Raw genomic sequence first — 72,089 nt, forward strand, 5'->3', positions numbered from 1 at the left:
GCATTTGGCTGATGATGTATTTCTGTCACCTACAATTTGAGGAATTCATCCTCTTATGGGAAAAACCTGGGTTCATCAATTTCCAGCATGTCTCAAGCTCAGCATGATAAAGATTTGGAGCCAGATAATTCTTTGTTGGGTGGACTGTTTAGTAACATCCCAGGCGTATGCCCACTAGATCCCAGTAGCAGCCCCACCTTGAGTCACCCTAAGTTCTGACAACAAAAACTATCTTCAGACTTTGTTCCATGTGCCCTAGCAGGGAGCGGGGAGGAGGAGAATCACCCTGTCTGATTACCACTGAGCATTTTGATTCAGACACACTTGGACATGGGTTAGGGAGAGAAGAAATCTCACAAGTGGAAGCTGTAAGTCATGGCAGGCACCATATGAATAACTTTATCCCTCTGTATTCAACGGGGATGGGTTCTAGGACCCTTGAAGATACCAAAATCCATGGATGCTCAATCCCTTACGTGAATAGTGTAGTACTTGTAGAATTTGGGCTTCCCTGGTGGCTCAGATGGTAAAGCACCTGTCTGCAATGTGGGAGACCTGGGTTTGATCCCTGGGTTGGGAAGATCCCTTGGAGAAGGAAATGGCAGCCCACTCCAGAACACGTGCTTGAAAAATCCCATGGATGGAGGAGCCTGGCAGGCTATAGTCCATGGGGTCGCAAAGAGTTGGACACGACTGAGCAACTTCATTTCACTTACACACAACCTTTCATATGCTTTTTTTAATTTTAATTTTTAATTAGAGGATAATTACAATACTGTGATGGTTTCTGCCATACATCAACATGAATTGGCCAGCCATATACTTTAAATCACATCTAGATTACTCATAATACCTAATACTATGTAAATACCATGTAAATAGTTGCTGGTGTGTGGCAAATCCAGTTTTACTTTTCTGGAATTGGTTCTACTTTTTTTTTCTGAGTATTTTTGATTTGCAGTTAGTTGATTCTGCAAATGCAGGACCCAGGGATCCAGAGGGCTGAGTATAATGCTTAACACTGTTTGGGGAAGAGAATAAGAGATTCTCTAGGGACCCCTCTGCAAAGTCAAGGGTATGATCTTCATCACTGCCAAATGATGGGCCAGAATGGAGTAGGATACCATCTTGCTTAAGTAGCAGAATATATTAATATATGATTCTTTCTCTGGCTCTGTCTCAGCTTCCCTGGGGAAATAAGTAAATTTGAGCCTGTGCTGTGCTGTGCTTAGTCGTTCAGTTGTGTCCGACTCTTTGCGACCCCATGGACTGTAGCCCGCCAGGCTCCTCTGTCCATGAGATTCTCCAGGCAAGAATACTGGAGTGGGTTGCCATGCCCTCCTCCAGGGGATCTTCCCAACCCATGGATGGAACCCAGGTCTACCTGCATTGCAGGAGGATTCTTTACCATCTGGGTCACCAGGGAAACCCCAAGTTTTTGTCTGAGGGTTGCTAATTATATTCACTGACTTCATGATAGGTATCACAATAGAAAAGTAGTCAGTTGGTCAACTACGTATAAAAAAACGAAACTAGGACACTTTCTAACACCATACACAAAAAGAAACTCGAAATGGATGAAAGACCTAAATGTAAGACCAGAAACTATAAAACTCTTAGGGGAAAACATAGGCAGAACACTCTCTGACATAAACCACAGCAAGATCCTCTATGACTCACCTTCCAGAATAATGGAAATAAAAATAAACAAATCAGACCTAATTAAACTTAAAAGCTTTTGCACAATGAAGGAAACTATAAGCAAGGTGAAAAGAGAGCCCTCAGAATGGGAGAAAATAATAGCAAATGAAACAACTGACAAAGAATCTCCAAAATATACAAGCAGCTCATTCAGCTATCAATACCAGAAAAGTGAACAATCCAATCAAAAAGTGGGCAAAAGACCTAAACAGACATTTCTCCAAAGAAGACATACAGATGGCTAATAAACACACTGAAAGATGCTCAACATCACTCATTATTAGAGAAATGCAAATCAAAACAACGAGGTATCATCTCACACCAGTCAGAATGGCCATCATCAAAAAGTCTATAAGCAATAAATGCTGGAGAGGGTGTAGAGAAAGGGGAACCCTCTCTTACGTTGTTGGTGGGAATGCAAACTGGTACGGCCACTATGGAGGACAGTGTGGAGATTCCTTAAAAAACTGGGAACAGAATTGCCGTACACCCCAGCAATCCCGCTGCTGGACATACACCCCGAGAAAACCAGAATTGAAAGAGACACATGTACCCCAGTGTTCACTGCAGCACTGTTTACAATAGCTAGGACATGGAAGCAACCTAGATGTCCATTGGCAGATGAATGGATAAGGAAGTTGTGGTACATATATACAATGTAATATTACTTGCCTATAAAAAGGAGCACATTTGAGTCAGTTCTAATGAGGTGTATGAACAGAGTGAAGTAAATCAGAAAGAGAAAGACGAATACTGTATATTAACAATGATGGTACTGACGATTCTACATGCAGGGCAGCAAAGGAGACCCAGAGGTAAAGAACAGACTTTTGGACTCTGGAAAAGGAGAGGGTGGGATGATTTGAGAGAATAGCATTGGAACATATACACTACCATATGTAAAACAGATGACCAGTGTGAGATCAGTGCATGAAGCAGAACACCCACAGCTGGTGCTCTGGGACAACTTGGAGGGATAGGGTAAGGAGGGAGGTGGGAAGGGGGTTCAGGATGGGGGGACACATGTATACCTATGGCCCATTCATGTTGATGTACGGCAGAAACCATCACAATATTGTAAAGTAATTATCCTCTAATTAAATTAATGAAAAAAAAAATCACCAGTTATACAGTAAATAAGCAAAAAATATTACTTCTGGACTTCAGTTTCCAGTAATACAGTAGGCAAAATCTTTCAGATTGACCCTCCTGCTGAGAAAAATTTAAAATACTGGATTAAAAAAGTTATTAAAAGAGCTGATAGCAGGCAAGAAAGACAGGGAAACATAGGTAATAAGATGGAAACCCAGAGAGGTAAGTAGTGTACCAAAGCAGCCTTTGACATTGAGAGTAGTGGCCAAATTGATGTGAACTTGAACTTCAGTGTCACACTTCTCTGGGGCATGATACAGGAGAAGAAACCAAGGGCCTGCCTAAAAGGCAGAGTCTACACAAAGTTCTCATCATAACACTGGGAACCCAAAGGGTTCTTAAGTCTTAAGGAACTGCAATGAAAATTGCTCTCTAAATCTTTGTACTGAGAAGAGAGAGAGGAGATTCCCTCAGGAAGATGTAATAATAAGCTGCCCCTTTGGAGCCTGCTGCTGCTGCTGCTAAGTCGCTTCAGTCGTGTCCGACTCTGTGCGACCCCATAGACGGCAGCCCACCAGGCTCCCCCGTCTCTGGGATTCTCCAGGCAAGAACACTGGAGTGGGTTGTCATTTCCTTCTCCAATGCAGGAAAGTGAAAAGTGAAAGTGAAGTCGCTCAGTCGTGTCCAACTCTTAGCGACCCCACGGACTGCAGCCTACCAGGCTCCTCCACCCATGGGATTTACCAGGCAACAGTACTGGAGTGGGTTGCCATTGCCTTCTCCGCTGCTTTGGAGTGTAGACAGCCCAAATTCACATTTCTTATAACACATATGGGTGTTCAACAAAACCTGAAACCAATAATCTAGTAGTTTTAGACAGGCTGGATAAGTACCTACAGCTGACAGATGAGAGCAAAAGCCAATTCTCTCTACACAAGGATCTCTACTCCAAATATCCAAGAATTCCAGCAAATAAAATTTTTAAAGGAATACAAGCAAGAGGCAAAATAAATCATGAAAAAGAAGGCAGGAAAGTACGGTACCATGAGTGAGAATTTGTAGAAAAAAATAAGAGCAAGGAGAAACAGACCTATAAAGATTTCACATATTAGACTATAAAACAGCTTATAAAAATTAAATAACGAATAACTTTAAACATACATGCAGGGAACAAGAAATTGTGAAAAATAGCCATACAGATTTGAAACAGAACTTTTAGAGGAGTTAAAAATAAATAACTCAAAAGGGGACTTTGGAATATTTATCAGAAGAAATTAATCAGAATGCATGAGAGAGACAAAAGTAAGGAAAATGTGAAAGAGAGGTTATAAGATACATAGAATAGCATGAGAAAACTAATCAGAATTATAGATAGCAAAGAGAAAGCAAACAGGCACAGGTAATATCTGAACACACAGTACAATAAAATAAAGTCAGAGGACATAATTCAGTCAACATGAATTCATAATTCATGTTCACAGGACATGTTCATTCCAGAATATAAATACAAAATATCAAATAAGAAACATTGAGTTTAATCCAGAAACATAAGACTGCTCTAGTATTTAGAAATCAAACAATAACAAGAAACATGGAAATATGTCAACTCAGTAATTGCAGAAAAAGCATTTGAAAAAACCCCCACACCATTCATAGTATAAAAACAAGTACTCCAAATCTTTAAGAAACATCAGCATAGGAGGGAACTACCTTAACCTGATAAGAGCAACTATTATGTTAAAATATATGAAACTGCTGTTTTTGTAAGTCAGAAATGGTCAAATGCCACCAATTTTTATATTTTTCAATCTAATACGAAATGTTACAACAAACATCATAGTCAATGAGGACATCCTAAAAGCCCTCTCTCTGATACAAGGTGAGGGGCTCACTCATCACTTTCATTTAATACTGTGCTGATGTCTTGATCAAGGCATTAGGGCATGAAAGAGAAACATAAGGCAAATTGGAAAGAAAGAGATCAAGTATCATTATTCACAGGGGATGTGATTTATGTTTCTAAAAAAAGCCTAAACTATGCACGTATAAACCAAAACCAATAGGAGAGTTTAACAACACTGCATGCCAAGTTACTTCAGTTGTGTCCGACTCTCTGTGATCCTGCCTGGCTCCTCTGTCCATGGGCTTCTCCAGGCAAAAGTACCGGAGTGGGGTGCCATGCCCTCCTCCAGGGAATCTTCCGAGCCAGGGATCAAACCCGCGTCTCTTATATCTCCTGCGTTGGCATGCAGGTTCTTTACCACTAGTGGCACCTGGGAAGTCCATTAATAAGATTACTAGACTATATGTATATACACATATATCTCACATATTTTTTTATCAATTAAAAAATAGACTGGGATGGGGAACTTCCCTGTTGGTCCAGTGGTTAAGACTTCCCCTTCCAAAGCAGAGGGTACAGGTTCAATCCCTGGTCAGGAAGCTATGATCTCTCATGCCCCACGGCCAAAAAACCAAAAAACAAAACAGAAGCAATACTGTAACAAACTCAATAAAGACTGTAAAAATGATTCACTTCAAAAAATCTTTAAAAAAAATTTGGAGGGCATGAGATTCCCATATATGTGCTTAATCATTCAGTCGTGTTCAACTCTTTGTGACCCCATGGACTGTAGCCCGCCAGGCTCCTCTGTCCATGGGGATTCTCATGATGTGCTCTGCATATAAGTTAAACAAGCAGGGTGACAGTATACAGCCTTGACGTACTCCGTTTCCTATTTGGAACCAGTCTGTTGTTCCATGTCCAGTTCTAACTGTTGCTTCCTGACCTGCATACAAATTTCTCAAGAGGCAGGTCAGGTGGTCTGGTATTCCCATCTTTTTAAGAATTTTCCACAGTTTGTTGTGGTCCACACAGTCAAAGGCTTTGGCATAGTCAATAAAACAGATGTTTTTCTGGAACTCTGTTGCTTTTTCGATGATCTGACGGATGTTGGCAATTTGATCTCTGGTTCCTCTGCCTTTTCTAAATCCAGATTGAACATCTGGAAGTTCACAGTTCACGTATTGCTGAAGTCTGGCTTGGAGAATTTTGAGCATTCCTTTACTAGCATGTGAGATGAGTGCAATTGTGTGGTAGTTTGAGCATTCTTTGGCATTGCCTTTCTTTGGGATTGGAATAAAAACTGACCTTTTCCAGTCCTGTGGCCACTGCTGGGTTTTCCAAATTTGCTGGCATATTGAGTGCAGCACTTTCACAGCATCATCTTTTAGGATTTGAAATAGCTCAACTGGAATTCCATCACCTCCACTAGCTTTGTTTGTAGTGATGCTTCCTAAGGCCCACTTGACTTCGTATTCCAGGATGTCCGGCTCTAGGTGAGTGATCACACCATTGTGATTATCTGGGTCGTGAATATCTTTTTTGTATAGTTCTGTGTATTCTTGCCACCTCTTGTTAATGGCTTCTCCTTCTGTTAGGTCCATACCATTTCTGTCCTTTATTGTGCCCATCTTTGCATGAAATGTTCCCTTGGTATCTCTAATTTTCTTGAAGAGATCTCTAGTCTTTCCCATTGTCTTGTTTTCCTCAATTTCTTTGCACTGATCACTGAGGAAGTCTTTCTTATCTCTCCTTGCTATTCTCTGGAACTCTGCATTCAAATGGGCATATCTTTCCTCTTCCCCTTTGCCTTTTGCTTCTCTTCTATTCACAGCTATTTGTAAGGCCTCTTGAGACAACCATTTTGCCTTTTTGCATTTCTTTTTCTTGGGGATGGTCTTGACCACGTCCTCCTGAACAGTGTTACAAAGCCCTGTCCATAGTTCTTCAGGGACTCTGTCTATCAGATCTAATCCCTTGAATCTCTTTGTCACTTCCACTGTATAATCGTAAGGGATTTGATTTAGGTCATACCTGAATAGTCTAGTGGTTTTCCCTACTTTTTTCAATTTAAGTCTGAATTTGGCCACCTGATGCAAAGAACTGACTCACTGGAAAAGACCCTAGTGCCGGGAAAGATTGAAGGTGGGAGGAGAAGGGGACAACAGAGGATGAGATGGTTTGATGGCATCACTGACTCAGTGGATGTAAGCTTGAGTAAACTCCATGAGTTGGTGATGGACAGGGAGGCCTGGCGTGCTGCAGTCCATGGGGTCACAAAGAGCTGGACATGACTGAGCGACTGAACTGAACTGAACCCCAAAGAGGACTATCTTGAATAAGTACATCACCAGCCAAACCCCGTTTCCACCCCTCCGGGTTCCTTTGTTTTAGAGATCTTGGTTGATTTCAATAACTGACCACTTGTACTCTTGTCTTCCTGTGCTTTACATTCCCCCTAGCCCTCAAAACCCTAGGCCTCCAACCTCGACCCCAATAAAAGCAGGTATTCCGTGTAATTTCCAGGTCCTGTAAGTAATAAAACTTAATTTTTTCAGCGCTTTCTGATGGTTACTGCTGAAGGGCATCTTGCTGTCATAATAAAACCCCCAAGGGCCAGTCCGCCCACAGCACTGGTTACTGATAGGCTGAGACTGGCACAAAACAAAACGCTCTACAGCAATGAAGATGAACAAACTAGAAGTGTGTGCTTCAACACAGGTGAATATCACAAACGTAGTAGAGAGCAAAGTAGAGAGTCACAGACGATTACCTACAATACTTGGCCAGGTTTAGTCAGGAAGTTCATTTGACTTTTTCTGTAACATGGAAAAACCCAAGCAAGCTTTCTGGCCAACCCAATAGTTCCACTCAGACTTCAAAAGCAGGCAAAAATGGGCAAAGGATTAAATTCTTCAGGAATACATTCAAAGTTGGGAAAAAGAAAAGCAAGAAACAAGTAACACAAGATTCAAATAGCAGTTACTTCTGGGGTGGTGTCTTAGCTCAAAAAACAAAACCTCTATCACTCACTGCTCTGGAGGCTGCAAGGTCTGAGATCAAGGTACAAGAAGAGGTGGTTCTCAGTGAGGGCTGTTTTCTCATCATGTCCTCACAAAGTGGAGAGAGGGCCAGCTCTTCTCCTCTTCTTTTAAGGCTACCAATCCATTAAGAGACTTCCCAGGTGGCACAGTAGTAAAGAACCTGCCTGCCAATGCAAGAGACTCAGGTTCGATCCCTGGGTTGGAAAGATTCTCTGGAGAAGGAACTGGCAACCCACTTCAGTATTCTTGCCTGGAGAATCCCATGGACAGAGGAGCCTGGTGGGCTGCAGTCCATGGGGTCGCAGAGAGTTGGACACTACTGAAGCAACGTAGCACACATGCACACAATCCCATCATGAGGGCTCCACCCTCAAGACCTAATTACTTTCCCTAAGGCCTCACCTCCAAATACCATGACTTTCAGTCTTCAACATATGAATTTTGGGGGCACAGTTATTCAATCCATAGCAGGTAGGAAGGGCTATGCCATCAGGAAAGGACCACTGGGGGTTGCTGAAGTATTGGCAATGTTTTATTTCTTAAGCTACAAGTGGCACACTGGCATTCACGTAATTATTCTTTAAACTCTACATACATATTTTATATGCTTTTCTATATGAAATATAGATTTCAGAGTTAAAAAAAGGAGTGATATCAAAGTCCCTCCGGCTAATCTCAATCAATGCATTGATGTCTTGAAATTTATGACTCTGTTTATTAATATTAACTGAGAAAAGAAAGGCACTCCTGATTTTCTCAAGCTCCTGTTTTCCCCGGCTAGTGTTATGATTAAGAGTTCTCAATCCTCGGAGAACCTAAAGGCCAAAAGATACTAAGAGGGCTGACAGCAGGGGCAGGTCTGGTTGCTGCTGCTGCTGCTGCTGCTGCTAAGTCGCTTCAGTCGTGTCCGACTCTGTGCGACCTCACAGACGGCAGCCCACCAGGCTCCCCCGTCCCTGGGATTCTCCAGGCAAGAACACTGGAGTGGGTTGCCATTTCCTTCTCCAATGCATGAAAGTGAAAAGTGAAAGTGAAGTCGCTCAGTCGTGTCCGACTCTTAGCGACCCCATGGACTGTAGCCTACCAGGCTCCTCCATCCATGGGATTTTCCAGGCAAGAGTACTGGAGTGGGGTGCCATCGCTTCCTCTGCAGGTCTGGTTAGGACCCCGCAGATATATATTCTCCCTCTACTGATCTGGGTTCTCAATAAGGGCGAGCAGTCCTGCAAGGGTGATATCCTCAACTCATATACTTACAGCTTTTAGAGAGCAGGGGTGGTTCACTGGGGGACCGCGCCAGTCTGTACGAACAGAGTTTAGGTCCAAATGACTAAGGTGGTGAACACAGGCCCAGAAGGAAAGGGATTCCAAGGCTCTCAACCCAGATGATTTGGAGAAATGTGTAGACATCCTCAGATGGCACAGAAAAAATATAAAGCCCAATATGGGTTTCTTCACAATAAACAATATCCTCTGCCAGTCACCATGGGCTTCCCAGGTGGCATTAGTGGTAAAGAACCTGCCTGCCAATGTAGGGGACATAAGAGATGCAGGTTCCATCCCTGGGTGGGGAAGATCCCCTGGAGGAGGGCATGGCAACCCACTCCAGTATTCTTGCCTGGAGAATCTCATTGACAGAGGATGGGTGGGCTACAGTCAATTGGGGCACAAAGAGTCAGATACAACTGGAGCAACTTAGCCACGAGCGCACACCAATGACCACAAGTTGAATATGCATAGGATTCACTAGGGTATCTGGTAAAATTGCGGCACAATAGATGTGAGGCCCAGCATGAGAGTCTGCATTTTCAACTAGCTACCAGTTGAGAGCGACAGGGCTGGCCCACTGAGCATATTTTAAGTAGCAATATCCTGGAAACCACCCCCCAAGAGTGGACACACCAACAGACTGTTCTAGCAAACAGCACACTGGTGAGTCTGAGCTAGTCTAATCCCTCTGACAGGCTTTGAGGTGGGAGGGACACCCTGAGAGACACAGTCGGTAGGTGTCAGGGTTGACAAGTGATCTCAGCTCTGGGAAGGGGGCTGTGCTTTTATAAATTCATCTGTATAATACTGAACAGAGTTCAGCCCATATTCAAGAGACATGACTCCTGCTTTTGTGTGTCTTCTTGACAACACATAATCCCATTTCTCTTGTATCAGAAAGCATTGTTTCTCAATATTGAACCCAGTGAACAGGAAGCTTCTCTGCATCATGTGTTACAGGATATGCCTGTGTGAGTCACCTGCCTTCCAGCAGAAGGGCATGATGAACCTCTGCTCATTCACGTCATCTCTGAAGATAATTAGTTTTCATTTTCCCAAAGCTTGATGACTGTGTAGGAACACAAGTCATGACACTTTGCTTTAACTTCCTCATTCTTGGGATGTGGGGTTGTATCTGGGCATTCTCTGGGGTATCTTCCAACTCCAAGAATCCACGACTCTAAGAGAATATTAAATTCTTCATGCTACAATCTGTGCATGCAATAGAACTTTCTTTTCTAACATGGTAGGCAGCATGCTTACAAAGACACATTTCAGAGTTTCTAATAGGAAGAATCACCTGGGCTTTGGGTGGAGCTTTGAGCAATTAACATGGACAGATCTGAAATGTGCCATGTAATCCAGGGACACTAGAGACACAGAGTCTACTTCAGGCACGAAAGTGAATCATGACTTTTAGCGATTTAAAGCACTGACACTTTCAGAGAGCACTTACAATTTAACAGGGAGTTGTAAGTGCTATACGGCAGGGGAAATGGTGCGCCTTCCTCCAGGATGGTCCCATGGTTACACATCCCCTGCAATCCGCAGCCCCCAGACCTGGGTGCCAATGCGCCCCTCCAGGAACTGGCTGACTATACCTGGTGGGCATGCCTGGTTACCCCTTCTCACCTAGGGTGCAGGGAGCATGGACAGCCCCCACTTGCTGCCAGCTGTTTTGTCGTTTCTTTGCTGCTTTCCTGGTCTCTGATGGTTAGGATTATCCCAGAAAACAGAGGCTCTCAAACTTTGGTATTCAAGCCCTAAGGAGAAAAATTTGGAATAACTGTCAAAATTATTAAGATACATTGGTCTCTGGTTCCACGATTCTACGTTTAGGATTTTTTTTTCCCCTGGAGTAACACTTGTCCATACATGAAATTATATATGTTATTCACTGTAACAATGTTCATAACAGCAAAATAATGGAAACAACTTCAATGTTCATCAGTGATAGACTGGACAAATAAATTAGAAGATACTCTATAGGTGTAAGAAAGAAGGAGGAAGAACTTTATATAATGATATGGAAAGATTGCCAAGATAGGTGTGAGGTGAAGTAAGCAAGGGACCAAACAATGCCTATAATATTAAAGTGAAAGTGAAAGTCACTCAGTCATGTCCAACTCTTTGCGACCCCATGGACTATTCAGTCCATGGAATTCCCCAGGCCAGAATGCTGGAGTGAGTAGCTGTTCCCTTCTCCAGGGAACCTTCCCAACCCTGGGATCAAACCCAGGTCTCCCACACTGCAGGTGATTCTTTACCAGCTGAGCCACCAGGGAAGCCCAAGTATAATATGCTATGGTTTCCCTAAAATGTCAAATAGTGGTGGGATGCTGGAAAACACACATTTGTGTTTATTTTCATATGCATACATAATGTCCTGGAGTATACACACGTAAGACGCTAATAACAGTGGCCACCCTTTGGAGGAAGGTGATGATGGATGCTGACCGTGAGGATAGCGGACTGCAGTAGCCTAGTGTCTTCTCACTGATTTCCTTTCTGTGCTTTCAATTTTGAATCATGAGACCAGCTTACTTCTTCAAAAGTTAAATATATATATTTTAGACATTTAATGAAACAAAACTCTCATGTTCTAAGGAGTCTCCTAGGGTGTTTTAAAATGCTGATTTTTAGGCCACATCCTCAGATGTTCCAAAGTCAATAGGAGTTGATTTGGGTGCTTCTGATGTAGATGGTTCTGGAACCAAGGAACTCTGGGGCGTATAGCCACAGACTACACTCATGCAACAGCTATGTTTTTATTGAACACTGCATACATGCATCGGTCCATTTCATAAATTATGCTTTATTATATTAAGAAACAAAACACATTTCTTATCTTCTGTGACTTGAATATTCAGCTTACTACATTGGATTTGACTCAATGTTATACAGGCCAGGTACAATGTAATAGAAGCACTGGGAACATTTCTTGAAAAATAAGAGTACAATTAATGAGCACGCTTCATAGATAGAATTTTACAAGGTCACACAGTTAAGTTTGCACATTTAAAAGGATCTGAATCATTTATATTATTATTGTGAATTTCTTATAAATAATTCATTACTCTTAGGAGTCTAGGCAAAGCCAAGCCATGACATTATTTATACTTGTTCCGAGTTATTTAATACAGTGCACGTTTTTAATGCAATAAATATTTACAGTTAAGAGTAACAAGTACAATTATAATTTACAAAATATGAATCTAATATTTAAAACAAAACAGAAAATGACATTAAATAAGTTTGTGCCAGATATTTTTACAACTCACTGAATTGACCATTTAAACAAATTTTATTACCAAAACCCTGTTGACTCAGATGCAAAAACGTCATGTTTTAATCAGTTAAGCCAAAATTACAGGAAAAAATTTTTCTTTAAGAAAATGAGTTTAACTTCCTTAATGTTGTCAATATCAATAGCTAAAATTGAAGTAAAGTGATGAAAAATCTGGATTCACTACAGGCCCAATTATATAATGCAGTCTGAACACTGAAATCCTGGATTATACCAAAATTTTCAAGCTTGTCTGGGAGTTAATCAGGTGTTGAATGTGTGAGGTTTTACTGTCCATTAAAATGGTCCTTTTAAAAGACCATAAAATTATGTGCGTCCTTCCATGGCACTATATGGCTCTGGGAATGAAATTTAAATTTGAGGGGAAAAGGAAAATAATCTTATCTTCTAGAACACGAGCTGAGAGACAGCAGAGAGGCAGAGGCATCTGGGATTATAACAGGGCCCTTAAGGTCAGGCACCCAGACACCCAGGTCCACATCTGAGCCCACGACGTGGTCCCTTAGTCCAGGAGATAGTTTTGTATTCAAGGCTATTCATGTGGCCGGTGTCTCCAGACTTCAGGAACCATCCACTGTCATGTTTTACTCTTTCTTGGGGAAAGTAAGTGGCTCTACCTCTTCCTGACACCTTTTCCTCAACTAACCCTGATCTGAAGAAGGATGCCTGGACTGACTACTCTCACTGGGGTGCTCTCTGTGAACATGGCCCTTCACCAAGGTTTTCTCCTCCTCAGTAAGTCACAGAACCAGGGCCACCAACTGCAACTGAATTGTGTCTCTGGGGGCAACTGAGCTAACGGACTTCCTTGCCCACTTATTTTGTGCTGTGCTTCAGCTTCTGTCCTTAACTTACGTGCTTACAAACATCTTTGGTGCCCTTATTGTATATTACTTGACATTATCACTAGTTCAGGCCTTTAGACAAAATGCAGAGTGGGTCTATGAGGTTCCATGAACAAACTTCTCATGTGGCCTGGATTTGGGGAGCAACACTGAGCAGTTGAACAGATGAGGACATAAGACAGAGGCAGGCCCAGGTTAATGCTCTGTCATTCAGTTGTTCCAGGTGGCCCTGGAGCCGTGAATCAGTCCCCCTGCACCTCGGCTTCATCTTCTGAATGTTCTTCAAGGTGCTGGTGAGGATGAACAGCAATGTGCTCAGCACTGCATGTGACACATCCTTGGGGCCCGGGGAAGTTGAGCCCCTTCCTTCCAGCACTTCTAGAATGGCAGAACTCCATTCAGATGGAGAATGCTGTTCCAAGTAGTATGCCTCTCTTGAGGCAACCAGTGATGAAACCACTCACTCCCTTGTGCCAAGTTAAATAGACTCACTTGGGCAAGAGACTGTCCTGTAAAATGGGTGGCAATGATCAGCTGTTCTTCAATAGGCACAGAACGGGCCATGAGAATGAATGAGATCACATTACATCGAACCACATGAAATCACCTTTCTGAACATCAGTGTGGGCCAATAGCCAGGTTCATGCTTCAGCCTCATAGTTCCCTAGGCCTTTTAATCTAATCGTGGATGGTCACGAGTCAATGTCCTTTACAAATTTCCACAGGAAAGGATGTACAGCAGCTCTCTGGCCAGCAACAAAGGCTTGGATAAGATGAGTCAATGAGTATAAAAGTGCTTTACAGACCATGAACACTAGGTCACTGCAAAGCCTTTTTTGAATTAATTGTGGATATGTAATACTTCAACTGAGGATTTCTGAAACTTTTTAGAAATTTAGATAAATTCCACCGAATGCATTTCTGATGTCAACTTTCACATGAGAAAAGCTTGTTCTCAGTGTGCAATCTGTTGACTGCCGGAGTTAATGCTTAGCCCTCACCTAAAAATGGGTGTTTTTGAAGGCCAAAATCATGGTAAGAGATTGCTTGATATGACGACTGTGTTTGTGTTGGGCCTGTGGGGCAGGAGGTGGTTGTTGAGGTGGGGGCTCAGAGAAATGACCATCTAGATTCAGAATGAAGTAGAGTTTGTTAGGGCTTGGTTTCATTGACTAGCTCACACAAAGTTTGGTCCCAGGGGAGTGACTAATTCCTTTGTTTTCATCTGTTAATCCATTTTATGAAAATTCAGTCAAATATTAGACAAATGGGCCAAATGTGTTTCATTCTGCCCAACAACCCAGGGTTAATTCTAAACTACTCTGTGATGACAGCTCCTTCCTGGTGTGGGTGTGAAGGTCACAAATGGCAAGAAAGTTTGTACCTCCCCATCTAATCACAAGAGTTTGTACAATTATACCACTCTTATACAGTCAGGTCACCAGAGCATTGTTTCTACCTGGCTCCTGGGAAAAATGATTTAGCTATCTTGATTTAGCAGTCCATAGATTGAGGATGTCATTCTTGTAGTCCCCAAACAAAGCTAATCACTATTATCAAAAGCTACTTGGCACATGAATAGACTCCAAAAGCAATAACTGGCTGCCACTTTGGGCACAAATGAAGACTTTTAACTTAAGTGGGCCCTGTGGGTAAGTTCATTTATTTCTATTCAATGTATATTTTCATAACAAGCTGAACTTGGTTTGTGCGAAGGAGTCTCTAAACTGTTTGTTTATCCAAGGTTTCTCCATCCTTCTAGAGGAAACCAAACTGTGGAGCAAAGCAGGGAAATCCAGGGCTTGTTAATGAGGCAGAAGATCATGTTCAGTGGGGGAGCGTGAGGGCAGTTAGAAGAAGAGGATTTGGCCATTCACATTTATGGGGAATCATCATGTCAATGACAAGGCGGGGCCTTGTCTGCGCAGGGCAGGGAGGACCATCTTGCTCTGGAAAATCCCTGCCTGCAGCAGCCCTTGGTGGGAAGATTGCTTTGTTTATTGCTTAATCTATCACTGTTGAGCTGCCTGCCTCGGGGAGGCTCAATTTAAGATAGATTGAAAGGTAGTGTCTGTCAATTGAATAAACACAGATGGTTTTCCACAGCCAAAATTGATTTTTTTCCCTCCTCACCAAAGACATAGTGCTAAACGTGATTATCTTTGGAAGCCAGGCGTGAAATGTCTTAGCTCCAGCCCCTGCCATGCTAAACCCTAACACAGACGTGATACCGCATGGGGGCTTGGGTGTCTCACACTGTGATTTTAGGTTCTGGAGGTAAAATAAAAATTTGACTTCTCTAGAGAAGGGCCTGGCTAAGTTCATTCCACTGAGAAGGCTGGCGTCATCAGTTGATTCACAAAATAATGTGATGAGTCCTATAGGTCACTGTCTGGCAAAGACCTCCTCCAACCTTTTCATTCAAGAGTCTCAAAGAGGTGATAAGATTTGCCTAAGAACACATAGCTAGAGCTAGATATCAATCTTCTGTTTATTCAGAAGCTAGAAAGGAAGCCAAAGTCTATGCCTATGATGTTAACTGGAGGCATTAAGATAAGTCCTACTCCCAAAACATCTTTGGAAGCAGGTAGATCAGAGATGCTTGAACAAGTCATGCTAGGAAAACAGACACTTTAGCAACTAACTAGGTATGGAGTCACTTAGACTCAAGAGTTTTGAAGAAAGCTAAGGGTAAAACTGTGAGCAGCAGTTCAAGATAACAGGTGCATGGAGGGTGAAGAACTGTGAACAGGAAGAGTACTCTTTGCACAATGAGGAGATCAAGTAATGTGTTTTCTACTGTCTCTTTCAGCTCTAATTACAAAATACAGCAAGCTAATGGGACGTCATTCATACAAATTATTCCAAGCGATGGAATTCTCTATCTCCTTCCACTCCACTAATGTGAACATGCGTGTAGAATGGCGTAGGATTGGATTTCTCAAGAGGAATTGTTGCAAAGGTGGCAGAGGCAGGACAAATGCGGGCAGGTGGTTACATACATGCTTTAGAGACAGACCTAGAGATGATGGGGCTCAGAGGATCTTAGCAATAGGTGGAACTGTCTTCTCATTCTAGAGATTTTAAAAAATGATACTCATATCTATATATACACACACACACATATATGACTAGAGACAGAGCTGGGACATCAAGCTAAAAATCTTGGTTCTTTCAGCTACACTACCTGTCTTCTTTTCAAATGGCCCCATGTAATATGGAGTGCCAGGAAAGCAGGTGTGTACACTATATAAGTGCATGTGGCAAACAGAAGTGCAGAGGTTCATTCCAGCTAACACAATTATAGGTACGGATCTTGACAACAGTCTTGGTCCCAGCTCCTAAGCTGAAACAAAAATCTTATGAAATACACCATGTGGAAAAGAGAGCTGGCTCTTCTATCTCACCTGGATAGAGAAACGGAACTAAAACTGTCTTAGTGTGTGAGGGCTACACATGAGGGCACATTTGCAGAATTTGGATTCATCTGAAAGTGGGTTAACACATTTGCAACCTAGCAGAATTGGCCTATCCTTGAGTAAAGAAAAACTTGATTCAGGGTTTCTAAAGTAAGAGAGTCAAATCCTTTTACTCAGTTGGAAAACAAAGGAGATTTAAATCCAGTATTTTCCTGTACATGGGCTGTTTTATAAATATACTTCATAAGTAGAAACTTAATGTATATATATCTGTCTTTCAGTCAGTTCTTAAACCTGAGACCCCTACAACTTTCTCACACATACTGAGACTGAAACATATATTACTGACATTGAATTCATTTCCTGCCACAGACTTTACCTAAAGCAGACATTAAATGTAAACATGTTTCTATTTCCACTCCAATATGATCCTTTTCGTCTCACATTCTTCAGCGTAGCAGACAAGGACAGCCAAATAGACGTCAATACAGTTGGCTGAAAACCTATATGCCTAAAATAAATACTTATTATGCATCTTTATAAATTTTTGATGAATAAATAACATAATCAATCCCACCCACCCCCCAGCCAAAGGATTTCTCTAATATGGTAATGGCACCACAGATGATTATAACTGGGTAATAGCAAAAAGGACCTGCACTGAGTCAGAGCTGTCACTCCACAGGCACATGTGGGTTTGATATATGTGTCAGTGTGTTTGGTTGTGTTTTTGCCTTAAAATGATGTGGTGAGTGTTTTTCCTATATCCTCAGCTATGTCTTTTAAAAATAATCGAAACTCAGGGATTTGTTTGAAATTGGCTTCCAGTGTTATCAATTTGGGGACTGTCCTTTATACATGGGACTCTCCGAGGGTTGGCTTTTCCCATTACAAGTGTAAAAATAAGTCCCTTGGTTTGTGATTATAAATATTCCTGAAAAAATGACTCAAATCACATTCATAAAGCACTCGCTTCTGCTTAAAGAAATGGCAAGGGGCAGTTTTTCAGAAAGCAGTCAGTGTGCAACTTCTCTGCTATATAAATCTGGTTGTTCAGGCAGTTTCTCTGACTTAGTTGAGCACATCTGTATATCTGGGTTTAATGCTTAAAATAAAGATTTCCTATTTGTTCCCTTTTCTTAAAAAGGGAAAGTTTGTTCTACCTTCGAAGCAGCGTCCACAAGTTGAAATGGAAAATGCAAGCCGTGATAGGCCTTCCAAGTGACCCATTTGGGCCTCTCCTCTACCCACCCAGATCACTCACAAGCCTGCCAAAGGGTCTTCGGAGGGTACAGAGACAACCAGCAAAACAAGGGCTCCTCACCAGCCATAAAGCAAAACCAGGGGGGCAGGGTCAAGGATGAGTCTAGACATACCCCTCGTGACAGATGTTTCCATTGATGAGGCTGAAGGTGGCGGCGGAGGGGTTGGTGCTCTTGAAGGAGGTCATGCAGCTGGTACTTCTGCCGGCACTGTGAGACCGGCTCATCAGGCCAGGCCGGCAGCAGAGGAGCTGGGTGTTGAACTGCTTCCTGAAACTCTTGCTCAGCAGGTAGAGGGCAAAAGGGTTCACGCAGGAGTTGGTGAAGGCCAGAAGGCGGGCGCAGATGCTGGTGATGAAGTGGAGCATGGAGGTGTCCACCTCGGAGTAGTGGTAGGAGCGATACAGGTAGATGATATGGTTGGGGAGCCAGCAGAAGGCAAAGAGGCCCACGAACACCAGCACTGTCTTGGCCAGGCGCTTCCTGGATTCGATCTGAGGACAGAGTCACACGCAGAGAGACAGAGGGACCAAGGGACAGGGTGGGGGATGCAGAGACAAAGATGTGGGCAGAGAAAAAGAAGGGGAAAATGCATTAGGGAAATGGACGAGCTCACAAGGCCCAGAAAATGAGTTCCATAGGAGAGAGAAGAGAAGAGAAACAGAGGAGAGAAAAGCAATAGAAACAGACAGAAAAAGAAAACAGTCAGAAACACAAAAAGGCAAATGCCAGGAAGCAGAAATGAATGAGCAGAGTACAGTGAGAGCAGCTCTTTAAACAAAGTTGATTACACACTTGAGTGGACTGCACAATGAAATTCTAGTAAGTGCCCTCTTTTTCCTCAGGAGGGCATTGGTGCAGTTATCAGCCATATGACTTCATGTCTTCCTTGGCTCCACAGTTAATAATTTCTTCTTCCCTCTGATGCTTAAAAAAGGACCAAGCTTTGTTCTTCCCCATTGGCCAAACTAAGATAACTGCCTATTACTTTTTTTTTTTAATCTCAAGTTATTTCTAACCTATATAATATAGGAAGAGTCTCAAACAAAAGCGGGCTGAGCTTCTCCTTCTGTTCCCAACTCACTTTGCTACGGCAAGAGGAAACATCATTCTCCTTCAAGAATTTGGTATACAATGAATGTTCTCCACTGAGAGCTCCTTCAAGCAGGGAGAGAGTTTCACTGAGGACTGCTGCTTTCCCCCCATAATTGAGTGGAAAAAAAAAGAGAATTTTAGAGGTGAAGCCTCCAACTAAGTCGGCTACACATTTTAAATGAGGGGAGAGTCTTTCTGTCTTTCCATCATAAATACCACTCGATCTACATTTGGACTAGAAGGCCAAAATTGCCACAGAGGAGAAAGCCAGAGTCCGTGGTTTCTACCATTTATACCTCAGGATGAGATTATGGGGGTGATGGGGGGACTGGGGAAGAGAGGCTAACAGAGATGGAGGGCATCCTGCATTCTGGACCACCTGGGGGTATATATGCTCCTCTTGTCATCCTCCAACAGCCTTCTAATATAAGGGTTATTACCCTCATCATGGGTAAGAAACTCAGAGAGGGTAAATGAGTAGGTCAGGAAGCCTGGATTTGAACTCAAATCAATGTGAACCCATCTTAATCAAACTACTTCTTTTTCTTCAACCACCCTCATTTTCCAGCCCTTTCTGCCTTATCACATATGGTGACCCTCTTCCTACCCAAAGAATGCGACTGGAGTTTAAAGCAGGCACATCCTCTGAGACACTACATTTTATCTTTTAAAAAACACTAACATGCTTTTTTTTTTTTTTTTGGAGAAGGCAATGGCACCCCACTCCAGTACTCTTGCCTGGAAAATCCCATGGACGGAGGAGCCTGGTAGGCTGCAGTCCATGGGGTTGCACAGAGTCGGACATGACTGAGCGACTTCACTTTCACTTTTCACTTTCATGCATTGGAGAAGGAAATGGCAACCCACTCCAGCGTTCTTGCCTGGAGAATCCCAGGGACGGGGGAGCCTGGTGGGCTGCCGTCTATGGGGTCGCACAGAGTCGGACACGACTGAAGCAACTTAGCAGCAGCAACATGTTTTTCAGATTTTTCTCAGAAACAAACCCATACTCCAAAGCTTTCAGGTTCTCAGCACCTCACTAAACCTAGCCTTAAGTAAAAGAACAAGATTCTAAGGGACATCTGAATGCTGAGTCTTCTGCAGCTAGGAGCCTCTGTTTACCATCTGGCCACAGATCACTCACCTCTTCTACTGTAGAATCAGGCAGCAGGACCACCTAAATATGGAACTTGTCAATGGAGTCCTACACATAAGCAAGGGATCGAATCCCCAAGGAGGAAATGAATTACTCCTAAGCACCCACCTGCTTCTTGACATGTATATTCCCTTCCACGGGGAGATTGTAGGCACTCTGGATCAGATTTCTGGCGATGAAATAGTAGTAAACAGAGATGATCGACAGTGGGATGATGTAGAAGACCAGGAAGGAAGCCATGGAGTGGATTTTGGGATGCAGCTCATTAGAGTGTGGGTATGGGGCACAGCTAATGAAGGTCCGGTTGGTGCTTTCCTCATGGAAGGGATGTAGGTCAGAAAACACGGCCTCTGGGATGGCCAGCAGCATGGAGACAATCCAGATCAGTGCAGCTTTGAGGCAGATTTTCAGCAGGGCATGGGAGGCCTGGATATCCATTGGCCGCACGATGGCTTTGTACCTGGGGCAGAAAAGAGGGAAGTTGCTTAATACTATTACCAACTGGAAGCCAGGATCTGGACTAGGGCAAGGCCAGGGAGGCCCCTAAGGTGCGATACTTTAAGAAAGGTCATCCCAAGGCCAACTCTGAACTCATAGTGAGTGCCTCCTTAAATGCTGCCCACCAAGCTCGTTGCTCACCTCATCCTAGCCCGGCTCTGAAGGATGTCCCCCTCTCCCCATTCTCTCTTGATTTTAAGAATACTTCTCAGAAAAGCTGAAGCTTCTTTTATTTTCTTAAATCACAGAAATGAATAACAGAGCTTGTTTAACAAAGGACACTGGAACAAGACGGTTGGTTGCTTTTTGTTTTTTGGGCAAAGCTTTCATTTTGAGTATTTAAATGCAGTTTAGGAAACTTTAGTCACTGAGTATTTATAGACACCTCTTTTCTTTCTCAAAGGTTGAAGAACACATAGTTCGCTGAAAAAGTTATACACAGATGCATCGCTGTAATTATCAAACTAATTGTTCCCCTGCCCTCCTACTCTCTTTCGGCCTTATCTTCTCTTGCAGTATGCAGGTAGAGCTCTGGGGAGCAGACACTGAGATGAAGTCAGGAGGACAAAGAGTTTATTGTTGATGAACACGTATGGGGAAAGGGGAGGAGGCAGGACTGGGCAGAGGGAGCTGTCAGACCCTGAGGCAGACCTGATAAGGTGTACACCAGCCAAAGTGACCAACCATCCAAGTTTCCCTGGGCATTTCCCAGTTTTAGCACTGGAAGTCCTACATCCCAGGAAATTTCTCAGTCCCAATAACTGTGACAGCTGGTGACCCTGCACCAGCCCAATGGGAAGCTCAGAAGCAAAGATTGCCCAGTGGGGGAGTCCTATCTCAGTGGAAATGGCCAAGCCCTTGTAGCACCACCTTGCTTGGTTACTGGCTGGGGCCACCCAAAAAGAGGGTGATCTCAATTGCTACCTGGTTCTGTCTCTGGGCAGGAAGTGCCCAAGAAGAGCATGACCATAGCTTGAAAGCTGAAGTGGACCTGGAAGGAGCTGACATCTGGAGGTTGCCAGCTACCCATACAACACCTACCACAGTGGGCCACACACCTATTTTGGGCCCACTTGTCTGAGAACCCACTAAAAGATGAACTTCTGGTGGGCAAAGACTGGGTCTTTATCTATCTTGGTATCTATCAAGATCTGCACACACTGTACAAACATTTGTTCCACTGCACATGAGCTGCTATAGTGTAGAAGTTGACATGAGTTGGAACCATCTACGTGTGAGTGTTCAATGCTAAAAATGCTGTGTTGACACCAGGTTCGGCCTCTGATATTCTTTTGTATCATGGCCTTCAGTGAGAGAGGTACAGTTATCTCCACTTGTTTCCAAGTTGGCTAAACCTCCACTGAGTTGCCATTCTTGGCTGCATCCTGACCGCTCCCTCACTTGCTGCCTCCCTCCAGGGAAGGGGGTGTGAGTTTGAGAAAAGGAACCTGGCCTGTGCTTATCTACGTGCCCCTAACTAGGAAAATGGTGCCTCTGATACAGGCGGTTGGTGTCTGCAAGTCCATTATTGCTGTGGACCTAGGTCACAGTCTCCAAACAGCTTTATCAGATGGAGAAGCAATTATTTTTTATCATCATCTGTCTCATTTTTATATCTAGTTTTCTGTTCCCACTTCAGGTAGGGAAGAAGAGGAGACTATTTATCAGATATCCCCAACACTCCAGAACAACACTATTGTCCTGCTTCAGTATACCTGCATGTGATTTTCCATCCATAATTTGCATTTGTGCACTTAAAACAATTTAAAAAACAAACATTTCAAAAGTCCTGTGGTGCTTTCTCTAGTCACTAATAATTTCAAACATTTTAATTTCTAATTTAAAATGAAGGAAAGGAATCGATATTTTTAATGAAAGATATGTGAACATCCTCAGCCAAAGATGTATATAATTAAAGATATCTTAGGTAAATCAATTGGAGATAAATGGGTAGTCACAAGTACCATTAACTCTCCAAGGGAAGGTGATCCCCTCATGCATGAAGCGGAAGCCAGAGGGAATGGCTTCCCTCCTTCCCTCTTGGGAATCCTGTATTCCTAAGTGCAAAATGCCATGAGATATTGAGCTACTATTTCAAATTCACAACTTTTAAAACATGTAAGATAGTATAAAACATTTCTTTGATTGCTTTGTCAGAAAAATAATTTGAATCTAAATCTAAATTAGCCTCTGGATCTATGTACCAGTTTTCAAGAAATGTGGGGATAGAAGAACCAGCTAGATAATGCAGTCAGTCAAATCCTGAAACAGAAAATTCTACAGGAATAATGACCCCATTTTTTTCAACAAATATAAGGCATAAAAAAGCAGTGAGAACGGTTACAGACTGACTGATATCAGTAGCGCAATGTGTAGACCCCTTTTGCGTGATTTAAAATTTAGTTTATTTTTTGGCCATGCTGTGCAGCATGTAGGATCTTAGTTCCCTGACCAGGGATCGAACTCAGGCCCCTGGCAGCGAGAACAAGAAGTCCTAACTACTGGACAACCAGGGAAATCCCTTCTTTTGGATTCTGATCCAAATCAAACAACCGTAAGAAGACATTTTTGAGACTACTGAAAAAAATAAAATACAGATTTAGTACTGGTGATATCAAGGAATTATTTTTAATGTAATGGGTTTAATAGTGGTATTGTGATTCTGTTTTAAAAAATACTTTATTAAAAACACACCCTAAAATATTTACCAATGAAATAATATAATATCTATCTAGGGTTTGCTTTAAAATATTCATATATCATTTGTATAATTTAAAAATAAGTAAAAATGCATTGCAAACAATTTTGTTATGGAATATTAATAAAATTTCAAAGAAATTAAGGAAATCCCATTCACTAAGCTCTTGACTTATGCCAGGCAGAGAATAGCATCTACGTGATCTCACTTACGTTTTAACAGGTAGGTGCTATTATCCCTACTCTACAGTGACAAACTGAATGAAATGCAGATGGTTTCAGAAGTGGTGAGGTCAATATTCAATTTAAACCAAGTCTGTTCAGGATACTACAGCTTTTTCAGAAGAATGCTCTGGGTAAATTCTTCCTAGAGATAAACAGATCAGCCATTTCACAAATGTGTATGTAACATACCAAATGTTCCTTGGAAGTCTAATGGTTCTGTAGAGCATGGAACATATCAGTCTATATCTTCTGGTTTAGACTGCTCTGCCTGGAGCTCCCAGTGAAGGGAGATCCCCAAGGGGTGGTTCTTGTTTAGGAGTGATGGCCGGCTGAACTAGGGTGGATACTCAATATTGTAAACCAGCCAATAAACTGTCTGGCCAGCTACCAGAGAGCCTCTCTTTGTCTTAAGCATTTAAACTGAAAAATTGAGAGGATGTAATCAGTCAATCATAGATGCTACAAATAAAAGGTTATGATGTCAAGGAAGCAATCAGGGCAAGATGAATAACCAAAGTAGGTAGAGTGAGAGAAGGAGAATGAGGGAAACATAAAAGAAGAAGCTGAGATGATGTGGCCCTGAGTCCTACAGAGGGTCCTTGGTTCCTGGCCCATGAACTACTTTTGAATGTACAAGAGGTGTCCTGTTATAATCTTACAATTCTCGTGTTCCCTTTTCACTTGAGTTGGTTTAAGTGGCCACCATTTGCTATCAACAAAAGAGCCTTATCTAGAACAATTAGACATGCTGGTCATTTAAAGCTATCATCAGATTTTATTTCCAGGGTCATTTTGCGTAAATTATCCCCTGCTTGCTGTCCTCTGAAAGAATGAGCTGTCAACTTTCAATTGTTCTCAAGACACAGACCAGTTCCTAAATCCACCATTACTTTCTTGCCTCCTCCTTTCTTCATGCTCCATCCCAGAGGCTCCATTCATCTTAAGGCGATCTTTTCAAATTCCAGCTTACAAGTACCATCTTACAGCTTTTGCTGACCAATCGAGACATCGATGATTCCCTTTCCTTCTAACTTGTCTGATTTTACTCTTCTCATTTTATGCTTCCTCTGCATTACCTTCAATTGCTTCTAGCTTTCCATGGGCATGTCTTTTCTACATAATTTTTTCATAAGTTTCTGAGGTCAAAAGTTTATATCTTCTCCTCTTCTTGTCTTCTGTATCATTGAAAATGCCCCAGGTCCCCTCTTGTGCATACCACTTATTTCAAAGTAGAGGCTCAGCAATGACTTGCTAATCAATTAAAATTAATGATAGGTGACTCGCAGATGTGTCTTTTATTTTCAACTTCACATAAATAAGTGACAACAGATTCACTTTCACACACCTAGTAAGAATCATTCTTCCACAGACTGACCGATTCATTCCTCTGATAAGAGGGGGCTGAAAGTGCTTCCCACTTCTGAAAACATCTGTGCTTCATTTTTCTTATGCAAACACTGGAAAGGTCAAAAATGTCCTCTGTGCCAGATTATTGTGTCAAAGGGGTTCTTGGCAAGTGGAAGTAGTGGGCTCCCACACCCATGGTTGGAAACTTTTGCCCACAGAAGTGTATGTCTTTTATTCAAACACGGGCAGTTTGTTTATGTTTAAGGATCCAGCAGTTCAGCCCTTATGTATTCATAATTACCTACCAAGGTCTGTAGGAATTGTTGAATGACAATATTTTAAAACCTCCATTACAATCCTAATGCACGCTACCTGGAGAGGGCTGAGGTGAAGAGAAAACAAAATGAACTAAAAGGTCTCTAGGGTAACTGATACAGTGTCGGCATTTAAATTAGAATCCTAATACCTAATAAGATTTGACAAGACTATTAAACCTTGGCTTTATTTTCTCCTGAGAATAACACCAAGAACTTTTCTGAAGAAATGTGAGGCAATTATTAGCTGGTTTGTAAAATGACTATAATCCAGAGCAACGGAGTCTTACCTCCATTGAGCCATTACTCTGCAAATGCAGAGCTTGCTGCTCCTTGGTGCCCATCCAACTGTTATCTGTAAGTATGTAACAGATTACAGTCATCCTTTTCTCTTCTTCTCTCTGGACCAAAAAACTCCAGTGCTTCTTTTCACTCGTTCTTAATATACTTCAGTTTCCTCAGGGCTCTACTGTGAATTGGGGAGCAGAGACCTAGTTCCTAATGGTGATTCTAGCCACTAGTTTTATGATCTCAGACAAATCACAGACTCTTGGAACCTCAGTATTCTCATCCCTGGGTCGGGAAGATCCCTTGGAGAAGGAAACGGCAATCCATTCCAGTATTCTTGCCTAGCCAACTCCATGGACAGAGGAGCCTGGGGGGCTACAGTCCATGGGGTCGCAAAGAGGCGGACATGACTGAGCGACTATACTTTCACTTTCACTATTCTCATCCCTGAATAGGATATAACTCCTACAACCTTGAATGTAATGACTGATTCAGGCAAAAATGATAAAACCACTGAGGGAGAGGTTTAGGGGAACAAGATACTCACATAGTCTCAAAGAGCTCCCCACATATTACTACTTAATTACAAAGGGAAAATGTACCTTTATGTAGGGGAGGTCTGGGGGTTACTCCTCTAATCAAGTGGTCAAACCCAGGGTGAACTTCTCCATTAGGTGGAACAGGCATAGGTCTGGGGCCCATGATATTTTTAGAGGCTCAATAGAATATCTTAATTCCTTTTAAAATCAGAAGAAAATAATTTAATACAATCTATCTTGGATTATGGTTATCTTTGTGCCAATACAACTATAAAATAAAAATTTTTATGCTTTTTACGGAGAAAGGATCCCATGAAGGTAAAAGTGCAAAGGGCCCAGGAAATTCATAATGTGGCCCTGATCAAACTTACCATCACCAACAGTGGGACAATATGCGATCTTGTGCCTCTTGATACAATGCAATGGGAAAGACATGGCATTGCCTACAACTGTTCTTGCCTCCAATTTTTAACCTGAATCTACCATGAAGAAACAATCAGACAAATCCAATTCTGGCACATTCTAGTAGATAACTAGCTTGGATTCACCAAAACAGTCAACATTATTGTTTTAGAAGAATGTAGGGGAGCTACTATTCTACCTTAAAGGAGGTGAAAGAGATATAACAAGTAATGTTTTTCCACAATATATAGAATACATACGTATAAACTTCTTCAGGAGTTGGTGATGGACAGGGAAGCTTGGTGTGCTGCTGTCCATGGGGTTGCAAACAGTCGGACATGACTGAGCGACTGAACTGAACTGAAGGAATTATTGTTAATTTCACTGGGTATGATAACAGCACTGGGGTTATATAGAAGAGTGTCCTTGTTCTTAGGAAATATACAAACATACTTAGGAGTGAAAGGTCAGAATGTTTGTACCTTACTTTCTAGAGTTCAGCAAAGTAAAACAAAACAAACAAATATATATATATATATATGGTAGATATATATTATTATTATATACTTTACATACATATATGCTACAAAGAGCAAGAATAAAATCTAGGAAATGTTCATTGTGGAATGTGGGTGGGTATTATACAGGAATTCATAAACAGCTTGGGGAGAAAACTTACATTAAAATATAGAGTTTGTAAAAGATGAGCTAAGAGTAAAGTAGCAATCTTAAAATAATGTGTTATATATTTTAATAATAGTCCTTTTGTCATCGGAAAGACTTTATTATAATTTTAATGTAATTGAATGTGTCATATCTAATTCGAGTCTCCACCAGGAATGAAGGAAGCGTCTTCTCTGTTATGTTTATATTGTTCTCTTGGACTTGTGGTTTTAGTATCATCTACAGTCTATTGGATTTTATTTTGCTCTGCTTTGCTTTGGCAGTATTATTTTTAAGCTATGTGCTCATTTAGGGAGGTTAATTAAAACTAGGTCATGCACAATCAGATGCCAGTCTGCAGTTCCTCACCATTATCTGGAAAGTGCCGGGAAGAGTCAAGTTGCTGTAGAGACTTGTACACAGTGGGCACCCACCCCTGCTGCCTCAGCTGCACATGACAAGGGATCCTCTGATGTGAATTCAGTGACAGGGTGAGCTATTCACTTTTAATTCATCCTTATTTTTAAATAAAAATAAGAGTAGAATTAAACTCCACTGTGGGGCCCAATGTCCCCAAACACACTTTCCAGAAGCTTTAGCTAAGGTTTCAGGAGATTTTCTAAGGTCTTAATAAGCTAAGATTTCCTAAGTCTGCAGTGAAGACTGTCTTGTCTCTGGAGGAAGTGAGCTTTAAACTCAGACCAAGACAGAGGATCAAGATCCGTGCGACAAAGTGTAATCACGATTTTTCTTTTTCTCATTTTCTTCCAAGAGACCAAGACACAGATTGTGGATCCACGTAGGACCACCTCTGAGTAAAATCCTGAAGTTACTTCTCTGTGAATCAAAATTTCCCCTCCACTGTGTTCACCCACTGTAGAAGGCCACTGTCTGCCTGACATCAAGCCCTGCTTTGAGGAAGGGAGTGTACATCAGTCATTTGCTCTTTAGTATGGGCTGAAGTCAGTGAGATCACCTCCCTGTATGTAGAGTTCTACCTCTGATTATGGAAGGAAAGCTCTGTTTCCCAATAAAGGTATTTTTGTTTATTCCTCCAGCAGATGGAAGAGATATCTGGGGTGCAAGTAGTTAGACTTCTACCTCTTCACTTCCTTCAAAGGCTTACTCTGCAGCTACCAAGTGGGGATTTCTTTCTAATAACAGACTACAGAGGAACAAGACCATTTTGTACCTGGTTTTCAGTTAGATCAATTTTGTTAAAAACAATAATAGTAGCTAAAATTTATTAGAGATTTCATATGGATCAGGTGACTATGCTACGAGTTTTGTTTAAAATGTTGCTTTTTATCTTCACAGCAGTTCTATGTGGCAGGTACTAACATTATCGCTCTTTTACAGATGAGAGAACTGACATGAAGTAAGTTTTCCAAGGCTATCAGTGCTGAGCATTGGATACAAGATTGGAGCCCATGCAGCCTGTCCCCTAAGCCTCTACCACCAGGCCCTACTGCTTCCTATAATGATGGTCCTGAGATTAACCATACAACGTGGGCTTTCAAGTGTGGGGAAGGAAAAATCATTTTCCCTCTACCCTTCTAAGTTCTTGACTAAGACCCCCGTAATAAAAGACAGCTTAACAAGACAAAAACAAACAAGTTTAACAACATGTATACTTCTTTGGGGGCTTCCCAGGTGCCTCAGTGGTAAAGAATCTGCCTGCCAATGTAGCAGATACAAGAGACGTGGGTTCGATCCCTGGGTCGGGAAGATCCCCTGGAGGAGGAAATGGCAACCCACTCCAGTATTCTTGCCTGGGAAATCCCATGGACAAAGGAGCCTGGCGGGCTACTGTCCATGAGGTTGCAAAGAGTTGGACATGACTGAGCAACTAAGCATGCATATCTCCTTGACAACATGGGAGAGACCCAAGAAAACTGAGTAACTCCCTGAAAAGGCCCAAGCCATTGCCTTAAATACCATCTCCACCTAAAGACAAAAAGATGTGGATAGGGGAGCCAGTAATAGGAGTTTATCAGGCAGAGCACAGTAAATAAGAACAAGCTCATTATATAGATTTAAATCCATACCTTCTACATTGATAAGTTTCTAGACATTCAGAGTCATCCTCTTTTTCCTGGTACCAAGAGAAAGATCACCTTAGAATGGAGGTTTCCCTCATAAATGTAAATATGTCCTATAACAGGGTAACTTCTATGCAGTTTTTAAGAGCTTCTCCTATATGTGCTATTTCTTTAAAAAAAAAAGTCTAAAATTATTTTTATGCCAATGAGGCACATTTTGGGGCAAATTTTGCTCCCCTTCACTGGTACTAGAAATAAGAAAGAAACCCGAAGAAAGGATCAGGGTGTCTGTTCCCTGCCTGCTACAGCCATGGGGAAAATAGTGTCTTTCTAGACAGACACAAATTTCATATTCTGCCTCTTCAAGTCTGCTATACCTAATTGCCTGCATTTTCACCCTTATATGTACACCCTGATGTTCTCCATGGCCTGAGGCCAAAGTGAGGCCTGGACTCTTCGTATATTGAGAGTCCTCAGGGCCTAAAGAGGCCATCCTAGTGAGACACTGGAGCAGAAGTGAAAAGGCATCAGGGAAGGACTAAAAACCAAAGGCTGGAAGGAGGCTACAGAAAGAGCCACGGACATGGGGAAGGTTTCAGAAGTGCGGGGTTCTGAGGGATGTAGAAGCTGAGGTATAAAATTGGAAGAGAGACACAAGTGACTGTTGGACATCTGATGGTGTTTTGGCAGAAAGAGTTGAGCAACTATAGACCTGGGCCCAAAAACGAGTTTCAGTGGGATGATCTAATTCCAAAGCTAGGTGCTAATCCTGCAAGGGAGCCCATCGGAAGGGGTATAAACAGGATGAAACATTACAGTTGCCAGTGGGTATGTTTAAAATGACAAAGGAAAGCAGTAACCCAGTTAAATTTCAGTAGGTTTGCAAACATCCTGGCACAAGTTGTTCGAAGGCCATTCCTCAAAAATGTTATGGAGAGAGGAACATATATTTATAACTTGCAAGACTTTTTTCAGCAATTTATGAGCCAAAAAGTTTGAAGAACGTTTATAAGTCCCATCTGTAAATTATTCTTAGACATGGCCTGCATTTACTCTACTGTGTGGCATAGAAGATACACAGAGAATTCAGAAGAAAAATCACCCATGCTCTATGGTGGAGGGTGAAAGTGAAGTCGCTTAGTCGTGTCTGACTCTTTGCGACCCTATGGAATGTAGCCTACCAAGCTCCTCTGTCCATGGGATTTTCCAGGCAAGAGTACTGGAGTGGGTTGCCATTGTGGAGGGTATAATAGGCTCTGGGTCATAAATTGTCTGTATAAATTGTCATTCATCCCCAAACAGAGCCTGGGACAAGGATTTGGGTTCATGTAGTTTATTTGGGAGGGGCTCCCTGGTAGCATGGGGAAGGGGTGGGGAAGTGGCACAGGGAGGGGATGAAAGGCAATGAAGGGTATCACTCAAGGCAACTGAATCACAGGCCGGCTGGGGACCCCCTGAGAGACTATGGTGAGTACATTCCAGAACTTGCCACCAAGGTGTGAGGAGGTTGGGGTGTTTATCCCTTGACTCCTGTTCATCTTTGGTAGAGAACTGTCCTGCAGTATTAATTTGGGGATACTCTGGCCTGCCCCAAATCTTACCTTGGACAGGATCACCCTCTGTCAGAGAAACACAGGAAGCCCAGATCTGTAAGTGACCTCCAGGGACCACTAACAGCATTCACTATGTTAACTCTTCCTCTGATCCAGTCAAATCAAATATATACACAAAAAATGAAACAATTTCAGTTTTTAAGTATATTTCAAATTATTGAGAATAAAAATAGAATTTCTAAGTTTCTAAATTATCTCAATAAAATACATTATCATTTTTTTTCTTCTTCAAATAAGAATCATTAAAGCTCAAAAATACCATCATGGCATATGAGTCATTGTGTATAGTTACAAAAATATGAGTACTATATTTAAATTACCTTTTGTGAGAGGTTTTATACAGGGGGAAATGGTGGGCCAACTTTGTAGATTAATCTTTTAATTTTTATTGAACCCAAACTTATTAGCCCTGTGCGCCTGGTACAGCTCCCAACACTTTTCAAGTGACTGTCCACTAGAACATCAATCAGTTGCAATTTCAACCACATCCTCTCAGCTCCCTTATGAACATGAACAACAATCATGCTAATGGTACACTCACTTTTTTGACTGGGAATTCTAACATTTCATAAAGAAGTCAACACATTATTTCATTTCACTCTTACAAAAATTACAAGTCTTATGAAAAGTAAATACCCTATCCCCTTTTAACAGATCAGAAAACTGAGGCCTGTAATTTGCCCAATGTCACACAGCTGATCATTAGAAAAATTAGGGCTCAAATTCAGACATCTCTTCAACCAAATTCAGTACTTTTGAAGTTATCCTTACTATAAATTGGGCTTCCCTGAGAGCTCCGTTGGTAAAGAATCTGCCTGCAATGCAGGAGACCCCGGTTTGATTCCTGGGTTGGGATGATCCCCTGGAGAAGGGAAAGGCTACTCACTCCAGTATTCTGGCCTAGATAATTCCACGGACTGTATAGTCATGGGGTCACAAAGAGTTGGACACAACTGAGCGATTTTCACTTTCACTTTACTATAAATAGTGCTCTATTAAATGTGAACCTCCAAAACATAATAAGTGAAAGGAAGGAAGGAAAAGGGAGGGAGGGAAGGAGGGAGGGAGGGCGGGCGGGCAAAAGAGTTTGGAAGTTTGTCACCATGAAATTTGGGGGGGGTGTCATAAAAACCAATTGGAAATTTGCTTTGATTCAACAAAGATAATGTCAAGGAAGGTGGTTGAGAGGCAATTAGCTCATTTGAACATTTTTCATTTAAAAATTTAATACAAAAGCATTAACAGCTCATTGTAGACATTTAGTCAGAATTTTTAAAAAAAGGAAGAAAATCATCCAGAAGTCTTACATGTGATGTTTTGGTATATTTCTTTCCAATTTTCCTTTGTCTTTTGTACAGAGCATACAATTTTGTATCTTTCATTAGGGTCTAATAGCCTTGAGATGCCCATGACCCCTCTAGCCAGCAGGCAGCACTTTGCAGATGCCAGCTGGCCTCTCTGGGCACCATGTCTGTTTAGCTCTGAGGAGCCCTGGGGGTCCCTAGAGGACAGGGCTCCAGCCTTCACAGATCCCTCCTAGGGCTAGCTGCAGTGGAACACATCCCACCTAAACGAAGCAAAGCATCCTGACTCCTCAAGCGCTAGCACTTTTAATAGTCAAAAGCGTATCTTAAGCATCTACTTTTGCAGGGTCCTGTACTAGGTACAGACAGATGAGGTGAAGAGAAGCACAAGCCCTGGACACTCAGTGACATTTTCTCTCACTCCATCCTGGAAATTAAAAAGGCTCATACACCCTGGCTCACAGGACTACAAGCTTTCTAAGGGTTGGGTCTATGTCTTGTTCATTTTATGCCTATTTTATTTATTGAACAAATATATAATTAAAACTTAAAATCTTGAACTGTACACCCAATTTGTCTGGCCTGTACTGTCTTACTTTCAGATAACGAAATGGGTTCACGATGTTCAAAATAACCCACTCCTCTGCTGCCACGCTCCCAGCCAAATCCTCCTTTAAAGTTCACTTATCCCCAAACCACTCTGGAAGCCATCTTATTAGGCTTTTGCCAAGATATCTCTTATGACGCAAACATTTCCTATTTTTCTAACCATTTCAAGCCCAGAAGAATCCCTAGGGGTACTGAGGCAATGATTCCCCCTGAGCACAATTTCCCTTTGTAACAATTTTAAGGTGACTTGCTTACATGAGGCTATCATGAGAAGACCTTGGAAGAGGCAGTGCCAAGCGTGATGGTGGAATATTAGGAGGAAGTGGTGAGAGGCACAGTGTATGTTTCTATCTTTACTTTCCCCAAAGGAAGGCTCTGCCCCAATGCCCACCTCCCATGGGAGCTGGAACTGACTAAGCCAGGATTTAAAACTCTCATTTTCTTTATTTAAATAACTTTTAGCATCACAGAGGACTCAGGACTTGCTGGAAAAGACACATGGCTTAAAGATGTTGGCTTGATGCTCAAGCTTTTGATGATCCAAAAGCTACTGTGTCTGACATGATGGTGCCTCATAAAGTAAAGCATCACACAGCTGTATGATCTGTCTGTATGATATCCCCTAGGAAATCTATCCTGGCTAACTGGACAAGGGTCACGGATTCCCCAAGGTCCTACTCCATTTAAATTGAAAACTCTCTACTAAATGACCACTTTGGCAAGCAAGTATATGTCTCTGTATCAGGAACAGAAAACTAAGGTCGTCTGGCCAAACCTGGCTTTCTGCCTATTTCATATGGCAGACGAGCTAAGAGTGGTTTTGACATTTTAAATGGTTAGAGAAAAAAATCAAAAGAAAAAGAATACTTTATGATGTGAAAATTACACGAAATTCCCATCTCAGTGTCCATAAATAAGGTTGTACTGAAATTCAACCATGACCATTTGCTGACATCATGTCGATGGCTGCTTCTGCATCATAAAAGCAGAGGTGAGTGGTTGCAACAGGGCCCTGGCCCTCATGGTCCACAAAGCCAAAAATATCCACCACACAGCCCTTTACAGAAAGTTTCCTGGTCCCTGGCCTGTGTGCTTTGCATGTGTGATCAGTGCTCATGTTTCTGTTTCTCTCTGCCTGTCCATATTAGAGCTGTTGGTTCCTTCTTTAGACGGAGGAAAGCCCATCTTCCATTACACGCAGCACTGCCTGTTAGGCTTTATTAATTTGTGATAATGAAGATGACAGGCCACTAACCTCTGCCACTGGTCTTCCAGTGTTAAACACTCATGGCTCAAGATGCTTAGTCAATTTATCAGCGCATTAAAATACTAATTTAGTATTTCAGGCTCTCCTTGGCACTATGGATATAAAAGTCCCTGGCCACTAAGAATTTAAAATTTGCTTGAGGGAGTGAGATATACCCAGGGGAGGCTCTTGTAGAACAAGAGAATGGTACTCACATGTATACTCCCCTTCATGGAACACTCAGAACAGATGATGCTAGGCCAGTACACAAAGTGTTGTCACCATGGTACAGACGTAAGAGAATATGTTTGATTATAGTGAAAGTTGCTCAGTCATGTCCAACTCTTTTTGACCCCATGGACTATATCCTTCAGGCTCTTCTGTCCATGGAATTCTCCAGGCAAGAATACTCGAGTGTGTAGCCATTCCCTTCTCCAGGGGATCTTCCCAACACAGGAATCAAACCCAGGTCTCCCACATTGCAGGTGGATTCTTTACTATCTGAGTCACCAAACCTGCTTTAAATATAACTATGGAATATAAAGAGTCTGCCTGCAATGCAGGAGACCTGGGTTGGATTCCTGGGTCAGGAAGATCCCCTAGAGAAGGAAATGGCAACCCACTCCAGTATTCTTGCCTGGAGAATCTCATGGACAGAGGAGCCTAGCAGGCTACAGTCTATGGGGTCGCAAGAGTCAGACATGACTGAGTGACTGAGCATACACACACACACACGGAACATAAAACTTAGGTGTCCTAAAGTTGCATTTCCTTAACTTAAAGAAGAGGAAACTGGTGCCCACTAGTTTCCATAGCTGGTTAGCTGAGAACCAAGACTAGAACATCCATCTCTGGATCCCCAAGTCACTTGTATTTGTCTGCAGCACTTTGGACTTGCAGACTTTTTAAAGAATAAGTGAAGAATGCTTAAAACTAAATATTGACTACATTTATCTTCATCCTGTAGTATATGTATGTATTCCTGAAGCCATCATTTTAACCTTCAATTTCACCTCTGTTGACAATCTAGGAAAGAAAAGATGCCAAATTCTGACTTTTCTGTTCTTCTATGATGTTTCCAATCATTTAAAGGGAAAAGGGAAAAGATAAAAATGAAATCCTTAAAAATCTGTTTTGATCACCATTTATGTTAAAATAAATAAGCATTTCCCATATATCCTGACATAGAAACTACTGTAATTTTGTTTTTAAATAATTTCATATTCTTATAAAATTATGTTTATAAAGTATCTTTCATAACAGAGGCCTGACCCTGGTATGAAACAGCCTGACAATAAAAACAAACACCACTAAAGAGAAAAAAGAAACTTCAAAAAACTTAAAGTTGACCTGTAGTTATTCTATTTATATGTAGACAGCATAGAAATAAGTGAGTCACATGAATGTATTATCTATTGCCACAGTAAATTCTTCTCACAATGGAAATAAATTTCTTTATGTGCTGCATTTCACATTTCCCCCCTATTTCTTTACTATGTAACTTTTAGCTATCACCACTGGCCAATCGGTCTGAGTACAATACAAAAAAAAGTAATGAAGAAGAGAACTTTAAAGAAGTGTATCTTAGCAACACTTTGGTGCTGTCCTTCCCATGAAATTTCAGCTGTTATTAATCATTGCATAACTACGTGTTGGCTCTAGCTCCTGCTTATTGGGGCTAAGAGACCTGGCCTAGTTGAAAGATCCCAGAGGCTTTGATGTTCCTATAATACTTGGCAGTGTCCACTGCTGAGGGCCTCAGTTGAGATTCCTGACTTACTCACTTTGAGGTTAGCCAGAGCTCACTTCTCTGAATCTAAGTTGCTGATTTAATATGAGGCTCTGAATGCTGATCCCATAGGTCTGACTTGGTAGTTCTGGACTCCTCTTTAGAGCAGCTGGAATGTGGACAGCTTGGTGGGGAGCGCATTAGGTCTTTAAGAGAGGGAGCAGAGGATTTTCCCTTTTTGATAATAGCAACCTAGCTTGTTGCTGACCAACTCTCCAGAAATGAAAAACTAGAAAATCCCTCTGAAAACATTTGAGAAATACCAAGACAGTAAAGATTTGAGGGACCAGAGTCCTGGAGAGAAGGAAGTGCAAAGAGATGAAGCTGTTATTCAGCATCATTTTCCAATTGACCAAATTTCAAACAGCAGCAGAGAAACTAAAAGCTAAAAAGAGCTTCTAGCAGTTTCAGGATGAAGGAGAATAATAAATGGAGTTCGGGGCCCACCAAGGAAGAGAAGCTGAGGTAAATACCCCAGGTTTATAGTTGAGATGTCCAAAGAGGTACATCCTAGGAGTTGGGGTGAATCAGAAATGGACCAGTTCTCACAAAGATCAAAGCTCAGCCTCCAATCTGTTCAATCTTTGATTGGGTCAGTCACACCACCACCTCTACCTGCCCACAAGAAGCAAAAGCTCATCTTTTCTGGAAGATAATACCAGCCCCAAATTATCTACACTTCTTCATATACAAAATCAGGTAGTGAAACAAAAATTGCCTTGTATACCAGAAAACAAAATGGTCAAAAAACAAGAGGCTATATAATAGAGACAGACTATAGAGTTCCACAAGTTAGAGTTACCAAAGAGGGACCTTATAATATATTGGGATGAATTCAAGAAATTATGTGATGAGATGGAACAAAATGGAAATTCCACAACTGCAATAAACAGTAACTGAAATTAAGAATTAAATGAAAGCTTCAGAAGCAGATTAGACACAGTTGAAGAGAGAATTTGTGAGCTAAAAATGGCCAGACTGAAGTACAGTGAGGAAAAAGGATGGAAAATACAGAAAAGGTAATAAAATATATAGGTGAAATGAAATTGTGTTTAAAATAGTTCCCAATCACAGAGGCCTGAGCCAAGTATGAAACTGTTTGCCTCAGTAAAACCAAAAACAACCAAAAGGAGAAAAAAATCATGAAGAAGCTTTAAGTAAACCTGCAGTTATTCTATTTATATGTAGATAGCACACAGAAAGAGAGAAAAGAGAGAATGTGGCAGAAACAATCTTTGAAGTTGTCATAGCTGAGAACTTGCCAAATATTACTGAAATCATCAAGTCACAGATTTAAGAAAAAAGCTATGAATCTCAAGAAGGAAGAATACAAAGAAAACCATACCTAAGTGCATCATAGTAATGCTGTTGAAAACCAGAGATAAAGAGAAACATCTTAAAATGAGTCAGAGAGGAAAAAATGAATAATTTTAAATTATTTCTAAAATGAGTGAAACAGACATCTGAATTCACAGTGGAAGTCAGGACAATGAATGGCAACTTCTAAGTGGGAAAGATAAGAATGGCCAGCCTAGAATTTTATGCCCAGTAAAAATATCCTCTTCCAATACATTAAATAAAAACAAATGAAACCAGCAAGAGAGTTCCAGAAAAACATCTATTTCTGCTTTATTTTTTATTTTATTTTTTTCATTTTTATTTTTTTATTTTTATTTTTTTTAAACTTTACAATATTGTATTGGTTTTGCCATATACCAACATGAATCTGTCACAGGTATACACGTGTTCTATTTCTGCTTTATTGACTATGCCAAAGCCTTTGACTGTGTGGATCACAATAAACTGTGGAAAATTCTGAAAGAGATAGGAATATCAGACCACCTGACCTGCCTCTTGAGAAACCTGTATGCAGGTCAGGAAGCAACAGTTAGAATTGGACATGGAAAAACAGACTGGTCCCAAATTGGGAAAAGAGTACGTCAAGGCTGTATACTGTCACCCTGCTTATTGAATTTATATGCAGAGTACATCATGAGAAATGCTGGGCTGGAGGAAGCACAAGCTGGAATCAAGATTGCCAGGAAAAATATCAATAACCTCAGATATGCAGATGACACCACTCTTATGGCAGAAAGTGAAGAAGAACTAAAGAGCCTCTTGATGAAAGTGAAAGAGGAGAGTGGAAAAGTTGGCTTAAAGCTCAACATTCAGAAAAGTAAGATCATGGCATCCAGTCCCATCACTTCATGGCAAATAGATGGGGAAACAGTGGAAACAGTGTCAGACTTTATTTTGGGGGGCTCCAAAATCACTGCAGATGGTGATTGCAGTCATGAAATTAAAGGACGCTTGCTCCTTGGAAGGAAAGTTATGACCAACTTAGACAGCATATTAAAAAGTAGAGACATTACTTTGATAACAAAGGTCCATCTAGTCAAGGCTATGGTTTTTCCAGTGGTCATGTATGGATGTGAGAGTTGGACTGTGAAGAAAGCTGAGCATGGAAGAATTGATGCTTTTGAACTGTGGTGTTGGAGAAGACTCTTGAGAGTCCCTTGGACTGCAAGGAGATCCAACCAGTCCATCCTAAAGGAGATCAGTCCTGAGTGTTCATTGGAAAGACTGATGCTGAAGCTGAAACTCCAATACTTTGGCCACCTGATGCAAAGGACTGACTCATTTGAAAAGACCCTGATGCTGGGAAAAATTGAGGGCAGGAAGAGAAGGGGACGACAGATGATGAGATTGTTGGATGGCATCACCAGCTCAACGTACATGGGTTTGGGTGGACTCTGAGAGTTGGTGATGGACAGGCAAGCCTAGTGTGCTGCGGTTCATGGGGTCACAAAGAGTCGGACACTACCGAGCAACTGAACTTAACTGAAGTGAAATACTAACGGATATTCTTTGGGCAGAAGTAAAATAATCTAAGATGATGTCACAGAGATGGAGTAAGGAATGGTGAATAAGTCTAAAGGTAACCATGTGAGCAAATATAAAAATAAACATAATGTCTTATAGGTTTTAAAGTATGGAGAGAATTGAAATATAGAATAACAAGACTTCCCCCCGCACCAAAGAAAAAGACAGGAGGGAATTAGAATGAAGTTAAAGTGTCCTATTACCCTTGTCTGGGAAGCAGGAAAGTTCTAATTTATAATAAATTTAAATGATTCAAGGATACATATTGTAAACACAAGGGTAACCCTTAAAAGAACACTGAGTTTGTATAATTTAAAAATTCATGCCAGGGGTGGGGGGAAGGATAGAATAATTTATATGTTTAATTAATTTAAAAGAAGGAAAGAAGGGAGGGAAAAAGGATTATGAAACAGGTGAAACCAACAAAAACCAATAATAAAATGGTAGATCTAAACCCAAACATATCAGCAAATCGACGTTATCAGAATGTTTGACTTTATAGGGCAGAAATCTATAGCCAAGTTACAAACAGCAAAGACATTTCTGTTTAGTCACTCATTTTATGCATACCCACAAAATACCAACATTGATGAAAGTAACTTAACATCTGTAATGCAAAGACATCCATGGCAAATAGGTTAATGGGCATCATCAAATAAATGAGTATCTAAGATTACTCAAGGTACAAAAAAACTTTGAAATTTTACAGCCCTTATAGGAAAGAAACTTGACAGTGGCTTTCTCTGATAATCTTAAACATTTGATAATAATCTTAAACACTTATATGACATTACCAGTAATGAGTTATGGAGCTGAAACTTTTCTAGCCTCTCATTAATAAGTCAATTTGAATCAACCATGCTAGGAGACTGAAGTATCTTTCTAATTTCTCTATAGAAAAGCATATCACCCAACAGGCACCTGAAAAGATGCTCAACATTGCTAAGCATCAGGTAAATGCAAATAAAAACTACAATGCCTGTCAGAGTGACTATCATCAAAAAGAACACAAATAACAAATGTTGGTGAGGATGTAGGGGAAAGGGAACCCTTGTACACTGTTGGTGGGAATGTAAATTGATGCAGCCACTGTGAGAACAGTATGAAGGTTTCTCAAAAAGCTAAAAACAGAACTGTCACAGGACCCAGCAATTCCACTCCTGGGTATATATCTAAACAAACAAACAAAAAAACTAATTTTAAAAGACACACGCATCCCAATGTTCATAGCAGCTTTATTTAAAATTGCCAAGATATGGTAGTATCCCAAGTGTCCATCAACTGATGGATGAATAAAGAAGATACGTTTTTCTCTGAATATATGCCCAGGAGTGGGATTGCAGGGTCATATGGTAGCTCTATTCTCAGTTTTTTCAAGAATCTTCATACTGTTCTCCATAGTGGCTAAACCAATTTACATTCCCACCAACAGTGTAGGAGGGTTCCCTTCTCTCCACAACCTCTCCAGAACTTGTTGTTTGTGGATTTTTTTTTATCACAGCCATTCTGATTGGTGTGAGGTGATATTGCATTGTAGTTTTGACTTGCATTTCTCTAATAACCAGCGATGTTGAACAACTTTTCATGTGCCTATTGGTCATCTGTAGTCCTCTTTGAAGAAGAGGTCTTCTGCCCATTTTTTGAGTGAGTTGTTTGTTTTGATGTTGTTAAGTGTAATAAGCTGTTTGTATCCAAGGCAAACCATTCAATATCACAGTAATCCAAGTTTATGCTCCAACCAGTAATGCTGAAGAAGCTGAAGTTGAATGGTTCTATGAAGACCTACAAGACCTGCTAGAACTAACACCCAAAAAGATGTCCTTTTCATTATAGGGGACTGGAATGCAAAAGTAAGAAGTCAAGACATACCTGGGGTAACAGGCAAATTTGGTCTTGGAGTACAGAATGAAGCAGGGCAAAGGCTAACAGTTTTGCCAAGAGAACGCACTGGTCATAGCAAACACCCTCTTCCAACAACACAAGAGAAGACTCTACACATGGACATCACCAGATGGTCAATACCAAAATCAGATTGATTATATTCTTTGCAGCCAAAGATGGAAAAGTTCGATACAGTCAGCAAAAAAAAGACCAGGAACTTACTGTGGCACAGACCATGAACTCCTTATTGCCAAATTCAGAATTAAATTGAAGAAAGTAGGGAAAACCACTACACCATTCAGATATGACCTAAATCAAATCCCTTATGATTATACAGTGGAAGTGACAAAGAGATTAAAGGGATTAGATCTGATAGACAGAGTGCCTGAAGAACTATGGACAGGGGCTTGGAACATTGTACAGGAGTCAGGGATCAAGATCATCCCTAAAGAAAAGAAATGCAAAAGGGCAAAATGGCTGTCTCAGGAGGCCTTACAAATAGCTGTGAATAGAAGAGATGTGAGAGGCAAAGGAGAAAAGGAAAGATATATCCATTTGAATGCAGAGTTCCAAAGAATGCAAGGAGAGATAATTTTATTTTTATTTATATTTTGGCTGCTCCACAAGGCATGTGGGATCTTAGTTCCCTGACCAGGGATTGACCCTGTGCTCCCAGCAATGGAAGTGCAGATTCTTAACCACTGGACTGCCAGGGAAGTCCCACAAGGAGAGATAAGAAAGACTTTCTCAGTGATCAGTGCAAAGAAATAGAGGAAAACAATAGAATGGGAAAGACTAGAGATCTCTTCAAGAAAATTAGAGATACCAAGGGAACATTTCATGCAAAGATGGGCTCAATAAAGGACAGGAAAGGTATGGACCTAACAAAAGCAGAAGAGATTAAGAAGAGGTGGCAACAATATACAGAAGAGCTATACAAAAAAGAACTTCATGACCCAGATAACCACAACGGTGTGATCACTCACCTAGAGCCAGACATCCTAGAATCTGAAGTCAGGTGGACCTTAGGAAGTATCACTATGAACCAAGCTAGTGGAGGTGATGGAATTCCAGTTGAGCTATTTCAAATCCTAAAAGATGATGCTGTGAAAGTGCTGCACTCAATATGTCAGCAAATTTGGAAAACTCAGCAGTGGCCACAGGACTGGAAATGGTCAGTTTTCATTCCAATCTCAAAGAAAGGCAGTGCCAAAGAATACTCAAACTACTTCACAATTGCATTCATCTCACATGCTTGAGAAGTAATGCTCAAAATTCTCCAAGCCAGGCTTCAACAGTATGCAAACCATGAACTTCCAGATGTTCAAGCTGGATTTAGAAAAGGCAGAGGAACCAGAGATCAAATTGCCAACATCTGTTGGATCATCGAAAACACAAGAGAGTTCCAGAAAAACATCTATTTCTGCTTTATTGACTATGCCAAAGCCTTTGACTGTGTGGATCACAACAAACTGTGGAAAATTCTTAGAGAGATGGGAATACCAGACCACCTGACCTGCCTCTTGAGAAATCTGTATGCAGGTCAGGAAGCAACAATTAGAACTGGACATGGAAAAACAGACTGGTTCCAAATCGTGAAAGGAGTACGTCAAGGCTGTATATTGTCGCCGTGCTTATTTAACTTATATGCAGAGTACATCATGAGAAACGCTGGGCTGGAGGAAGCACAAGTTGGAATCAAGACTCCTGGGAGAAATATCAATAACCTCAGATATGCAGATGACACCACTCTTATGGCAGAAAGTGAAGAAGAACTAAAGAGCCTCTTGATGAAAGTGAAAGTGGAGAGTGAAAAAGTTGGCTTAAAGCTCAACATTCAGAAAACGAAGATCATGGCATCCAGTCCCATCACTTCATGGCAAATAGATGGGGAAACAGTGGAGACAGTGGCTGACTTTACTTTTCTGGGCTCCAAAATCACTGCAGATGGTCACTGCAGCCATGAAATTAAAAGATGCTTGGTCCTCGGAAGAAAATTTATGACCAACATAGATAGCATATTAAAAAGCAGAGACATTTCTTTGCCAACAAAGGTCCATCTACTCAAAGCTATGGTTTTTCCAGTAGTCATGTATGGATGTGAGAGTTGGACTATAAAGAAAGCTGAGTGCTGAAGGATTGATGCTTTTGAACTGTGGTGTTGGAGAAGACTCTTGAGAGTCCCTTGGACTGCAAGGAGATCCAACCAGTCCATCCTAAAGGAAGTCAGTCCTGAATATTCATTGGAAGGACTGATGCTGAAGCTGAAACTAATACTTTGGCCACCTGATGCGAACAGCTGACTCATTTGAAAAGACCCGATGCTGGGAAAGATTGAGGGCAGGAGGAGAAGGGGACGACAGAGGATGAGATGGTTGGATGGCATCAGTGACTCAATGGACATGAGTTTGAGTAGGGTCCGGGAATTGGTATTGGACAAGGAGGCCTGGCATGCTGCAGTTCATGAGGTTGCAAAGAGTTGGACACAGCTGAGAGACTGAACTGAACTGAATGGGAAGAACTGATTCATTGGAAAAGACCCTAATGCTGGGAAAGGTTGAGGGCAGGAGGAGAAGGGGACGACAGAGGATGAGATGGCTGGATGGCATCACTGACTCAATGGACATGAGTTTGAGTAAAGTCCAGGAGTTGGCAATGGACAGGAAGCCTGGCATGCTGCAGTCCATGGGGTTGCAAAGAGTCAGACAGGACTGAGTGACTGAACTGAACTGAAATTTTGGAGACTAATCCCTTATCCGTCACATCATTTGCAAATATTTTCTCCCAATCTGTGGGTTGTCTTTTCATTTTGTTTATTATTTCCTTTGCTGTGCAAAAGCCTTTGAGATTAAGTAGGTCTAGTTTGTTTATGTTTGTTTTTATTTCCATTATTGTGGGAGACGGATTGAAAAATATGTTGCTGTGACTTATGTCATAGAGCGTTCTGCCTATGTTTTCCTCTAGCAGTTTTATAGTGTGTGGTCTCACATTTGGATCTTTAATCCATTTTGAGCTTATTTTTGTGTATGGAGTTAAGGAATGATCTAAACATGATTCAGAGAAAAACATGATCTGAAAGGATACATGCACGCCAGTGTTCACTGCAGCACTGTTTACAATAGCCAAGACATGGACGCAACCTAATTGTCCATTGATAGAGGAATGGATCGGAGAAGGCAATGGCACCCCACTCCAGTACTCTTGCCTGGAAAATCCCATGGACGGAGGAGCCTGGTAGGCTGCAGTCCATGGGGTCGCCAAGAGTTGGACACGACTGAGCGACTTCACTTTCATTTTTCATTTTCATGCATTGGAGAAAGAAATGGCGACCCACTCCAGTGTTCTTGCCTGGAGAATCCCAGGGACGGCAAAGCCTGGTGGGCTGCCATCTCTGGGGTCACACAGAGTCGGACACGACTGAAGTGACTTAGCAGCAGCAGCAGAAGAATGGATAAAGAAGATGTGGTACATATATATAATAGAATATTACTCATCCATTTAAAGGCATGAAATAATGCCATCTGCAGCAACATGGATGGACCTAGAGAGTGTCACACTGAATGAAGTAAGTCAGACAGAGAAGGAGAAATATCATATGACATCCTTTATATGTGGAATCTAAGAAGAAATGATATAAATGAATTTACTTACAAAACAGAAAGAGACTGACAGACTTAGAAAATGAACTAACAGTTGCCAGGAGGAAGGGACAGTTAGGGACTTTGGGAAGGTCACGTACACGCTGCTATATTTAAAATGGATAACGAATAAAGACCTATGGTACAGCACAGGGAACTCTGCTCAATGTTATGTGCCAGGCTGGGTGGGAGAGTGTCTGAGGGAGAATAGACGCATGTAGATGTATGGCAGAGTCCCTTCACTGTTCACCTGAAACTACCACCACACTGTTAATCAGTTATACTGCAATACAAATAAAAAGTTTAAGTTTTTTAAAAATATAAGATATGGTATATGTATATATAATGGAATACTACTCAGCCATAAAAAAGTGACAATTTGCCATTTGCAGCAACATAGATAGTAGAACCTACCAGAATTCATTCATTCCTTTGTTCCTTCCTTCATGGATCCATTTATTCATGTAGTCAGCAAACACTTATCAAGCACCTACTACAGGCTAGAGACTGTCCTAGTGTCAGATAATGCACTAATGAACGCCATAGCCTCCCCTGCCCCCCCCTTTTTTTTGAGCTTATATTATAGTGATAGGAAACAGAAAGTAAGCAAGTAAACCAAGAAATGAACAAAATAATTCTCAAAAAAAAAAAAAAGTGGATGATATTTACCCAAGAAAAATGAAGATATACATCCGTACAAAAACTGTACGGGAGACAGCTTGATTTATAATCACCAAAACTGAAAACAAATCTAATACCCATTAACTGAAGAATGAATAAACAAACTGCCGTCTGGCCACACAATGGACTACTACTCAGCAACAGAAAGGAAGAGATTACTGATACATGCAACAACATGAACTGAAAGAAGCCAGACTCAAACGGCTTACACACTGTATGATATCATTCATATGATATTTTGGAAAAGATCAGTGGCTGCCAGGAGCTTTGTTTTCTTTCTTTCCTTTTTCTAGGAGCTTTATTTTCTGTAAGAACAACTTAGTGTGTAAGGGAGGTTATAAACTAAAGAAAGTTTGGATCTGGAAAAAAAATCCCCTCCTGGGTGGAGGAAGAGAATAGACTACAAAGGGACATAAAGGAATTGGGGGCTGATGGAAATGTTCTATATCTTGATTGTGCTGTGCTCTGCGTGAGTGCTAAGTCGCTTCAGTCATGTTCGATTCTGCGACCCTATGGACTGTAGCCCGCCAGGCTCCTCTGTCCATGGGATTCTCCAGGCAAGAATACTGAAGTGGGTTGCCATGCCCTCCTCCAGGGGATCTGCCCGATCCAGGGATCAAACTGGCATCTCTTACATCTTCTGCATTGGCAGGCGTGTTCTTTACCACTAGCGCCACCTGGGAAGCAGGTGATTGTGCTGGTGGTGGTTATATGACTGTGTAAGTTTGTCAAAATTCATAGAACGCACACTTAAAAATTTACTGTATATGAGTTACACCTCAATCAACCTGAAAGAAAAAACTGGATGATGGAATAAAGTGTTAGTCATTCCTTTAGACTGAGTGATCAGTGAAGACCTCCTACAGAAGGTGACATTTAATATGTAAAATGAATCTGCAATCTCTTACTCTTGTAGCAGCAAATACCAGATATTAATCCAATACTCAGTAATCAGAATTTCAAAGATTACTATAACAAACAAGATCCCTTGATCTACTACAGGGAAGTAGAAAAAGGAATGGAGAAAAATTTTTTCTTTTATTCTGCAAACCATGTGTTTAATTAAGAGAGAATTTATGCAAACCCCACACACCAGGAGGATTTACAAGTGCAAAAATGCAAATTTAGTCTATTTTCAAAGGCTGTATTGACAAGCACAGTTCAAAAAACCTCACCAGGGAGCCCTTTCAGTCTATACTCTATGTTTCATGATTAAGTATGCGCCTTTTTTTTTTTTTTTTGCCTCCATGCATTTTAAGTTGCCAGAAATGATAATTAATCATATAAAGGTCTACGACTTTAAAAGATAATGTGTGAGAGACAAGGTCAGAGTTCTTTGCTGCCCTTATCTGCAGAGCACTCCAACTCAAAGAGTCTTGCTGGGAACCAGCCCCCCTCCTCCCCCCCCTCCCCACCCCCCCCACCCCCAACCCTTTCCCTTGCAGCTGCCCTCTGAGCACTCCCACAGCCAGCAGTTATGACAGATCCCTCATTGTGGGGAGACACGAGCTGAGTTTCCTTCAGGAGAGGCAGCATATGCTTCGGAAAAATCATACTCTATAGAAGTTTTGGACTGGTGACTCATGTAAACTCCTCCAACACAGACTTTCTAGGAAAGATGCTTACAAGAGATTAAATTGTCCTCCCTTTTGAGAAAAGGCCAATCCCCTGGGAACCAGTGAAGCTGGGCCTCTAGAACAGTAGAGAAGCTCTGTAATCACTGGGGTGATCCCCTCAGAAGGGGACCAATTTGGAATCACTCAGGACATCTTCCCTCAGAACAGTAGGGTTTTAACTCCCACTGTCCAGAGAAGGGAAATGGAATCAGACTTTGGATGGTTTTTTCAGTTTCCCTGAAGGCATTGGGACCTGAATGTGGAAAGCAGGGTTCTAGTGTACTTCCATTTTGAATTTGTTGTGACAAGGCCAAATTCCAGCACCTCTTTTGGTGTCTGTGTCAAACAAGGTAAGATATTGTGATTTATAAGAAATACATATTTGGTCATTCAGAAATATATTTCTCATATGCATTTGGTTTTCCTCTAGTCCCTGGCTCACACTCCTAAAACCCTTGAAGTTTCCTAAGTGTGTTGAGAGTCATAAAGGCGTCTTTTGTTATGTTAATAAGATGACTTTTGGAAAGCCACTAAGGATGGGGGCTGGTTTCCAAGTGTCCGACTCTTTGCGACCCCATGGACTGTAGCCTATCAGGCTCTTCCGTCCATGGGATTTTCCAGGCAAGAGTGGGTTGCCATTTCCTTCTCCAGGGGATCTTCCCGACCCAGGAATCGAACCCAGGTCTCCCTCATTGCAGGCAGACACTTTACCGTCTGAGCCACCAGGGAAGCCCCTAGGCCTGATTAGAAGGCTGGAACTTTCACTCCCAGCTCCAGATCTCTGGGGAGAAGCTGTGTGTTCAATCAGCTGTCAGTGGTCAATGGTTTAATCAATCATGCCTGTGTAATGAAGCCTGCATAAAAATCCAAAAGGACAGTGCTCACTTCAGCAGCATATATACTAAAATTGGAACAATGCAGAGATTATCATGGCTCCTGCCCAAGGATGATATGTGAATTCATGAAGTGTTCCATGTTTTTTGATGCAACCACTATGGAGAACAGTATGGAGATTCCTTAAAAAAACTAGAAATAAAAATACCATATGACCTAACAATCCCACTACTGGGCAAATAGCGTAAGGAAACCAGAATTCAAAATGATACATGTATCCCCGTGTTCATTGCAGCACTATTTACAATAGCTAGGACATGGAAGCAACCTAGATGTCTGTCGATAGATGAATGGATAAATAAGTTTGGTTCATATATACAACAGAATATTACTCAGTCATAAAAAGGAATTTGAGTCAGTTCTAGCGAGGTGTATGAAACTGAAAAGCCTGATATACAGAGTGAAGTAAGTCAGAAAAACAAGTATTGTATATTAACGCATATATATGAACCTAGAAAGATGGTACTGAAGAACCTATCTGCAGGGCAGGAATAGAGATGCAGACATAGAGAACACACTTGTGGGCAGAGCAAGAGGAGAGGGTGGGACAAATTGAGAGAGTAGCATTGAAACATACACATTACCATATGTAAAATAGATAGCTAATGGGAATTTTCTGTATGATGCAGGGAGCTCAATCTGATATTCTGACAACCTAGAGGTGTGGGATGGGGGTGGGGCGTGGGGGGAGGTTCAAGAGTGAGAGGACATACGTACACTTATGGCTGATGCACGGTGTTGTAACCAACACAGTGTTGTAAAGCAATTATCCTCCAATTGAAAATAAATAACCTTTTTTAAAAAGGACAGGATTCAGAGAGTTCTTGGGTTAGAGAACGCGTGGAGATGCAGGGTTTGTGGTGCCTGGAGAGGGCATGGAAGGTCCCTTTCTTCATACCTTACCTTCTGTATCTCTTCCACCTGGCTGTTCCTGAGGATAAAAGCATTATATCCTTTTACAATAAACTGGTGATTTAATAAATAACGTGTTTTTCCGAGTTCTGTGAGTCATTCTAGCCAATTAATGGAACCTGAGGACAGGGGGTCATGGGGACCTCTGATTTTTAGCCAGTTGGTCAGAAGTACAGGTTTGTGACTGGCATCTAAAATGGGAATGGCGGGTGGTACAGTCTTGTAGGACTGAAGCGTCAATGTGTGGAATCCAATGCTGTCTCTGGTTTGATAGTGCCAGAATTGAGTTGAATGCTCAGACATGTAGCTGGTGTTCCGAGAATTGCTTGTTGGATGTGTGGAAATTCCCCCAGTGTTGGAAATTGAGCCTCAGAACACCATTTATAGGGGTATGAACTTGTGGCTGTTGCACTTATTGTCGTGTCGCTGCTCAAACATCAACCAAGCTGTAGGTACTGTCCTCTTATTAGATGGAAGGTGGGCCTTAGCGTTGTAGCAGGTATAGACCCCATGGAACTTCCCATAGGACGAAGGGAGTAAAAAACACATCAAGAGTAACATGGAAACTTACATTACCATATGTAAAATAGATGGACTACAGGAATTTGCTGTATGGCTCAAGAAACTCAAATAGGGGCTCTGTATCCACCTAGAGGAGTGGGATGGGGAGAGAGATGGGAGGGAGTTTCAAAACGGAGGGGATATATGTATACCTATGGCTGGTTCATGTTGAGGTTTGACAGAAAACAGCAAAATTCTGTAAAGCAAGTATCCTTCAATAAAAAATAAATAAGTTTTTTTTTTTTTTAAAAAAGGACCCAGTAATACAAGGTAGGATAAATTCGATATTTAATTAACAGTACAGGCGAAAGCCTCTTAGGAAGGGGGAAAAAAAAATCAATGAAAGCAAAAGGGGACTGCTTCATAAAAGAGAAGGGCTTTAATTGTGCCTTGAAAGATTGGTAGCATTTGGCTAGATGGAGGGAAGAGCCTAGTCATCAGGGAGGGGGGAGTGAAGTCAAGAGCTGAGAAGTCAGGTGGCAGGTGTAGGAGGCGATAAGAGTGTAACTAGAGCAGTGTTTGCTCTGGTGAGTTTTGAGATAAGGTAAAAAGATAGGCTGGTAGATGGAAGAGGGCCTGGCAAAAGAGAATGGAAGGATTAGACAGAAGTTCACAGCACATACCCGGGAAGTGAATCCCATAGGTATTCTTTAGAAAGTCTCAAAACCTCATCAGTGGGATGCCTGAATTCCCCAAGCCTGTGACTGGTGATTGTATTGGGTTGCCTGTTTTCTTTCCTCTTCATCTTTGAGTATCTTCCAATAGAAGATATTTTATAGACAGGAAGAGCCCATGTAGCTTGGAGCATTTGATATCTGCCTGAGGAATTCCTGATACCTTCAGTGAACGAGAGCAGCTAACATGAATCCTGGAAAGAGATTTGGACTCCAAGGCACATAGCAAATGCTCTTCTGTGTTTTTGTCCAACAGAACTTTCTCCAATGATTAAAATGTTTTGTATCTGTGCTGTCCAGTAGAATCACACATGGCACTGAGCACTTGACATGTGGCCGGTTTGACTAGGGATTGAATTTTTAGTTTTATTTAAATCAAATCTTGAGGGTTCCCTGATAGCATAGTCGTTAGGATTCTGGGCTTTCACTGCTGTGGCCCAGGTTCAATCCCTGGTTGGGGAACTGAGATCCCACAAGCCATGTGGCACAGCTAAAATAATAATAATAAAAAATTAAATCTAAATTTAAATAACCACATGTGGTTAGTAGCTCCCATGTTGGCTCTGCAGCTCTAGATGTCAGGAAAGGCTGAAAACTACATTATCTCATAAATTCCTTGCAATGATTTAAAAGAATCTGCACTTCAAAAAGCTTGCACTTACACATTCCAAATCACAAGGGTGGGAAAAACTTAGGAAAGGTCTTTTCCATGGAATCAAAGAAGGATCACAGTACGGTGGAGCACATCAGTCCTTGGGATTTATTCTGTCAGCCCCCTTCTAGTGGAAATAAAACTGAGTAACAATACTGAAGCAGAAACAATATAACTTGAGCATATAATATAAATGCTATTAACCTTAAATTCAGCTTTATTCTTTGCACTTATGCTGGAAAAGAAAACACAAACTCTCCTTACCCTTTTCCTGTTAGGTTTAAAAATCCATTTACATAATACTGAGGCACCTAGTACAGATGGACATCTTGTAGGAAAGATCAGTATGTAAAAAATATATCCATCCTTCCCAACCATTCACCTATCTCTCCAATCATCTGTCTATCCATCTGCCTATCCACTCATCCTTCCATCCACCTGTCTTTCCATTCATCCATCTATCTACCCATCTACCCATTGTACCCCTTTGTGATTTGCTGACTCACAAAGAATAGATTTTCTCTCATTTGCCCAAATAATGAGAGCTTAATGGAGAGGAATAGAGAGGAAATAGGTGATGGAGTGACATGTTTTTAAGAGTATGCTTTCAGATGATTAATCATACTTAACACTCCTAATAGTATGTTGTTTACAAAGTCAAAGTAATGAATATATGAGAGACTAAAAAATGACAAATGACTAATGCTTCAAAACAGTAAGATGAAAGGCATCACGAGATAATTCATGTCTCAGATAATAAGCCTCATGTTTAGAAGAGGGTCAAAAATCTGGGCTAGAATGGTCTAACTTAGGGCTTTAAGATGAAGGCTTGAGCCAGAATCCGAGTGATGGGTAAGATGACAGATAAAAATCATGATCAAAATTTGGAAGGACCTTAGAAATAATCTAGCTCAAGCCTATTATACTAGAGATGATTCAACTAAGGTCAAAGAGATAAGAGACTTGGTTCAATTCCTTTATGTGGGTAGCAATGGCAGGAAACGAAAATGTAGGGTTCTTGATGCCCATTCAACTTTCATGCATCGCATGAGATGGGGAGAAGGGTCTTCTAATTAGGAAAGGAGAAAGCATTCTGGAGAATGGGAGTGACACAGCATGAGCAAGGAAGCAGAGCCAGGAAGTTGTCGGTGTAATGACCATGTATGAGGATGTCAATATACGTGAGGAGGGGAAGACAGCATGGTGGGGGAGCAGGACCAATAGGGAAGGGCTTGAATATAAATCTGCAGTTGGTCAGTGGTGTGAAACGTAGAATCCTGGGACTGCCTTGAAGTCTCCCTTTTATGCCCCAGTATAAACATTTCCAGAAAAAATGCTTTGCTTTTCATATAAACAAAGACAAATTCACCTGGGGAGGGAAAGCTGAAGAAAGGTGGCTGGGATGAGTACTTGCGTATCTGGTCAACCCACAGTGGGCTGATAAGCATCCATCCTGAGTCAGGAGATTTACAATGGGAACTAAGAATCTGCATATTTTTAAGCTCCCCAGTGACTGCAATGATTACCAAGTTTGGAGGGTCTTCTGGTTCACCCTTTTACCAATCCATCAGATACAGTCTACCACTTTGGAAAACTCTTTGACAATATTTATGAAATACCTGCCCTCTATGATCCAGCAATTCCTCTCTCAGGCATATACTCACTTACGTTGCCCAACAGGCATGAATAAGAATACCCAGAGCAGGTTATTATCAACCCCGAACTGGAAACAATCCAATATCCATCAGTAGTAAAAAGAATAAATTAACTGAGGTATATTCATACAATGGAACACTACACAACAATTGAAAAGAATAAACCATTGCTATCTGCACCAACGTTGATGACTATTCCTGACATAATGATAAGCATTAAGAAGTATGATTCTATTTACATAAGATTAAAGAACTGGCAAAAATAATACATGGTAATTGAACTCAGAATAATGATTGCCTCTCTTTGAGGGTGAGGATTAACTGTAAAGGGACATAAAATACACTCCTAGGGTGCTGCAATTGTTCTATATCTCTATTTGGGTGGTGGTTATATTGTTATATAGAATATGTGAAAAATACTGAGCTCTATACTTGTTCAGTTTACTGTACAGATTAACCTTGTTGATAAGAAAAAATACAGGTATTGTGTGTGTGTGTATGTATATTTCCTTGCCAACCTTATGAGGTTGTTATAAAACTCCAATAGCTTTTCTTTTTTTCTTTTTTTATTGGAGTATAATTGCTTTACAATGCTGTATTAGTTTCTGCTGTACAATGAAGTGAATCAGCTGTATGTATACATATATTCCCTCCTTCTTGGACTTCCCTCCTTCCCCACCCTTCCAGGTTATCACTGAGTACTGAGCTGAGCTTCCTCTGCTTCATAGCAGGTGCCCACTACCTATCTGTTATACATGGTAGTGCATATATGTCACTCCTAATCTCCCAATTCATCCCACCGTCCCCTTTCCCACCCTGTGTCTACATGTCTGTTCTCTCTGTCTCTGTCTCTATTCCTGCCCTGGAGATAGGTTCATCTGTACCATTTTTCTAGATTTCATATATATGTGTTAAAGATGAGATACATAGATAAGTACAGTCATACATTTTAACTAGCTCAATACTGATTCTTGTTGAAGTTGGTTACAAGCACTACTTGTGATACAGGCATTCTGTCAGTTTTTTTAAGCCTTAGCAAAACACAAAAAGTTAGTTATATGTAAGCTTACAAGTAATTTCTGAATTTGGAAAAGACATGCAGTAACTGTTAACTTAATGGTGCAGCCCAGCTTTTGAGAGAGCCTTTCTGCTGATGGTGAATTTGGTCTGCTTTGAAACCCTGGAGAAGAGTTCCCTGCAGCTGTATCTTTTGTTGCACGCCCTCACTTTCCTCTCCCCCCATTCCCGATTCCACCCTAGGAAGACAGGAAACACTATCTGTAGCACTGCATTCACCAACCCAGAAACCAAAATCTCATCTCACTTCCTATCGTGAAAATGATCGTCATCCTGAGGTACCCTTGGCCACTGGTAACAAGCTACCTACCTGCTGCCACTCCACAGTTTGCCTGCCCTGGCCCAACAGTAAGACTGCCTGTGGTCATGAGGCCCTGGTGGGCACATGATCAGGGTTACAGCAAGCTGAGGATGCGTGGTGGGAAGTGAAAAGCCCTGTCCAGTGGGTGCCATGTGTAAACCTCATTCCTGGGCTATTATTTTTCAGTCTGTGAAAAAGTTGTGGGTACTGAGCAGTGTACTTCAGGCAGCTAAGTATAAACACATGTCTCCAAATACTGATAACACTATCTTTATTTGTCCATTACTTCACAAAGCCACATCACCTGGGGACTGTTTGTTCCCCTACAAAGTGAGAATCCAGCCCCCCCATATGTATTAAAATGTGGGACATTTTCTTCAGGGTATACATTTTCAAGAGCTGCTTCTATGCCTTTCTCAGTACACTCTTACATCCCCATGTATCTTTAACACCACAACATACAGTAGACTTTAAAATAAAAATTGATTATTTCTGGTTCCTTGCACCAGTTTTTCTTAATTTGGCCATATGGTCAACTATGTGTCTGGAGCCTATCCATTACTGTGTCCAAGTTCTAGAGCCCAGAAGTATATAAGATATGTTCAGCAATTTATGTGAACCTGCAGATATTTCCTGACTGGTTATTTCAAGCAAGGTTTTTTTATGTGACAGACATCTGATAAATGCTTAAAGAATGAATATGAATGTTTAAGAATGGATAAATGTGAATTTTTAAGCACTATGCTCACACAAGAAATGCAGTTCACAAGTATGTATATTTCCCAGAATAAAACATTGTACTGGATTCCCTACCCACTCCCCCCACCCCCGAAAGAGCCCTAAAGGTATTACATATGGAAGTACATCAAAAAACATACTAAAATCTGAAATCAACCTTGAATGGAGCTTTCTCATGGAAAAAAAAAAAAATCCTAATAATGCTTGATTTCACTTAAGAGATATTTAGAAAAACCAGCACACAAACTGTTCAGTTCCAGAGAACCAAATACAACATCAGCTGTGAGAAACATTAAACTGTCTGAAGAGAATGGATTTCAAGGAAATGCTGCTTATTTTCTCCTCTTGGTTATTTCTGAAAGAATATTTAATGAAGAAATGCAGTGGGACTTTTCTGTTCTTTGAAGACTTTGCTTCCAAGAAACATTTGCCTGGGGTTTAAACTCTATTAGGTGTGATTTTTTTTTTTTTTTTTCTCACCAGTCAATTAATTTTGCAGGGAACAAGAAGTTAGGAAGAGGCAAGGCTAAATCAATTGTCTCCAGAAAATGCACCTCAATCTTATTCTCAGAGATTTTTTTTCCCCCTTTCCCCTGCCATGCACTGATTTTTCTTTCTTAAACCAATATATCAAACTCAAGAAGTAATCCCTAGCATAGAAACATGCCCGGAAGGGAACTGGAGTTTGAGAAGAACTTCCCTGTGCAAACGGCCCCATATCTCCCAGTGTGGTAGCTCACCTACTGAGGCATCTACCACCCTTGGCGAGAATGTCACTGTCCTCCAGGACTTACCTGTCTGCTGAGAGGGCCGTGAGTGTGAAGACAGACACCCCTACTGAAGTAAGCTGGATAAAGGGGATCAGTTTGCAGCCAATTCTGCCAAACAGCCATTTGTCAGCCAGGTACCTGCTGGCATCCACAGGTGCACAGGTTACCAGGAGGAGCAGGTCTCCCAAAGCCAGGCTGGAGATGAACAGGTTCGGCACGTTTCGCATGGACTTCACAGTACAGAAGATCTTGATCAGGGTGATGTTGCCAACGAGGCCTATCAGAATGATGACTCCATAAATTGCAGGGATGACATACAGGATCCCAGGGTGGAACCAGTCGTCATTCATGGGGAGCTCCACACTATGATTAGAAATGTTGCAGTGCACGAAATGGTCCACTTCCAAGTTCAGAAGCAAACAATCATTCAGAGCCATCCTCTGGATTCCTTCCCACCTAAAAAAGTGCCCTGAGATGCTGTTTCTTAACTTTTGACTTTGCAGTTGGGTAAAGATGAGGACAGAATCTATGCTGGGCTCTTTATCTTCTTGAATAAAAATATAGATACTGTGGCATTCAAAACTGCCTGGCACTATTTTGATGCTGGTGCTGCTCTGCTCTTTACATGACCAGTGTAATACATCTCTAAATTGAGTAAGTTAACAACAAAACAAACACAAAAACTCAGCCCCCAAAAGGCTTAGAATCAGACCCGCTCTGTACCAACACCTTTTACCTCTGGTCTAGTCCGAGTCTCCCTGGCTGTAGTTTACTAAGAACTTTGGGCCTGCTATTTTCACACGGCATTTGCTGTCTTTCCTGATATTTAGAACCTGAAGGTTTAAAGTGGGTAGAAAAAAACTGCACTGAGAAAGCCTCAAATACCATAGGCGGGAATGCTTTATACGTCACCATCTTCACCAGCAAACCGCAGCTCTGCTGAGCAGAGGCTCTGAAGAGGAACCAGGGCTACTTACAGACAGACAATGCCAGCCCCCTGCTGGACACTTCAATCACTGCCCGGATGCCTGCTCTGCCCAGATGAGACTCGCACAGCAGTCTGCGGGTCCTAGGCGACAACTTTAGCAGGTAAATTTGGGCTTCACTTTTCAGACGCAGCACTTCTGGTAGGTATTTCCTAAGTGTTGCCGGCACTATGCAAAGCACTGGAAATCCTTCTGATACTAGAAAGATTTTCCATATCCAGATTCACAGCCCATTCTCTCATCTTTTCCAATACATTAGAATATAACATGTTAAGGCTGCTATAAAATGAGGTCTGTCCCTGAATCAAACTGCACACAGATACGCAGGGCGTCCACATGTGAGTGGTCCCACGCAGCCTTCCTGCTGCCTATTTGAATGGGGATCGTTTCTGAGAGCAAACCTTCAGCACCTGACATCTGGGAAAAGTAGAAAGCAGGACACATACATGCTCTGTCCTGTAGATGGGCCAGGCCATTCCTGTACCCTTTACCAGAGAGAAAAAAAATCAAAAGCCAGCTATTTTTTAACTCTCACAGATTAACAGTATTTTCCAGAAGAATGGGTATTTTCTCATTGGATCTAAAAAATACATGAATTGGCATTCTGATGCAGCTATTTGCAATTTTTAATTAATGCTTGCTGCATTTTATAGCAAATTTCCTCATAAGCTCTGAGTGGGAAATGAACTGTGAAGTAGTTACAGATAACATACTGAGGATTTGGGGAGTGGAAAGAATAACTTAGAGTTAACTTGTGCCAGGAAAGGCTTTACTGAGGCGGTACTATTAGATGTCAACTTTGATCTTTAGCAACATACAAAGGTGAATCTTTAAGACTTTATGTGCAGCCAGCTCTTCCAGATACATTGCAGGAAGCCAGTTACTAGCGGGCACTGTTACCAAAAGTTTGGTTTTTGAGGATTCATAAGGAATAAAGAAGTTTGCACTCATCACCATGCCGGGGCCCACTAATAAAGCCTCCAAGTGTGTTGTCATGGAAATTTCCAAAGGCAGGTTACAAAACCAAGGTGGCTGCCATGTTCCTTCTATAAACCCAAGGGCTTTTGCTCCTCTCAGCCAGTAGTAGTAGAATCTGATGCTACATGCCCAGAGTGCGGAGAGCTTCTCAGTGGAGATCAATAGCACCAGTAATCAGTCAACAACCATGAGCCTAATGGTGTTGATGAGCTGTTGGCAACAGAGGTTAATGCTGTACATGGACTCTGTGCTTAAGTCCTGGCTCCTTCACTCATTACCTTGGCAAGTTAGACTAGTCACTCAGTGTCTTAAGTGTCTCCTCATGAGATTAAGTTCCTCATCTGTAAAGTGGGGATAATTTAAATGAAAGTTAAATGAAATTATCCATGTTAAGACTTCATAGAATTTGGCACATAGTAAGTACTCAAGTAATATCAGCTGCTATTATTATAACTATTATTATCACTGTGATTGAAAGAGACTATTTTTGTGATTTTACTTTGGAAAAGCCCAATAAAGTCAGAATAGCAACTGACATCAAGATCAATAGGCAAAAGGTCCTATCATACACGTGAATCAACTAGTCCTCCATCTACTTGAAAGACATCAAACAATTGTCAGGTTCCAGGCACTGTGTAAGAGCTAAGGGATTGAGAAAAATAAGATGAAGATACATGTTATTATGGGTTTCCCAGATGGCTCAGCGGTAAAGAATCCACCTGCAATGCAGGAGACATGGGTAGACTCGGGTTCGATCCCTGGGTCAGGAAGATCCCCTCGAGAAGGGAATGGCTACTCACTCTAGTATCCTTGCCTGGAAAATCCCATGGATGAAGGAGCCTGGCAGGCTGTGGCCTATGGGATCGCACAGTCAGACATGACTAAGCGACTGAGCACATATAAACATGATGAGATCCGTCATGACCCCAATTATTCAAGCTTAGACTTAGAGGACTTGGTTTCGAAGAATAACTCAAGAAGGGTTTTCACATAGATACTGCAAATGCTTCTGTTTATTCTATACCATATTAACAATTCTGCTTCTTGAAATTCCTATGGTGGCTTTCTTCTCTGATCTTTACCTTTCTTCCTCTCAATGACAATGATTGCTTCTGGCGTTGTTTTTGTTCATTACTAGAGGGACAGCCTTTTAGGAACTATGGCAAAACTCAGAGAAATTCACCACTCTTGGACTAGAAGAATTGGTGAGGCATTGAACTACCTGGGTTCATCCTGAGGATTTTGAAACAAAGGTACCAATAGCCAGAACCTGCCTATATTCTTATATTAGACTTGGGCATCTTTGGGCCTTTTAACCTTCTGAAAGTTAAAAGCTGAGTATTGTTTAAATAGAAATAAACTCCGGCTTGTTAAAAAAAAAAAAAATCACAACATTTAGACCCCATCCCCTCCCTAGAATAAAGCAACTACCTTTTCTCCAGAGAAAGTGACATTTGATCTTAAAGGTTAAGTGTCTGGCAGAATCCTTTGAACAGAGAAAACAGTATGCCCCTAGGATGGAGGCTTAAAGGAAAGAACGTGGCACTGAGCAGGGGACAACTTCAAGTCCAAAAAGGCCATCCAGATTGGAAGAGGGGATAGGGAAAGAGCAGTGTGAAAAGCACCCTGAGGCAGGTTTGAGTGACACTGTGATGGATCTTGGATTCTTTTTAAGAAGTTTGGTCTGAAAGGCATAATTCTGGTTCACAAAGAAGACTCCTGGATGTTGTTGTCTCCTTTTATTTCTTTAGACATCCCACATGCTGGGCCAACCTCACCTTGTAAATCCAGCTGGGCCCTTAGTGTTTCTCCCCATATAAGCTTATAGTTAGCCATGATTTCTCACGGCTGCTGGTGGTATTGAGTGTTCCACAACACGATAGACTGTTACGGTAGTATTTTAGAAGTGAAAATATAATAAAATTCAACACCTAATATTTTTGGGGAGCAAGGTTATTTTAAAAAGCTCATTAGAAAATTTTGATGTCATTTCAACTAATTAGCTATAATGACTCTCCATCCCGATCATTATGTGTTACCTTCTGGCAGATCACCAAACATACTTAAAAATTTGCTTCGTTTTTTATTTAGTGGTGAGCATGAGATGCCTATGACTTATGAAAATGAGACAGAACAAACATAATACAAAGTCCCCATCCTCAGGGACTCCTTTCTGAATAGGAGTGTGACTCAGCATCCTTTCTTATGTGTTGGAGCAGGAGTGTCACTTCTATTTCAGGCTACACATTTTCCATTCTTCCAGAAAACTGGATTTTTTTTTAAATATGGGGGAGAGGCACAGTCCCTTGGTAGAATTTGGTAGGATGGGTGGATTCAATGGGACCAAAGAGAGTAGAGACAGTCTCTTTCCACCAGCTATGTGCACACCACTGTGGCTTCCAATAGCTGGTACTCTTGGTAGACTGACAATGAACGTACACAGAAAAGGTAAATTAATTATAGAGTGGGTAGAACTTGTAGGTGGAACCCAAGTAAAGAGAAAGGGATGCTTTTGGTCTGAGAGAGAGTCTGTCTGGAACAAAGCTGTACAGGGGAGTAATAAATGAGAAAAGGGAGATTGGATCTGCTGGGGAAGACTTGACATTTTAGGTTTCTGGTTGGACTTTAGGCTATAAAACACTGGCTCTTTTATATATATTAAAAAAATTTCATCAAGATTACCTGGAGTGATTCTTAAAAATGCAGATTCTGAGGCCATACCCCAGACCTATTGAATCAGAGATCCAGGGATAGAACCCAAGAATCACTATTTTTCATGAGGTCCCAAGGGGACTGCAGTGCTCTGCTATCCCAGAGATCATGGCAACATGACAGTCCTTGTGCCTTCCCTCTGTGGAGGGAGAGGCTGAGCAAGGAAGCAGATTTAGGAGACTGTTAGTACAGGCCCTTGATACCCAAAGTATGGGCCCTGAGTCAGAAGCCTGGGTATCACCATAGAGCTTATGAGAAATGCAGAAATTCAGGCACTACCCCAGATTTCTTTAATCATAATCTTCATTTAAAAAATGTATTTATATATTTGGCTGCACTGGTCTTAGCTGGCACATAGTATCTTTAGTTGCAGCATGCAAACTTCTTAGTTATAGCATGTGGGATCTAGTTCTCTGAGCAGGGATCGAATCCAGGCCTCCTGCATTGGGAGCTCAGAGTCTTAGCCACTGGACCACCAGGGAAGTCCCCATATTTTGCATTTTAAGAAGTTCCCCAAGGACTCATATGCACGCTAAAGTCTGAAAAGTGTTGATCTAGTGGTTAGGGAGCTCTGGCAGAAAAGGTTAAGAAACCAGGGCAGAAAAGGGGAACAGATAGGAAACTGGAATTTCAAGTTCAGAATGAAACCAGCAAGTGGACCAACTGGAAGCTGAATGAAGAATCCTTGATTTGGGGTTGTTGATATCTCTGATAAGGCTGGGAACTGTCCCAGACTGCAGGGCAGGCAAGTTGTTTTTGTCACAAGACAGGGGGCCAGAATCCCATTACAAATATAGGGAATACAGGCAATGGAGAAGCCCAGAATGATGAATTTTTTAGGCTTGTGACTCAGTCCAGCAAGAACAAGGGAGAAGCCACTGTGGAGGGAAATGCTGAATCTGGTTTCAGGCATACTGAGTTCACTATATGAACAAGGGGAAGGAAGAAAGCCAACGGAAACAATTGCTGAAGTCTGGAAGCAAAGAGGTAAATAATTAGAAGGGCTGTCTGAGAACCAGGATGTCGGATGACAACAGTTTAAATGCACAGAGAAATCGCCAAGAATCAAGTGAAGTTACGCTTTGAGGAAAAAGTCATGTGCTGAAAATTAGTGGGTACCGAACATGACTGCAATATATGTTTGTGGCAGCACCATGGAGAAGCTGCTGAAAAGATTGTAGCAACCCTTGCTTGAGAAGAATCAGAGATGTCAAATTTTAGTGCTGCAGCAGGAACAAAAGAGACAGATGACTATATCCAGATCCTGTAATGCTGGGATCACTTCAAGTTCCCTTCTCTTTTCTTAACAGTCTGTGACTTTTCATGGTGCTTGGAAACTTAGGAGAGATGGGGGGAGTCTTTTGAAAGAAAGAGTCAAGTTTCATTTTGAGCCACATGAAGCTGCAGGTTGATGCTCAGAGAAGGCCTGGAAGTGGAAGACCAGCCCCTCAGTCAGACTCAAGGCTGAGAGGACACCTCACATGGTGTTTTTAACATATTCCACCAGTTCCTGGTACTGTTTCCTTCAAAAGGTGGAGATAAGTTTCCCTCCCTTTGAATGTGAGCTGAACTCAGTGACTGGCTTCTAACAGAATGAGGCAGCAGTGATAGTGTGTAACTTCCAAGATTAAAAGACAAAGGACACTGCAGCTCCCTCTGTGCACTGTCTCTGAAGGAAGTCAGCCATCATGTTGTTAGGAGACTCAATGGACCACAGGCTGAAAAATGGAGGACTCCCATCCACAGCTCTGTGAGTCATTTTGGAAATGGTTCCTCCAGCCCCAGTCCAGCCTTCAGATGACTGCAGGCCCAGCCAACTTCTTGACTATGAGCTCAAGAGATACTCCAAGCCAGAACCATCCAGTCACAACACTCTTGAATTCTTGATCCACAGAGACTGTAAGTTATGGCAGCTCGTTACACAGTAGTACATAACACCTGGCAAACAGAATGGATGAAGGGGCCAGGGCAGGGGCGGGGACCACCAAAATGACAAAAGAAAATAGAACAAGAATATCAGAAAAGGCAAGTACTATAAACTGGTTGAATCTTGAATAGAGTGTGAAGCAAAGAATGGTCAAATCTAGAAAAGTTAAGGAGACAAATCCACATGTTATTCAGTACCACCAAATTTTCTTACCTGGATAAAACAGATGTATTTAAAAAAAATATAAATAAGCTGAACTTTCTTGACTAGCCACCATGTACTGGGAAATTAGATTACTTATATCCCATTTTTCCATCTGCTAAGTGAGCTTGGGCAAGTTAAATCAATTCAGTGAACAGTATTTGCCACTGAACTGTTCTGTGCCATAGATTCCTCCTCCATAAACTACAGGGCATTTTCCCCTGGCCTATGCTTCAGAACAACTTGAGGCATCAGTATCACCCAGTGGCACCTAAGGCAATGTAAAGTGGCACCTTCCCCTCTGCCCTCAGCCATCTCTCTTTCTAGCTCTTTCTCTCTTGTGGAAGGATCCAATCAGTGAGACGGCAGGCCCCCTGAAACACATCACTGTGTTATGCCTGTATCCACGAATAGATGTCTCACAAACCAACATGTTGCTGGGATGCCCTTCTCAAAGCTTCCTCTATTGTTAACATCTATAAAACTAAGAAATTGGCATGGGCACAAGACTGTTATCTAAACTACAGACTTTATTCAGATTTCACCAGTTTTCCTGCCAGCCATTTTCTGTTCCATGACCCAATCCAAGACACCACACTGTATTTAAACACCACGATTCCTTAATTTCCTCTCTTCTGTGACAGTTTCTCAGACAGTCCTATTTTTCCTGATCTTGACACTTCTGAAGAGTACTGGTCAGGAATTTTGTAGAATATTCCTCCAGTTGGGTTTGAGTGATATCTTTCCATTTTGAGACTAAAGGATATGAATTTGGGGGAGAAAAAGCATAGAAGTGAGGTGCTCTTCTCATCACATTATATCAGGGAGTATGTATTAGTTGCTCCTATAACAAATTACTATGAATTTATTTGCTTAGAACAACAGAAATGTATTCTTTCACAATTCTGAAGGATGAAAGTCTGAAATACGTTTTACAGGCCTGGTTCCTTCTGAAGGCTCTAAAGGCTCCCACCATTCCTTGGCTGGTGGCCATATCACTCCAATCTATGTTTACGTCATCACATTACCTTCCCTTCTTCCATAGGCAAATCTTTTTTGCCTCACTCTTACAGACTCTTGTGATTACACTGAGCCCACCTAGATAATCCAGAATAATCTCCCCATCTCAACTGAATCTGCAAAGTCCTTTTTGCCAAATAACATAGTCACAGGTTCCAGGGATCAGGACCTGGATATCACTGAGGGCCATAACTCAGCCAATGCTGATATTCATGTGATTTATCAGTTGGCCCTGTTAATCTTGATCCCTTGGTTAAGGCTGTGTTGGCCAAGATTCTCCACTGTAAAGTGATTCTTTAGGTGGGATAGATTCCTTTTAATTACCAGAAATATGATTGTATTCACACCCAAAGTAAAGATGTTGACATTATGTAACCATGCAAAACTACTTACATTAAGTGCCATTCACTACCAGACCCAATTCTAGACCTTGGAAATACAAAAATTAACAATGGTCCCTACCCTCAAGGAGATAATTGCCTAAATAGGACAACATTTCCAATTTCTTTAAAGAAAGCAAGTCTATAAACATAAACAAGCTTTTCATTTAAACAATCTGGACACCGTTTTGGTGATGACCTTTAACTGTATAGAGAGTTTTGCGTGATGTGAAATGGAAACTAATTTTCTTGTAGTTTCTGAAGTTCACTTGGACATTCTGTGACCATTTTCCACTTTGATATTCTCTCTTGAATTTTCTCAAAGATGAAGTATAATCTCATGGGCAAAACCAGTAAGAATGCCATCAGGCTTCTCATCAGAAAGTCTGGCTTTTATTTTGTATCCAGACAGCTTTATGGGACAAACAAAGCTGAAATGCACCCCTAGACTCTAAGCACTCATGTAACTAAAGTGAATCTCTACACCTCACACTTCACCCTTTTTCTTTGGGCTGTGAAATAATACAGCATGTTCTTCTCTAAGGAAGATGCTAAGAAATAGGATTACCCATAGATTTTTCTCTAGATGCCACTATAGCACTTCAAACTCAGACTGGTTCCATGGGAACTTTCACTCAACATAAAAACTGTTATTTTTACCGTTTGAAACGGACTCACCTCAAATTAACTCCAAGTCATGTCTGAAATATATATCCTATACTAGGTTCTTCAAGTCAAATACTCTCAAAATGGAACAACTGAGAAATACATAGGGCATTTATCACTCACATACCACAGAATTCAAGCTTCCCTTGGCCTTACCGCAATATATCAGAGGCAATATCTCACTCAAATTGTTTATTAGCTGCCTACCTTAGATAAAGTCACTTTTAAATTCTCTGTGCTTACAATTTTCTTCATGTATAAAAAGGATTTACATGGCATTAAGGCTTTCCATCTTTATCTCTGAGAGCTGTTGTGAGATTCAAATGAGATAACAAATATGAAGACATTTAAAAGGTATAGATTCCTAAACAATTTTAAGTTACTGTGTATATTGCTCATTCCTGAGGTGTGATAATGGTATTATAGATACATTTTTAAAGTCCTTATCTTTTAGAGCAGGGGCAGCCAGCTTTCTCTAAAAAGCCCAAACAGTAAATATTTTAGGCTTTGTGGACCATCAGGTCTCTGGGAAAGCAGTCAATAGAAAACAGGTAAAGGAATGGGGGAGGCTGTGTCACAACAAAATGTATTTGTAAAACAGGAAGTTGATCCACAGGCCAGAGTTTGCCAATCTTTGTTTCTGAGAAACTTTTGAAATTGTTATGGGTGAAAGGATATGGCAGCCAGGATTTCCAAATCATATGGCAAGTGGAGAAGTGAGTAGGGGCAAAAATGAAATAGGATTGGCCAAGTAGATGATTGTTGAAGAAAGGTGAGGGTAGGTGGGGATTCATGTTGTGAGTCTATTTTGTATATGTTTTAAATTCTCCACTATTTCAAATAGTATAAAAAATATAATTTATTATTGACATGATAAACAATGCCAAACAACTAACTATACATGTATCTCTAAGACCTTGGCTGGATGGCATAGAGGGGAGCTTCCCAGAGGCTGGCAGCATCATTCTGGCCATTCATGCATTTTGTCTCTTTCCACCTTAATCTGGAGACCCAAAATTGAAGCAGCATGGAGTACACATGATTTGGGATGGGAATGATTTCAGAGTGGCTATTGGACTGTCAGTCTAGGAAAATGGCTCTTAGATACAGTGGGGAAATGGATCGATTTCCTTTTTTTTTTTAACTACCCTCTCCCTCTCTCTCTCACACACATCCTTTCTTAGTCTTCTCCATGGCCACATTAGTGTATTTTAAATTCTGCTTGTGTCCTACAGAAGTCAAAAATGCGAGATCAATTTTTAGTCCAAATTTCCTTTTAAGACAAGGTGTCCTAACCTAGGTTTTTTTTTATCAAGACTATATCCCTATCTTCCTGTATGAGTTATATCAGCTCAAATGATTGTTTTCAACCCTTATGCTACAATTCTCAAAAGGACCTTCCTATACTTTAATGACAACTGAACACTTTCCCCTGCTTGAAAGCTACTATCAGCATTCACCTTTCTACTTCTCTTAGCGACTTTTCTCATCCTTTTCTTTTAAATTGCCAGATAATGAATAGTACAGGATCTATAGGAAGGGGCAAGGACAGAGGATACAATAATAGAAAGAACCAACACTGACTCCAGATGCTTTATAGGTGTTCCCTCATGGAGTTCTTACACCCACCCTATGATATAGCACTGTTAATATCCCTTTTACAGATGAGGAAACGAGGTGTAGGGAGGGGGAAGCAACCGGCCTAAATTTACACAGTTAATAAATGTGTTCCGGTAACTGGGTGCTTAACCACTAGACCACACGCCTCTCAGGGAACAAGGGGTAGCAGCAGAGAGACAGTCATACCTTGGAGTTCTCATGGGAGGTAAAAGAGACAAATAGGAAAGAGGGGAAATGTGTGCTGAAACACAAGGAAGTAAGAACTAGGGATAATTAGGGAGCTGAACAACTAGTGGAAAAAAACCACAGAGAGGCTAGCAGCTGTGCTTTCTATTTCTTCCTCGGCAATAGTGTCCTGTGTTTTTGTTTTTATGTTTTTTGGGTTTTTACCTCTAGGGAAACAAACAGGATGCTCAGTTCCTGTCTCATGTCTACAGTCACATTTCTTTAATATCAAAGTAATTTAAGATGTAGAATAGAGAAAAGAAACTCACTGATTCCCAACGGTGACAGGACCTCAACTGTGCTTTCTCTTTTAATAAACAAGATGAAACATCCTCATGGAAACATGAAGCAAATTATGCACCACTTTGCTGAAAACAATGCTAGGCTTTGGGGTGACTCATAACAGTGAACATGCCCCCATTTCTGATCTCCTGGCAAAGAGGCTACTTGTGGGCTCAGAGCAAGGCTTGATACATCATTTTGTATTCCCCTCTCACATACCCGACTCTCCTAATAGTACCAATTCCACTTCTGCATTCCTTTGCCAACAGTGAGGACACCAACTTTGAAAATGAACAGTTTCAATTGTACTGCTGGGATGAGAAAGACATCACTCGAGTCATTAAAAAACATCCACTTCTCTTCCTTCATGTGTAAAGTCTTTTTTTGATGATTATGACCGACAATAGTCTTGCTCTTTGGGTTTTCTACTATTGGAATCAACTCTCCAAGCACATTCTCTTTCTTCAATCAAAGGTCTGAAAGTATGGGAGACTGCCTTTGAGAAGAGATTGAGCAGACCTCCCCACCACTACCAATCCCCTAGTTGCGAGGCTGACTTAAGGGGGACATCTCATTATGCCTACAGTAAAGACAGTCTGGTTGCCAAGCATCCAAAAAATTAAAAGAATAGACAGTTAATAACTGAGCAGTTTAGAACAAACAATGGTGTTTATGGGCTTCTGAAGCATTTTGTTTGAGATGCAGTGACTTCAAATGGTCAGGGGTGCAGAACTCAACAATTTTTTTTAAAACCTTCCATTGAAAAAATTGTTGAGTTGTAAACAATCAGATCAGAAAAAGAGTGAGGAAAAGCTTTTGTTACTATGCAATCCAGAAGCATCACAAACTGCGCTCTGGAAGAAAACTACTTTCTACACTTTATCAGAAAGGAGATTAAAAAAAAAAAAAGCAGAGCTAAAGTTTGCCTTAGACTTAGCTGCTGCTGGGCTTAACCCGGACCCACTCACTCCTTAAATTCTCAGTCTAAGGTCTGGGTCCTTTCAAGAGTATCTGTATGTGGGAACATGTATAAACAGGGAATTGGAGTTCCAACTAGCATTTGCTGAGCATTCATTCACCATGTGCCAGGCACTATTCTAAATGCTCTCTTCTTTTTGGATTTTCAACCCTATTAGGTAGTTACTAGTATTATTCCCATTTTAAAGATGAGGAAAGCAAGGTTCAGAGAGATTTTATAATTCACCCAAGATTACACAATTAAAAGAGGAGAGTGAAAAAAGTTGGCTTAAAACTCAACATTAAAAAATCTAAGATGGTGGCATCTGGTCCCATCACTTCATGGCAAATAGAAGGGGAAAATGTGAAAGCAGTGACAGATTTTATTTTCTTGGGCTCCAAAATCACTGCAGACAGTGACTTCAGCCTTGAAATTAAAAGACACTTGCTCCTTGGAAGGAAAGCTATGACAAAGCTAGACAGAGTATTAAAAAGCAGAGACATCACTTTGCTGACAAAGGTGTGTAGAGTCAAAGCTATGGTTTTTCCAGTAATCATGTATGGATGTGAGAGTGGGACCATAAAGAAGGCTGAGTGCCAAAGAATTGATGCTTTTGAATTATGGTGCTGGAGAAGACTCTTGAGAGTCCCTTGGACTGCAAGGAGATCACACCAGTCAATCCTAAAGGAAATCAACCATGAATATTCACTGGAAGGACTGACGTTGAAGCTGAAGCTCTAATACTTTGGCCATCTGATGCGAAGAGCTGACTCATTGGAAAAGACCCTGGTGCAGGTAAAGATTGACGGCAAAAGGAGAAGGGGGAGGCAGAGGATGAGTTAGTTAGACAGCATCACTGACTCAATGGACATGAATTTAAGCAAACTCTGAGAGACAGTGGGGGACAGAGAAGCTTGGCGTCGTGCTACAGTTCATGGGGTTGCAAAGAGTTGGACACGACTTAGCAACTGAACAACAATAACACAACTAAAGCCGGATTTCAAATTCAGGCAATCAATGTTCTTAATACCATGGGATTTCTCCTTCCATAGGATTTCGGATTAAGAATTCTTGCTATCTGGAATCAAATACATTCTAGATTTCAACCAGAATCTCCTCACCTTCCTAGCTGAGAAAATTAAAACCAGCAATATTTAAGAGGCTGTGACAGTAAACTAATGTTGACTGCGGGTCAGAAACTAGGTCTTCTGGGAGCTTACTAACTTCTCTTCTTCCACCTCCCATTCACAGTGCTCTCTTAGGAGACACTTCATCAAAGGAACCATGGCATCCATCCACAGAGATGCATTTCTCTGATCTTCCCTGTTCAGCTACCAGGAATACAGTTAGCGAGAAATTCCAGTTGATAAGTATCTTCAAGATCCAACTTAACTTTTGATCTGAGGCCATGCTCTTCTTAGCAGCCCTCAGCCAAAGACCCAGCATGGTGGGAACACTAAAACTGTCATTTCTGCCCAATGAAGGACTCTTCTAATGGGCAATCTTTGCCCCAGAACTCCCCACTGGGTTGGTGGAGACTTTGTGGGAGCTGCATCATGGTCTGAGGCTCTCACAGGTCATTCCCTCTTCCTTCCACTTGTATCTTTCACAGGTATTACCTCCACAGCACATCTCTTCCCCACCTAATGCTGTTTCATTGTCACCTTCTGAGGAGGACCCACGAGGAACAGGAACCAAATCAACTTCTTTGATACTTCCAACACTGTAAGTGGAAGAAAACAATCAAAGGAGTTTTGTTCTGAATACTGCCTTTGCTCCTCTCTCTGGTCTTACATGTAAGATCTCTCAATACTAAGTTACAACACTGTGCTTTCAACAGTCTCTTCCATGGTGATTCTTAACGTAACATTCTCCTCTTAAGAAATTCTTAAAACAATTAAGAATGCAATGAATTTAACCACAGAGAAGTTCTTGTTCTTCTCTAGGTAGGCTCTTTTGCTGCCCTATGATTATTCAAACATGCTGCTTGAAATGCTCTGAATCCCCTTCATTCTCTCCTCTAGAATTTCAGTCCTATAAAACCTGCCTGGAGTCCCCCAGGCAGAACCGTCCCAGAGCGTCATCACCACTCCCATGCATCATCACTATTGACATCTATTGAATACTACCTATTGCCAGAACTACATCTGAATATTCTATTTGATCCTTACAACCACACAATGAGGTAGGTAATATTTTTGTACCCATTTTACAGATGAGGAGTCAGAGGCACAGAGAGGTTAAAGTCACATATCTGGAAAGGAATGGGGCTAGAATTCAAGCTCCAGATTTTAGAGAACTATTCCATGAAATAGCAGGTCCTATTCTTGTTTTTTCCTAGGCATCTCCTCTTAAGAAGTAAATGACTTGAAATTAAGTCTGAGCAATACTTTAGAGGCCTGGCAGGAGAAAGAGTGAGAGGGAAAGACTCTCTGCTTCTCCCGCTGATAAAGTTAATTCTGCATATTTCCCAGGGCCCTCTTAACTTTTACTCCCTTTATTTTTCTCTCTCCTCAGTCTTCTCCTTTCTACTCCTTGATTCTTTGAAATGTAAAGTGGAAAACAGAAATTACTGTTATAAGGGTCTGCAGATTGGAGAGTGGAGGACACACCTATGCCACTTTTTCTCTGTTTAAAGCTTTGGTATAGGAACAATGTGATTTCTTCTTAGTTCTTACTGCTGGGTGCCCATGTTTGCATTTCACTGTCATGAGGGGGAAAGAGCATGGGTCTGAGCTACAATGAATTACTGCTATGTATGAGATATGTGAACTTGGGCAAGATTGAAACCCTCCACGTAGTTCTATTTTACCATTTACAGAACAGGAATAATAATTTCTAACCCACAAGGTAGTTGTGAGAATTAAATGACACACAGCAATGCTCAATAAACATTAGTTCCCTTTCTCAAGGTTACTGACAAATTTTGTGCTTGAAATTCACAGTCAACTTCACTATAGTCTCTTGAATCACATTGTATACAATTAACTAATTCCTATATTTTATGGGAAGACTTGATTTTTTATCTATAAACACACTGCCTTTATGTGATTATATAATATAAAGTATGTGTTGTGTGTTAATTGCTCAGTCATGTCCGACTCTTTGCGACTCCATGGACTGTAGCCTGCTAGAGTCATCTGCCCAAGGAATTCTCCAGGCAAGAATACTGGAGTGGGTTGCCATTCCCTTCTCCAGGAAACATAAATTATATATACGATAAAATATATCATAATCACTATTGTTACTTTTGAATACACAAATCAAATGATTTGATAAGGAAGCTTATATGTACATTTGACTGTGAGAAGTAAAGCTTATTGGTGAGTATGAGAATTTTTTTTCAAATTTTTGATATGATGAGAAGCGGTGTTAGAGTACTAATAAGGCATGGAATGGCAAAAGAATTATTGATTGAATGTAACTCCTGGGCAATCTATGACTATGAGGGACTAAAATATTAGGGAAAAATGGGTTTTTAAACTGCTGTAACATTTATTCACACATCTATTCACTCATCCATGTACTAATTCATCTACTCATCCATTTATTTTTCATCTATCCTCCATCCATGCATCCATCTTTCTATCCATCCATTACTTTATTATCCAGCCATTCATTCACCCATGCATCCATCCTTCTATTCACCCATCCATTCCACTAATCCTTGAACTCTAGGGAGTAACACTGCAGTACATATAAACACATATAAGAAATGGTCCTTGCCATATAAGAAATTTCCATTTAATAGGGGAAAAAAGAAAAGAGAAAATATGAGAAAGGCTCCTGAGAGTTGTATGTCTACAGATTTGCGAAGCACGAGAACTCATACCTGACAGAAGAGAAAGACAAACCTCTTCAATGAAAGAGACAGAATTTATTAATACTTTGGATTTTGTAGATTCTTAAAGAATTGGCAGGATACCATTAACAGAAGAGAGTGCATTTTTGGGAAAGAGGCTGGTAGAGAGGGCAAATTAAAACTCTGGGAATGATGAATATTCTGTTTTAGTCAGATGATAGTGATAGAAGTATACTAAACACTAAAAAGTATGTTGGTGGTGGAGGGGAAAAGAATCATGAAAGAACACATGAAAGGTCTGCAGTAATGGTCTGGGAAACTTGGCGTTTTCTTGGTAGGCATGAGAAGACACTGAGATTTTTAAGTAGTAGGCTGATACAAAGTTGCATGTGCCAAATATTTTTAATCAAGTTCAACTTTCAATTAGCTATCTAATAGACAAAATATCTAAACCCAAGGTTTCAAAACTTTCTCAGTTTACAACAATCTGTGTCTATACAATTTTTTCATGGGCTCCCTGGGCCATAAGTCCCTTGGACTGCAAGGAGATCCAACCAGTCCATTCTGAAGGAGATCAGCCCTGGGGTTTCTTTGGAAGGAATGATGCTAAAGCTGAAACTCCAGTACTTTGGCCACCTCATGCGAAGAGTTGACTCATTGGAAAAGACTCTGATGCTGGGAGGGATTGGGGGCAGGAGGAGAAGGGGACGACAGAGGATGAGATGGCTGGATGGCATCACTGACTCGATGGACGTGAGTCTGGGTGAACTCTGGGAGTTGGTGATGGACAGGGAGGCCTGGCGTGCTGCGATTCATGGGGTCGCAAAGAGTCCGACACGACTGAGCAACTGAACTGAACTGAACTGGGCCATAAGAAACACCTAACAACTCCGTTCATTAAATAGTTAAGTTCAAATGGCTTCCTGAATATTTGTATCTTAACAACTTAGTAGTCATGTGAAAAAAAACAATGCATGGAAATAAAATATAAATATATATATTTATCATAGAATTTCATTCTTAAATAATCACAATTGCTTCCCAATGGGATGGGTGTACCTGCTGGGCACTGTATAGTTTCTCAAACCTTGGAGTCAGATTGGTCACCACCACCCTCATGCTCTGTTCTACACTGATTTTCACTTAGTATTTGTTTTCTACCACAGCAGCTGCTGAACAGCCAGTTTCACAAAGACATCATGCTATCAAAAGTACTGTCACTAGATCTAATGTTGAAACTGTGAACTACATCAAGAAATTAGTTTGCACAGTGTCCAAAGGACATTGCATAGCCCTATGTTTCTCTAAAAAAATTAAAATATCCTGCAGATTCCACTCCTGGGTATATCCAAAGGAAAGGAAACCAGTGTCTTAAAGAGACAGATGTGCCCCCGTGGTCACTGCAGCATTATTCACAATAGTCAAGCCATGGAAACAATCTTCATGTCCTCTGATGGATGAATAGATGAAGAAAATGTTGCATATATACACAACATAAACATGTATAATGAGATATTATTTAGCCATAGAACATGGAAATCCTACTATTTGTGACAACATGAATGAGCCTGGGTGGTTCTACAGTAAGTGAAATTAGCCAGACAGAGAGAGATAAATACTGTATAGAATCACTTACATGTGGAATCTGGAAAAAATAAAAACCAAAAAACTGATTTCATAGAAACAGAGAGTACAGAGTATAGAATGGTGGTCATGAGGGGCTGAGCAGAGGGGGAAATAGAGAGAAACAGGTCAAACGGTACAAACTTCCAGTTCTGAGATGAATACAT

At 41.2% G+C, this 72,089-nt stretch overlaps 1 protein-coding gene and 1 non-coding gene across 2 annotated transcripts; one reads left to right on the forward strand and one right to left on the reverse strand.

Annotated features, from left to right (window-relative positions):
* Positions 1–11,749: 11,749 nt before the first annotated feature.
* On the reverse strand, positions 11,750–55,693 carry GRPR (gastrin releasing peptide receptor). Its single transcript, XM_019956495.2, has 3 exons — positions 54,567–55,693; positions 20,142–20,493; positions 11,750–18,276 (listed from the first exon to the last, which is right to left on the reverse strand). The coding sequence occupies exons 1-3, from the start codon at positions 54,977–54,979 to the stop codon at positions 17,887–17,889; spliced, it is 1,155 nt and encodes a 384-aa protein (XP_019812054.1). The 5' UTR covers positions 54,980–55,693; the 3' UTR covers positions 11,750–17,886.
* On the forward strand, positions 47,186–47,289 carry LOC139181770 (U6 spliceosomal RNA). The gene has a single exon (XR_011565513.1). It is a non-coding gene; the product is annotated as a U6 spliceosomal RNA (small nuclear RNA).
* Positions 55,694–72,089: the final 16,396 nt, after the last annotated feature.

Source organism: Bos indicus, chromosome X (assembly GCF_029378745.1).
Source record: "Bos indicus isolate NIAB-ARS_2022 breed Sahiwal x Tharparkar chromosome X, NIAB-ARS_B.indTharparkar_mat_pri_1.0, whole genome shotgun sequence".
Classification (NCBI taxonomy): Eukaryota; Metazoa; Chordata; class Mammalia; order Artiodactyla; family Bovidae; genus Bos; species Bos indicus.

What these genes read in the sequence shown, in the direction of transcription:
- GRPR (XM_019956495.2), bottom strand. Translation starts at nt 54,979, where the DNA reads ATGGCTCTGAATGATTGTTTGCTTCTGAACTTGGAAGTGGACCATTTC. An exon ending in ACGGCCCTCTCAGCAGACAG is followed by an intron (nt 20,494 to 54,566) that starts GTAAGTCCTGGA and finishes TTTCTGCCCCAG; the next exon opens with GTACAAAGCCATCGTGCGGC. An exon ending in ATATACATGTCAAGAAGCAG is followed by an intron (nt 18,277 to 20,141) that starts GTGGGTGCTTAG and finishes CTCTGTCCTCAG; the next exon opens with ATCGAATCCAGGAAGCGCCT.